We start from the raw sequence: 72,089 nt of genomic DNA on the forward strand, positions 1-72,089 counted from the left end.
AGATGAGGGAAGATCGTTCCAGAGTTTACCAGCGTGAGGGATGAAAGAGTGAAGATGCTGGTTAACTCTTCCATAGGAGGTTTGGACAGTAAAGGGATGAGCTTGATCAGAAAGTCGTGTGAGGCGAGGCCGCAGGAGGGGGGGAGGCATGCAGTTAGCAAGTTCAGAAGAACAGTCAGCGTGAAAATATCGATAGAAGATAGAGAGGCAACATCGCGACGAAATTTAAGAGGTAGACGACTATCAGTAAGAGGAGGAGAGCTGATGAGACGAGGAGCCATAGACTCCACTCTGTCCAGAAAAGCTGTGTGAGTGGAGCCCCCCCACGTGAGATGCATACTCCATACGAGGGCGGACAATGCCCCTGTATGGATAGCAACTGTGCTGGGGGAGAAGTACTGAGCGAGAACGATAAAACGCCCAACCTCGAGGAGGCTGATTTAGTGAAGAGGAGATGTGAAGTTTCAGTTAAGATTTTGAGTTGAGGATAGACCGAGGATGTTTAGTGTTGAAGAAGGTGTTAGCTGAGTGTTGTCGAAGAACAGGGGATAGGTGTTTGGAAGATTGTGTCGAGTTGATGGTGGAGAATTGAGTTTTTGAGGCATTGAAGGACTAGGTTCCTTCTACCCCAATCGGAAATGACAGCAAGGTCTGAGGTTAAGCGTTCTGCAGCCTCAGTCTGGAGTCATGTACTACCTGTTGGGATGGTCTTCTACTGAAAGAAGTTGAATAATGCAGAGTGGAGTCGTCGGCGTATGAGTGGACAGGACAAGGATAGACCGAGGATATTTAGTGTTGAAGAATGTGTCAGCTGAGTGTTGTCGAAGAATAGGGGATAGGTGTTTGGAAGACTGTGTCGGTTGATAGGTGGAGAAATTGTGTTTTTAAGGCATTGAAGGACACAAGGTTCCTCTCTTAAAATCGGAAAAATGATATAGCAAGGTCTGAGGTTAAGTGTTCTGCAGCCTCCAGTCTGTAGTGCCAGGTGGCGGGCGAAAGGGGAGATGAAGACCCTCCCCTCCCTCCTTTTCCCCCACTTCTCCTCCTCCTCCTCTTCCTCCTCCCTTTCTGGGTATGCGGGTGAAGTGTTTTCACTCAGGGGAACTAGACGTCCCTGCTCTGCATAGTTTCAGGTCACCCTTGGACAAGGTGTAATACCTGGTCTGTCTCCCGTGCCAGGGTCACGGTGAAGCCTCTGGGCAGCAGCAGTGGTGGATTGGACTGCAGGCAGAGGATCTCTTTATGAGACAATGGCTAGAGTTCCAAGGTCCTAGTCAGCTGGACCGTGCCTAATTATTTAGGCCTGCGGTGTAGAGGAGTGTGGCGACCTCTACACTAAAAAGCCTCCCTGAGATCAGTTGTCGGTTTGAGCTCCCCGTCCCTCCCCTCTATCGACGGTACTCCCATCCCTATTCTGCATAACAGCTGGTTCTTGTTTTCTCCTGAAAGAGATGTCTTCCGTGGGCCATTTGAGGTTGTACCTCCCGGCTTCTAGGTGGAGTTTCTGAGGGTTTTTCTTATACTCAAGGAATATTTCAGCTTTTTGGTCTCTCAGGAAGGGCGTTTGATACTCTCTAGAGTTGGTGGAGAACACCTGGTGACAGGTGCCACTGGCCAGGCCTCGAAAGGGTCGCAGAGTTGGGTTAGACGTTTCGGAAAGTGGGAACGAATTGCTGGTTCCTCTCCTCCCTTGTCAGCTCTGCTCTGTGTGGCTACGCCGGCCCCGTTCTATGGGACAAAACTTCGAGGACAATAGCTGAAAAGCGCCGGGTTGTGAAAGTCTCTCTCTTGACCGAGGCTCAGGACAAGCGATTGATCTTTAAGGCGTTTTCAAGACCCTGTGGAGGCGAACTCCCAGTGTTGGAGGCATCTAACACAGCAGTATCTAATTTCCATCCACAATTTTTCTCCAATTCAATTTATGGTCACACTTTAAATATTTTGAAGCGCTTTTAATATTGCCCAAACTGTTAACTCGCTTAAATTTCTAACAATGCCTTCGAACCTTAAGTGTGACGTCTGTCCTGGACGATTTGCAGCTCAGTACTTCCAGCTGAGTAAAACTTGCCGCCTCTGCGTTCAAAGATTACAACTTCAGAAGGCTGTGACTGAATGGAAAGTCAAACATAATGATCTTGAAAAGAAATTCGAAGCCCTTCAGGAATTTGTTGCAAGCAATGCGGCAGTGACTCCACCATCGATGGTGGAGAGGCCCTCCACCGAGACTGTGCCCTCTCCAGACGAATCTCCTGCTTCACGGGAGGACGTGTTACCTGCCTCACAGGTTGACTCCCAGCCTGCCTCACAGGTTGACTCCCAGCTTGCCTCACAGGTTGACTCCCAGCCTGCCTCACAGGCTAACCCCCAGCCTGCCTCACAGGCTAACCCCTAGCTTGCTTCACAGGCTAACTCCCAGCCTGCCTCACAGGACAACTTCCAGCCTGCCCCACTTAACGCTTCTCTTCCTGCTTCACAGGATGTCGGGTTCCAACCTGTAAGGAATGGAGCCAAACCGAAGCAGGCAACCAAGGACTTACCGACCCCCACCACCTTCAAGAGGTTCCAGGTGCTGTCAGACACCATGGAGGATGACTTTGAGACTCACCTAGTTGGGGACTCCATGGTGCATTGCCAGCTGGTTGAGTTCTGTGGTCGTTCATCAAATGGCCGCAGAAAACTGCCATCCAGGCTCCATACTGGACGACATCACCGCAGCGTGCGATGATGTCACGAGAAATACCAAACACCCTCTGTGTCATTCCGCGGGGACAAATGACGTAAAGACAACCCGTTCTGAGGAACTGCTTGAAATACCGCCGCATGATCAAGCAGTATATAACGTAAACGGATGCCAGTAACATCATAATCTCAGGAATCCTCCCGAGGTCGGTGCCGAATTTAGCTTTTACAGTAAGGCCTTCAGCACAAACAACAGACTTCGGTCCTTTGCTCACAGAAAACGTTCAGTTCGCTAACTTGTGGAACAGTTTTTACTACGATTCAGACTTGGTTGAGTTCTGTGGTCGTTCATCAAACGGCCGCAGAAAACGTTACTGCTATCCAAGTGCCAGATGTCACGAGAAATGCCGACCGAAACACACTTTTTGTCATTCACGCGGGGACGAATGACGTAAAGACGACCCGTTCTGAGGAACTGCTTGAGAAACACCGCCGCATGATCAAGCAGTATAAACGTAAAACGGATGCCAGTAACATCATAATCTCAGGAATCCTCCCGAGGGTCGGTGCCGAATCCAACTTTTACAATAAGGCCTTCAACACAAACAACAGACTTCAGTCCCTTTGCTCACAAGAAAACGTCCAGTTCGCTAACTTGTGGAACAGTTTTTACTACGATTCAGACTTGTTCCTTGCTGATGGCATCCACTTAAATCCTGTTTTAGCAGCCCGTTTCGGGAGGCTGCTCTGTGACGTGGCTCTTCGAAAGCCAAAAAACGCGGAGGCGAGAACACCAGCAGCTCCACCCCCGACTCGAATCACATTAAAGCTTGCTATGTAAACGTTCGTAGCCTACGTAACAAATTTGAAGACTTAGAAGTCCTCGCAGCTACAAATCATTACCACATCATCGGAGTCACACAATCTTGGATTCACTTCAAATAGAGATTTCATTGCGGAATATAGAATACCGGGTTATACCATCTTTAGTCATGAAAGAGAGAACATACATGGTTGAGGCGTTATTTTTTATATCCACTACTCTCTCCATCCAGTATCCGTAAAAACAGATATTATAACCAATGTAGACACGGTCTTCATTGAAATTAAAAATAATCTCGTAAAATAGTAATTGGACTTATCTACAGACCGCCAAGGCAGACTCTTGATATCGACCACGCATTAAGTGAATTATTAATAGAAACAAGTAATAGTTGCGAGGCTGTAATTGTTGGGGACTTTAACTTGCCAGTGAAAAGATGGGGTGAACCGTTGAACTGTCATACAGGGCTTGACCTGTACACAAATTAACTAGAAAGTGATTTACATCAACACGTTCAAGAACCGACTCCGGAAAATAATATACCTGACCTTATCTTTTCAACGACAGCTGATCTAGTTAACGAAGTAAATGTTGGTCCAATTTTTAGTTCTAGCGATCACCGAACAATCACATTCAGCATCAATATGAAAGAAAGTAAAGTAACTCCTAGTAAAGAAAAGATGCCTGATTATCAGAGAGCGAATTTCTTAAGATTCCGATCAATTATAAATAATTCTGACTGGACTGAAATCTCGGCGGAAACAGATATTGATAAATCTTGGGGGGGCCTTCACCACAATATTGAACAATGCCATAAGCATATGCGTACCCTATCGTAACAGACGTTCAGCTTTTAAGAAACCTAAATGGTGGAATAACGAAATTCAAAATAGCCTATTTCTTAAAAAACGCGTATACAGTAGATACATATCAACTCAGAGTGAGGCTGACAAACTAGAGTTGGACAGAATTCGCCGCGAAACCAAGAAATTAATAAAACGAAGCAAAAAAAATCTTGAAGAATATATAGCGAAAACGAGTAAATCTAATCCTAAATAATTTTTTAGCTATGTAAATAATAAAAAAGTCACTCACTTGTAGTATCGGACCGCTTGCTAATGATAATGGTAACCACACGAACGATGAAAATGAAATGGCTACAATCCTAAATAACTTTTTGGCATCCGTATTTACCGACGAAGATTGTTTATCACCTCAACCGCCGGAGGTTAGAAGGACCGAAAAGATGTTAAGTGGCGTGCTCATCGTAGAAAGTGACATTTTACGCACACTTGAAAAGATTAAAGTAAGCAAAGCTCCTGGTCCAGACAAAATTACCCCTAGGGTCTTAAAAGAAATCAAACATCAAATTTGTAAACCGCTCTCCATCATATTCAATAAATCTTGAACAGCTGGAAAAGCTCCGTCGGATTGGAAACTTGCAAATGTCACACCAATTTTCAAAAAGGGGGACAAGTCTCATCCAGGAAACTATCGACCAATTAGCCTGACATCGATTGTTTGTAAGTTAATGGAGACTATCATTCGCGACAATATGGTGAAATTCTTCGAAGAAAATAATATGATAAATAATTCGCAACATGGCTTCCGTAGTAAACGTTCGTGTTTGACTAACTTACTTGATTTTTTTCATTATATTTTTGAGGTGTTCGATGAAAGCAGATCAGTAGATATCATATATCTGGAATTTCAAAAGGCATTTGATAAGGTCCCCCACCAACGATTGCTCAGCAAACTATTGGCGCACGGTATCTCGGGTAAAATTCACAATTGGCTTGTGGACTGGCTCTCTGAGCGGAAACAGAGGGTAGTTCTAAACGGTGTTACATCTAACTGGCTCGACGTCAGAAGCGGCGTACTTCAAAGATCAGTGCTTGGCCCCATGCTCTTCTTAATTTATGTTAATGATATCGATGATGGGCTCACTTGCAAAGTATCAAAATTTGCTGATGACACAAAAATTGCCAGTAAAGTAACTGCGACACTCGACGAAGAAGCTTTACAATCAGATATATGATCGACTTGCACGTTGGGCCAATCAATGGCAAATGGAATTTAACGTTGACAAATGTAAAGTGTTGCACATCGGAAAAAATAAAAATCGCGTTCAGTACGTAATGAATGGCCAACAACTTTCTGCAGTAAGTAAAGCAAAGGATCTTGGAATCACTATATCAAGCGACTTAAAGCCCGGTCAGCATTGTTCAGAGGTAACTAAAACTGCAAACAAATTGGTTGGCTTCATCGGACGAGTCTTTAATAATAAATCGGAAAAAGTAATATTAAAACTGTATAATTCGTTGGTTCGACCCCGTTTAGAGTACTGTGTACATTTTTGGTCTCCCTATTAGAGAAAAGACATAGAAAAGTTGGAACGGGTTCAGAAGAATAACAAAGATGATTCCTAGGTTGAGAAATTTATCATATGAACAAAGGCTTAAAGAAGTAAATTTATTCAGTCTATCAAAACGAAGAATGCGAGGCGATCTAATAGAAGTGTTTAAAATGTTTAAAGGATTCAGTGATATTAATGCGGAAAATTACTTAACAATTGATCGATCAAATAGAACAAGAATAAATCACAATTTGAGGATAAGTACTAAAAAATTATCGTCGCACGAAGCTAAACACTTCTTCTTCAATCGAGTTGTTAATGTTTGGAACTCTCTACCCTGTGATGTCGATGATAGTATACAGTTACGGCCTTCAAGAATAGATTAGACAAGTGTTTTGAATCCAATCAGCAACTAAGATATTACTCATTGTCGTAATAACGTTAAGTTCTTTCGAATACTGGTGTCCTTGTCCGCTTTTATCGCCCGGTTAGTGGTAGCAGTAATGGTAGTTCTTTCCTCTTTCCTACATAATTTCCATGCATTTTTTCCATGCTGCATGGTTCTTTTTCGTTTCCTGCCAGCTTTGGCTGGAGGGATGGGGGAGTGGGGAGGAGCCTTCGCCTTTGCTGTCCTTCATCTTCCACCTTTGATTAGGTAGTTAGTGTAGCTTGTCACAAACAGCCTCGTAAGGAACAGCAGGTCTGCTGTTGTTTGTTCTTCCTTTGTGTTTTTTTGTGTTCCTTCTGCCCCAATCGGAAATGATAGGAAGGTCTGAGGTTAAACGTTCTGCAGCCTCCAGTCTGGAGTCGTGTACTTCCTGTTGTGATGGTCTTCTATTGAAAGAAGTTGAACAATGCAGAGTGGATCGTCGGCGTATGAGTGGACAGGACAGTTTGTTATGGAAAGAATATCATTGATGAATAACAGGAAGAGAGTGGGTGATAGGACAGAGCCCTGTGGAACACCACTGTTGATAGGTTTAGGGGAAGAACAGTGACCGTCTACCACCGCAGAGATAGAACGGCCGGAAAGGAAACTGGAAATAAAGGAACAGAGAGAGGGATAAAATCCGAAAGAGGGCAGTTAAGAAAGCAAAGACTTGTGCCAGACTCTATCGAAGACTTTCGATATGTCTAGAGCAAAAGAAAGTTTCACCAAAACGGCTAAGAGAGGATGACCAAGAGTCAGTTAAGAGAGCAAGAAGATCGCCAGTAAAACGCCCCTTGCGGAACTCATACTGGCGATCAGATAGAAGGTTAGTAGTGGAAAGGTGCTTTTGAATATTCCGGTTAAGGATTGATTCAAAAGCTTTAGATATACATGAAAGTAAAGCTATAGCGCGGTAGTTTGTGGGACTGGAACGGTCACCCTTCTTAGGCACAGGCTGTACAAAGGCATACTTCCAGCAGGAAGGAAAGGTAGATGTTGATAGGCAGAGACGAAAGAGTTTGACCAGGCAGGGTGTCAGCACGGAAGCACTGTTTTTAAGGACAATAGGAGACACTCCATCAGGTCCATAAGCCTTCTGAGAGTTGAGGCCAGAGAGGGCATAGAAAACATCATTTGGAAGAATCTTAATAACAGGCATAAAGGAGTCAGAGGGGGGATGAGTAGGAGGAATATGCCCAGAATCGTCCAGGGTGAAGTTCTTACAGAAAGGTTGAGCGAAGAGTTCAGCCTTAGAGACAGATGAGACGGCAGTGCTGCCGTCAGGGTTTAGGAGAGGAGGGAAAGAGGAAGAAGTGAAATTGAAAGAGATATTTTTGGCTAGATGCCAGAAGTCACGGGAAGAATTAGAAGAAGCAAGGTGTTGACATTTTCTATTGATAAAGGAAGTTTTCGTAAGGTCGTCTCACCGAGCTGAAGCAAAATGCCAGAAGCATCGCCTCTTCGGTGGGTCCAGAGGATGAACTGGAGCGATAGGACAGGAAACAGAAATAAGGTTATGATCGGAGGAGCCCAACTGAGATAGTTTGACAGAGTAAGCAGAAGGATTAGAGGTAAGGAAGAGGTCTAGAATGTTGGGCCTGTCTCCAAGACGGTTGGGAATACGTGTAGGGTGCTGAACAAACTACTCTAGGTCGTTGAGGAGAGCAAAGTTGTAGGCTTGTTCACCAGGCTGGTCAGTGAAAGAGGATGAAAGCCAAAGCTGGTGGTGAACATTGAAATCTCCGAAGATGGAGATTTCAGCGAAGGGAGAGTGATTTAAGCTGTGCTTCACTTTAGAATTGAAACAGTCAAAGAATTTTACATAGTTAATAGAGTTAGGTGAGAGATAAACAGCACAGATGTATTTAGTAATAGAATGACAATGAAGTCTTAGCCAGATGGTGGAAAATTCAGAAGAGTCAAGGTCTTGGGCACGAGAGCAAGTGATGTCGTTGCGCACGTAGGCACAACATCCAGCTTTGGATTGAAATTTAGGATAGAGATAGTAGAAGGGAACAGAGTAGAGGTTGCTGTCAGTAGCCTCAGAAACCTGTGTTTCGGTGAGGAAGATAAGATGAGGTTTAGAGGAGGAGAGATGGTATTCCACAGAACTTTCTTGTTTTTTCTAAATCTTTTGAATCAATTCTTAACCGGAGGATTCATTAGCATATATCCACTTTTGACCTTTTATCTGATCGCCAGTATGGGTTCCGCAAGGGACGTTCCACTGGTGATCTAGTGTTGATAACTGACTCCTGGTCATCCTCTCTTAGCCGTTTCGGTGAAACTTTTGCTGTTGCCTTAGACTTCTCGAAAGGTTTTTACAGAGTCTGGCACACGGGTTCTATCCCTCTCTCTGTACCCTTATCTCCAGTTTCTTTTCCGGCCGTTCTACCTCTGCTGTGGTAGACGGTCATTGTTCTTCCCCTATATAAATCTTTCACCTGTGGTGTCCCACAGGGCTCTGTCCAATCTCCCACTCTCCTTCCACAACAAATTGTCCTATCCACTCGTACCCTATAATACTTCTCTGCATAATTCATCTTCTTTCAACATAAGACCCTCCCAGACGGAAATACAAAATTCCAGAACGCTTAACCTCAGATCTTGCTGTCATTTCTGATAGCTGTAAGAGAAAAATGGTGTCCTTCAACGCCTCAAAAACTCAACATCTCCACTTATTAGCTAGACTTAATTTTCCAAACACCTATCCCCTATTCTTCGACAACACTCAGTTGTCACCTTCTCCTACACTAAACATCCTCGGTCTATCCTTAACTCAAAATCTAAACTGGAAACTTCATATATCTTCTCTTACTAAATCAGCCTCCTCGAGGTTGGGCTTTCTGTATCATCTCCGTCACTTCTTTACCCCCGCATAGATGCTGTCCATATACAAGGCCCTTCTCCACCCTCGTGTATAGTAAGCATCTCATGTGTGGGGGGCTCCACACACCTAGCTCTCCTGGACAGAGTAGAGTCTAAGGCTCATCATCGTTCCATCAACTCGCCTCCCTTTACTGACAGTCTCCTACCTCCTAAAGTCCGTCCCAAAGTTGCATCTCCTTCTATCTTCATGCTGACTGCTATTCTGAGCTTGATAACTGCATGCCTCCCCTCCCTTCCCTTGGCCACGCTGCGCTTGACTTGCTTCTCTTGGTAACCCCTATGCTGTCCAAATCCCTAATGCAAGAGTTAACCAGTATCTTCATTCCTTTATCCTTTCTGCTGGTAAACTCTGGAACAGCCTTCCTTTGTCTGTATTTCCTCCTACCTACTACGTGACCCCTTTCAAGAGGAGTGTCAAGACACCTTTTCTCCTGAAACTGATCTCTCTTTTGTCCTCTTATTCTTTTTCGCTTTATTTGAGCATCGCCTTGCGGGCTTTTTTGTTGCTTTTTTTTGTGTTTTATTGCGCTCGAGCTGTCTCCCTTGCTGTAAAAAGAATATAGAACGAGCGGCGCTACGTAAAAAAATGACACCCACCAAAAGGAAAAATACAAAAGTTATGACAACAGACATACACATATACACCCACACTAAAAGCAAGAAAGAAAAAAATAATGACAGCAAGAGGGATGAGGGGGGCGAACTGAAGTACACATACTGAAAGACCGCAGCGCCGGACTCCCAGAGAACACTTGAAAAAGAAACCATGAAAAACACAAAAATGCTTAAGAGTGAAGGGGTGAGCGGCAGTAACGTGATTTATAAAAGGCACGTAAAAGAGAAAGAAAAAAAAATACTGCAATACACACACACAAAAAAAAACTAAATAATTAAAAACTAATAAAAAAGCAAGGAAAGGGCGGTGCTGTTACTAACACAAACACTGTAAAAAGACAGGAAACAAAAGAACACAAAGGAAGAACAAACAACAGCAGACCTGCTTGTCCTTACGAGGCTGTTTGTGACAAGCTACACTAACTATCTAATCAAAGGTGGAAGATGAAGGACAGCAAAGGCGAAGGCTCCTCCCCACCCCCCCATCCCTCCAGCCAAAGCTGGCAGGAAAGGAAAAAGAACCATGCAGCATCGAAAAACTGCATGGAAATTATGTAGGAAAGAGGAAAGAACTACCATTACTGCTACCACTAACCGAAGGACGGGGAAAGCAGGAGGATATTTACACGATGTGTGTGTGTGTGTGTGTGTGTGTGTGTGTGTGTGTTTGAAAGAGAGAGAGAGAGAGAGAGAGAGAGAGAGAGAGAGAGAGAGAGAGAGAGAGAGAGAGAGATAATAATAATAATAATAATAATAATAATAATAATAATAATAATAATAATCAACGGTTTATTGAGGATAAAGAGGCAGCCGTGCGGCTGAAAATATACAAACATACAGAGCGAAGGTAACAAATCACAAGGTAACAAGCAACAAAACAGCCAACACACACAAGGGGAAATATGTATTGTGAGGCACAGACTGGCAAACCATCTAAGTTTGCGATGGGGAGGGCGAGTTGATGTTATTGACTATGGTGGGAATGGTACTATTCTTGTTTCTCTCTGTTCTAGCCCTGATGGAGATTAAGTGGTTGACATGTCTCATTGACCTTTGGGGTAGAGGGAATGGGGGGAGGGAGGAGGTTGCGGTGGGCGAGAAGCCACCGTCCAAACCTCTCGTGTCATGACAAATTGGTCGCACAACTTGGGCAGGCACAGGGCTTGAAGTGCCTCCTCGTAGGTAGTGTAGGTGGTGCCAAGTATTGTCCTGCATGCCCTCTTCTGCACTCTCTCCAGCTGCTCTCTCTGGGTAGCCGTGAGATTAGATTACCAGGCAGGTGAGGCGTACGTGAGCTTGGGGAGGATGAAGGCTTTGTAGATATGAATGAGCTCACAAGGAGGAACGCCCAGAGATTTTAGTCGCCTGAGAAGGTGGAGGCGGTAAGTAGCAGCTCTGGTGACCGTGGTGACGTGAGCCTTCCAGTTGGGTTCGTTATCAATGGGCACGCCAAGGAGCTTGGCTGTCTGCACCACCTGGAGGTTGTCTTGGCCGATGGTGATTGTGGGAAGTATGGTGTTTTGTGCTCCCAGGTTGATGTGCATCACCACGGTTTTGGCAGTGTTGATGGTGACATCGTTGGTGAGGGTCCACCGCTTCAGCTTGTTGATGGTGTCCTTAAGCTCGCTGAAGTCAGAGTTGGCGCTCTTAACGTCAACAGCAATGGTGGAGTCATTTACGTACTTCCAGCTATGGCCTATTAAGTCATGTCTCCATTAATCAGGATAAAAAAAAGGCCCATTCTCGTCCCCTGTGGTATGCTGCAGATGATGGGCTGGGATGGGGAGGTGGTAGAGCGGTACCGAGCGGCCGGCTGCGTTGACACAGGAGGCTTGCCAGCCACTCCACAAGGCTCAGGCGCATTCCAAGCTTCACTGCTTTTTCAATTATTAAGGTGTGGTTGACAAGATCAAAAGCCTTAGTAAAGTCAATGAAAGTTAAAGTGACTGCAGTTTTCCTCTTTTCGAGAGATTTATAAACAATATCTATAAGGTTTGCAAGGCAGTGTGTGGTTGAGGTAGATTTGATGTGGGCCTGAGCTCATTAAGGGAGGTAGGGGTGGTGGTTTTAAGGAGAGGGGAGACATATGAAATCTTCCAATCCGAGGGGCAAATGCCCTGACGGAGAGAAGCATTAAAAATGGAGGTGGGTGACTTTGGCAGCTCTGGGGAGAATTCTTTGTACAGTTTTACAGGGAGGTCAATTGGAGTCACAGACCTGTTTACGCGAAGGTGCTGGAGGCGTTTAGCAACCTCAAACTCTTCCACTGGGCCAGGGAGGGTTGGGACTGGAAGGAAGGTCGAGAGGCGGGCAGGGTCGAGAGTGTGTGTGTGTGTGGGGGGGGGGGGGGGGGGTTGAGAGTCTGGCATATGTTAGAAAAGTTTGTAATTATGACCTCGGCTGCTCTCCGTCACTGAGGTGTGAAACACAGGGGAGGGAGGGTAGACTTTGTTTGTTTTGGCCCGTCAGATCTTTCATTTTCTTGTACCACTGACTGATGTTGGTTTTCTTTAAATGTTCTATTATTTTGTGGGATAGTATGCCTTTTTGGCTGCTTTGTCTTCCCTAATCACTTTGTTTTTCAGCAACTTGTACCTGTCACTGTCACCACACTTAAAGGCACAGGTTCTCTCCCGCATTAGTCTTTTGATACATGATCTTATCCAGGGCGAATCAGCTGGGTGGATTTGTACTGTTTTCTGCGGGAAGGAGCGACGGTATGTTTCCATTACTGTGTCTTGATACATTTTTCACTTTTTTCCACATCCACATACTCAGTCACCTCAGTCCACAGGCGGTGTGTTATCCACTGGCCAAAATCACAGATACCTGAGTCGGTGAGAGGACGCTAAGACTTTGTAACGGTCTTGTATAGGGGAGGCGTGATGAGGGACGGCCCCCACAACATTGAGAGGCTTTGTCCGAAGGCAGGCATGGACACAAGGGGAGAATAATGGTCTGTAAGATCAGTCAGGATAAGGTCGAGAATTTTGCGACCGTGAGTTGGAAAATCGACCAGTTGGGCTGAGTGTAGGTTGTCTTGGAGGCCGGTGGTGTCAAGGTCGTTAAAGTCCACACATATAACGAAGCGGGAACTCGGCACTTTGCTCTGAGTTCATCAGAAGTGTAGATGAGGTGTTGAATAAGTGTCTCCCTGGCAGCATTACGGGGAGGTGAGTAAAGCACCCAATAGATAATGGAAGCCGCTCCCCAGGGGGCCATGGATGGTGTGACCCTGACCCACACCGCCTCCACCCCCTGAGGGACGTCAGCACGAAGTCGTGTGGGGTGGAGTGTATTGTGGCAGAAGACAGCAACCACGTCTGTCGCTGCGGAGATGATGGAAGAGCGAGACACCAGGAATGTTGGCCACTTCAGGATTCTGCTGCTATGCCTCGGTGATAAATGACGCCACTGTTGACTGACCTTGACGTGATGGTGACTTCTTCCAGCTTGTTGGGTAGGGAGGTGACGTTTGATAGCAGAAGGATAGGTAGGTTCTATAACAGCCACGGCACTTCATGATGGCAGTATTGGCGTGCCTCAGCGGGTGGCGGTCTGCGGCGGCGTCTTGTTGTCATTATTTGCATGTTTCTGGGCCGCCTGCGGTCCTTTTCGCGACTGCATTACATGAAAGATTCCGATTCCATTCAGTCGCTTGCAAACACTGTCCTTTAGCTGGTATAGTCGTGAGGGCGAGTACCGCTTGATCTAGGCCCATTCCCGGCACTTATATTAACGGTCCCACTATGAGCACTGCGTACGCTGTTGGTCAGGTGTGTGGAATGATCCCTCGTACACTTGGAAGAACATGGTGGAGCTGGTAGAACAGAGGGCGGGGGGAGGGGGGGGGGGCACAGGCTGGTGTCGACACATGACACCTGGCAGCAGAGCGTCGTGCGTCTGACCCGAGGGGAGGGGCACACAAGTGTGTGTGTGTGTGTGTGTGTGTGTGTGTGTGTGTGTGTGTTTCTTGTTGGTGTGCATATTTGGGACAAATAGAAGCAAACTAATGTTCCATAAGGAAACATGCAGGAAGTGGAGGGACGAAGCGACGTGAGAGAGAGAGAGAGAGAGAGAGAGAGAGAGAGAGAGAGAGAGAGAATCCTCTCACCAGCACTGAAGTTAAAACTTTATCATCACCATCTTTTTTTGTGACGCAAGAAAACAACACTATTTTTCTTTCCTTGTCTTCTCTGCACTCTGTTGGTTATCAGAAGAAACTTTTGTGTCCTCTAAGAAGTATATATAACACTTTGTATTTCACCTCAGTAGTTAATAAAGCAACGATTGAATAAGTACCACAGAAGAAAAATCAAGATTATGGTAAACTTCTTAAAAGGAATCGACGATAAGACTAAGTTTTTAATCCGCCTGTATCCATCCGCTTCTTTTCTTTTTTTTTCTTTTTTCATTATCTTTTTCACAGATTTAATTCTTCTTGTTCATCTTTCTTCAGTAGCTCCTCCTCCTCCTCCTCCTCCTCCTCCTCTGTACTCTCTCCCCCTCCATCCTGCTAAACTCACAGTCCCGGCACATTTATGGCCCCGTAAACAGGACATTAAGTTACACAAATGGGCAGCGAAAAAGTGTGATGGGGGGGAGGGGGCGTTCCTTAGCTGTTGCGAGTTTGTTAATGTGACTCTTAAGCTATTCCTGGAGTCCTTGTTTGCTTGAGTTAGAGCCTCATTAAAGGAGTTCATTCCGGGAAGACTGATTGCCCTTTTTAATTGCTTGATAGTGTTTGTTATTATCTACTTTTGTGTCTGATTTTGGAGGGGTTTATTAGTGTGTATGTGTGTGTGTATATGTGTGTGTGTGTGTGTGTGTGTGTTTGTGTGTGTGTGAGAGAGAGAGAGAGAGAGAGAGAGAGAGAGAGAGAGAGACGTTATAGAAAACTCCCATGAACATCACCTAGGAGGGCGTTGAGGGACAGCCGGGTGTTCATAGGGATGGTGTTTACGCAGCTGTACATTTACTGCTCTGCGTGGCATAAACTGGCTACATTTTCGCGTCAGGGCTCAGCTTTCTACCCCGCTGGGAAATTTGAATAAAATGTATTGTTCATCGTTTTGTCTGTTTTTTCTTTTGTTGTTGCTGTTACTGCATGTTTTTTTTTTGTTTTTTTTTGTTGTTTATTGACCTGCGCACTGACATGCTCCCTTTGAAGCTGGAGGGAGAAAAGAGTTCAGAAGGGAAAAAAAAAACAGCTTTCGAGAGATAGATAGATGGATAGTGAGAGAGAGAGAGAGAGAGAGTGTTAGTGTGCGTGTGCATGTGTATTTGTGTGTGTGTGTGTGTGTGAGTAGATGTGGATGTTTAACTAGATAAACATTATCAAACAATTTGTTATTTTCTTTTCCTTCTAGTCTCTCTCTCTCTCTCTCTCTCTCTCTCTCTCTCTCTCTCTCTCTCTCTCTCTCTCTTTGTGTTTTGATAGAAATTTAATAGGATAAAGAAGTCCAACCAAGGCTGTATATTAACAGTTTGGTAATCACCTTTTGTTTCCCTTTCCTCCAGAATCCTGAGGGCGGCGTGCATGGCGTGGCGCGACGAGGCGCGGCGAGGTCCTTCAAGTAACCGGCAGCAACTTGGGCCATCAGCGACTCCCTGAAGGAGCAGACAGTGCGTGGCTTTGGGACCTTCTCAAAAACTTCCCTCGTTAAGCCGCTTGCTTCCCCGCCTCTTTTTTTTTTTTTTGGCAACCGGAGAGAAAAAGAGAACAAAGGAAGGAGAGAGAAACTCTTCTACCCGTTTTCGTACTCTTTTGTCGAGGTGCGATCGGTAGTTTCTTATGTGTATAACCGTTGGCAGGCCGAAGAAACTCGTCGATAGGTAGATATCTATATGAATATTCCTCATCCTATTATTGCTCCTCCTATTTATCCTTACTCCTCTTTACCCTCCTCATGGCGTCCCGCGTTGAAAATGATTGGTCGTCCATTCTGAAGGATGATAAAAGAGAATAAAGCATCAAAGCGTTGTCATCGATGACTGACCTGGGCTGTGGACGTCGAACACGGAGCTTCACTGCTAAGTTGAGTATTCATCACCACAAACACCACTACCTAAAAGTAATCACCAAGGCGATTCCCCGTGTTTCGATCAGACGCGGTTCTCTTCGGAGCCGTACTGGCAAACTATTCCATCAAAGATGCACGTGAAGCATCCGGCCGATCGAGAAATATAATCCTACCTAATTAAGGCTCATTTGGTCGGAAGACTCAAAAGCCGCCTCGCTGATCGCTTCTCCCTCACTTCTTCAACTCAGTCACCCCCTCTCCCTCACCGGCGGCTCCTCGTAACTCATCTCGCATTTTTCAATAAGCATGAAAAAAGTGTGGAGTGACCTTTTTATGAGCGACACGTGAAGGCCACACGGGGCGAGACAAACCCCACGTGATTGGCCGCGCAACTGTGGAGACTCGATGCGCGGGATTGGCTGTTGGGGCGGTAGAGAGCGAGCCTGCTTTCCTGGCTCCCTTCCTTCCTTGGCCGAGATGTTGATGGGAGTCAACAAAATTACTAAATAAAGCTCAAGGGAGACACAGGAGAGATGGAGAAGGAAGAGGGGCGCAAAAACATGATGTTGCAATTACCGTGAAACATCCAAGGGGAAAATCTTAATGGGTGGAAAAATAGTAACAAATTTGCGAGCGTTTTCCTTCTGGTCGTATGCGTGAACGTGGGCAAGAAGAGCCGCGGAGAGAGGCGGAGGCGGCAGCGTCGCCGTCAACGACAGCAAGAGAAGGAGGAAGAAAGCCGCGCAGTCTCCTGCCAAAGCAGACTGCTCAGGAAAAGTTTGTGAGAATTCTTGCAAAAAATCGCCCTTTACTCGCGTGTGGACTGCCTAGGGCGCTTTGTTTGTAGACGAGTGTTTTTGTCTCGTGTTTGTTGGAAAAAGACATTAATCCGTGAACCTGTGACGCCAACTAATGCTGAGGAAAGAAACGTGTGGCGGCAGCGCTTCGAGGCCGACACCTGACCGGAAAAAAGGTTTGTTGTAGGAAAAGTGAGGGAAAGGACATCGCGAAATCAGTGTTATTGCTGAAAGAGAAAGTGAAACGACAACAAAGAGTTAAAATTCAGCGACTAACTCTACTGATAACTAGAGACGGACGATGTTCGATGTTCGTGTGTAGGCGTAAGTGTTGGTGGGCGCGTCGGGTATCAGTGGCCCTGGCGGCGGCCACGCACACAACACACGAAGGCGAAGAATCAATCTGCAACGAGTAAGGAAGCGGCTCTTGGTCTCACCATTGGCACGTCTCGCGCCCCTGACTCATTGCTTCGGCAATATATCGCCTCCACTGGCTGCCCGACACCCCCGCCTTGACGCTATCTAGAAGGGACACAAATTGGACATCAAAACAGCTCATCCCCGAGACGATCCTGCCACCACCACCACCACCACTTCCATCACCACTAGTGGCACCACCTCAACACGTCCACCACAAACACCTCAGTACGGCTATTGTGTGCACCGCGGATCCATGTGGAGTAAATCTGTGCATATTGATCACGTCATTCTCGACACCCTCGCACACACGCACGCAAACAAATATCCTGCAGACTCAGGCGGGGAACATTAGCCGTTACATACGCCATCTTGCTCGTGTTTCTCCCAAGGCGGTGCATAAATCTGGCTCACGTCCGGAGCGATATGGCTGACGAGTCCTCGCACCGCCAACCCCGCCCAGCCACACACCCCGCCTCAAGAACACTCTAAGAAGCTGTCTGTATCTGAGAGTCTGTGAGTGCCTCCGCTACATGTGGCACGTTTAACAGATTCATCCAGTCAAGGTGGAGAGAAACAGAAAAATAGACAACGGTAGTTTCATAAAGATAGTGACGTGAAGGCGTGTGTTAGCGCCTTACCTGTATTGTGTTGGGAACGAGTACCTGTGCATCGTTAACAGTTCACCGCCCCTCACCCATTACCACCATCACCACCTCCGCCGCCGCCCACGATGCTGCCCTCGCCAGGACGCCTTATCGCTCTTCTCGCCTGCTGCCTCAGCGTCACCCTCACCCCCGCCGCAGCTTATCGTAAAGGTACGTGCGTCACTCCCTTACGTAGTGCCTACCTATTGTTACCCATTACCCTAGCATCATGTTCTTTTCTATTGCTTGTTGCCTTCAGTAATCTGTGTTGTGTTCTCTTATACAATCAGTTTATATTTAGTTATTGCATTTTTATATATACACGTTTTAATACACCTGGAGGATTATCAGAGGCAGCAGGTAAGTTTAAGTAGTGCTCAAAAGTATTCATTGTAGCCTATTTGCTCTCCCAAATTTCAAATTCATGTCAGCAAATAAGAACAGTATTATGGATGGAATCGTCTAAGGCAGGTCCCTCAAAGTACAGGTCGTGAGCCAGTACCAGGGGCCGTATGCTCGAAAGGTGTGAGGGAGCAGATAGCTACCTCACGCCGGCGTATGCTCAAACGCGTACGATACACAGCAATCGCTGTGGAAGGCTTAGGGTTTAAAGGGTGGTCGGCACCAGCCTTTTGCTACTTTATTTAGCCAAAGGGAGGCTTATATGCTGTATTAAGTATTCATTCTTTTGCTAACCACTTTCCAAAATATTTTCAAGGTAGCAAAAGCCTTCTGAGATATGAAACTTACCATAAAAAAAAATCCGATATAACCTCAGCCTCTTGTGGCGAGGGATGGCATTTACGGGCCTTGAGGATGCCAGCGAAACGCTTTCACCAGGGGAGGCGATCGAAGGAAGGAAGGATGAAAGCAAGGAAGAGGGAAGGAGGGAGCAATTAAAGTGGGAGAGAAGGAGCTAGGGAAGGGAGGAATAACTGAAGGGAAGGAGGGAAGGACTTAAGGGAGTGAAAGCAGGGGAGGAAGGAAGGAAGGGAAGAAAGGAGCGGAAGGAGGAGAGGAAGGAAGGAAGGAAGGGAGTGAAGTGGGGAGGAAGTAGAAGGAGGGAAGGAAGGCATAAATGTTGAATGAATGAAGGAACCGTCTGTTTTGGCGACACGTGGTAGCTTGTGAGGCAATATAGTTGTCAATTGCCGCCAATACCAGAATATCACTTTGTTTTCATTTCCAGTTTCAAATATGATGTTTTGCACTTCTTACAAACATCAGCTTATCCATTCCTTGCTTGTTATTGATTTACCGTTAGTGAATCCTTGGCTGGAGTATGACCGGGTGGCATGACTATTTGTGTCTCGAACACTTGGCCAACGGGAGGCCGAAGGGAACAAGGGGAGGGTTCGTGGATCGGCCTCAGGCAACTCCCTTGAAATGAATGTGTCAGGAGCACCTTTCAAGACATTCTAAGGGAGAGTTTTGAGCATACGGCCCCAGGACCCTTAATGTGACTTGCTAGCTCGTTGGCATCACCAGACATATGTATGAATACTAGATGAGATGCCCCACACTACGCATTGCCATCACGAGGCTTGCATTGGCTCGTGAGGGCTTGCATAACCCAACTGGGTCACATCAAAGAAGTTTGAAAACCATTGATCAAAGGCAAGCTCCGTCACGTCGCAGAAAAAAGGATGTTGCACTTTGCACTTTCAACAGTCACACCTGCAAAGAATAAATGGGGCACAGCGCCGGTGAGTGGTCATCACCTTGGGCACACCCATGATTCAGAGCAGGAATCGTACAAAACCACACCCCGTGAACACAGCGAGTGCGTGCTTTGTGTTTGTGCTCTCATAACACATTGTATATGCGGTTATGTCATATTTTGTGACCGTGAATATTTTTTTGTAGATTTTTGCCAACATGAATTTTTAAAAATAATAGTATGTTGCAAGCATAAAAAAATAATGTTGGCATTTTATTCTGATGCCATCTTCATACTTTACAAGTCAACTAGAGTGAAAGGGGTAAAAAAAAATCATCAACTACCATCAGTTTACATATAATTAATTATTGTTAAGAGGCAAAATGTCCACCAAGTGGCTTTTGTATTTATGAATGGATTGATTTTGGTTGATCGTAAAATTTAAAATGGAAAACTGTCACATTTCCAAAATAATATAACGTATATGATGCCCAGCATTATTTATATACTATTTCCATATTTCTGTATTCGGGGAGGCGGTGGGTGAATGGATAGCGTGACGGCGCCGCGTTCAGGACGACGCGAGTTCAATTCCCCCCCGGTGCCACCAAGCTGGGATTTTTCAGCCGCCGCCGAGTGGCTTAAAACTACCCACATACTGTCCAGAGGACCACCTACCAACCCGGACTCTAGATTCTAGGATTAAAGATGAGCTCCGGGAGGGCAGCATGAGCCAGTGCAAGATGGCGCCACTATAAACACTCGCCTGCGCCAGAACGGGCTGGGCCGACCATCAGGCTCCACCGGGAAGAAGCCTTGGGCCGACCATCAGGATCCACTGGGAAGAAGCCTACTGACGCAATAGGCCACGACGTAAAAAGAAAAAAAAAATCATGGTATAATTAACATAAATGATAATCAATCAACAGAGGCCGAGCATATACTACGCATAGAAGGGACATTGGATGCATGTTTATGACTGCACGTTATCAAGAAATAAGATTTGCTGTAGCTTTCTACAAAAAAATTAAGAAGTGTATTTCAGACACAACATGAGATACAATTATGAGAAAAAAAAATTTCTTTGCCTCGCAATATATAACACAAAAAATTAATCATTTAATCAATTACTTAGGCTATCATTGTCATCATCATCACCAGCCGCGGGATCATGCACATTTCTGCAGGAATCAAGGTCACAGGCGCAAAGCTCTGTGCATCCCGCCATACATGTAGATTTAGACTTGTCATAGGCTGATTTACTTCTTCATCTTGTCCTGGTTTTGTTTAAAAACCTGCTGATGCAAGAGCATGGAAGGAGTTCCTGCCATCTGTTGTGTCAACCTGTGCATCTATGTTATCAATTTGGGTAGGGGGTGGCTGAATGCATAGCGTAACGGCGCCGCGTTCAGGACGACGCGTGTTCAATCCCCGCCCGGTGCCACCAAGCTGGGATTTTTCAGCCGCCGCCGAGTGGCTTTAAATTACCCACATGCTGTCCAGAAGACCACCTAACAACCCGGACTCTAGATTCTAGGATTAAAGATGAGCTTCGGGAGCGCAGCATGAGCCAATGCAAGATGGCGCCACTATAAAACGCTCGCCTGCGCCAGAACGGGCTGGGCCAACCATCAGGCCCCACCGGGAAGAAGCATTGGGCCGACCATCAGGATCCACCGGGAAGAAGCCTACCGGTGCAATAGGCCACGACGTAAAAAAATTAAAAAATTGCTGCTCAGATAACTACTCCTTATTGAAGGCCAGTAGGAATGTAGATGCCTTCATCTGATTTCGTGTTTTTCTTGAACAGCAGCTGCAATATGATTGACCCGATCAGTAGCCTTGTAGTATGTCACACCAACACCAGCACTGGAGAAAACATCGATATGTTTCTTACTTCTTGTCAAATGGTAGAAGTATAGGGAGAGCCCTTGTGTCAATGGAGTTTCTGTCCTGCTGCGAAATGTGTTGTCGCAACACTTTGGTTGGTGTGCAATTTGCCGTTTTGTCTTAAGTGCCTGAATTATCATTTGGGCCACGTTCCTGCCTGTGCGATCCACATGACCGCAACGAGCTTCTGCTTTGACTACAGCATCACCTTGTATAACCCACTTGAGCATCCACATAAGCTCATTTGGAATCAGTTCGTGCTGGGCTGATGTTGTACCATCGAACTGCCAAAGTTCATTCCTTTCGATCGCTTTGCGTATTATCTTGGAACATTTAAACACATCAGTCAGTTCCTCGTTATCTCTATCCACTTTAAAGCAAGTAAATGTGTAAATATGGGTTTTATTCATACTGTGAGATTAATACATATAAAAACATTTATTTTCATTCCACACTACTTAATATCGACCGTTCATAATTAGCATCCATTTTTACTTTAAAATTAAACATGGTCGCCAAATATCCAAGATGGCCTCCAATATAATGCTAACATAATTTTTTACAATTTGCAACACATACTAATGAAAATGAAACCGATTCCGAGAAATCTACAAAAAAAGCCTCGAAATTGCAAAACAGTACATACATACTAACAGGGAAGGAACTCCATATATCTTTCTGCTCCTCCTCCTCCATTCTGATACTACTACTACTACTACTACTACTACTACTACTACTACTACTACTACTACTACTACAACAGCAACTACTACTACTACTACTAAAGTAACTACTACTACTACATCAACTACTACTACCTCTACTACTTTTTTTTTTTTTTTTTTTTTTTTTTTTTAAGTCGTGGCCTATTGCGCCGGTAGGCTTCTTCCCGGTGGATCCTGATGGTCGGTCCAAGGCTTCTTCCCGGTGCGTTCTGATGGTCGGCCCAGCCCGTTCTGGCGCAGGCGAGTGTTTATAGTGGCGCCATCTTGCATTGGCTCATGCTGCCCTCCCGGAGCTCATCTTTAAACCTTGAATCTAGAGTCCGGGTTGATAGGTGGTCTTCTGGACAGCATGTGGGTAGTTTTAAGCCACTCGGCGGCGGCTGAAAAATCCCAGCTTGGTGGCACAGGTCGGGGATTGAACTCACGTCCTCCTGAACGCGGGGCCGTCTTGCTATGCGTTCAGCCACCGCCTACCCCAGTACTACTACTACTACTACTACTACTACTACTTCACCTACTGCTACACAGTACTACTACTACTACTACTACTACTACTCGGCCTAGATGATCGCCCTTGCTCACGGTCATGTCATAAACATTGCATGATGGCTCTGAGCTTCGAGAGCCTTGCAGTCCAGTGTGTGTTCATGTCATGAGGCGAGGAAAGGTGCGCTTCACGACAAACGGCTTCCTCGCACGACGTAACGACCAACTAAAATGCATCACACTTGCCTCTGTTTGGCGTTTACGGTCTTGGTGTTGTTGATGTTGCTGTTGGTGGTGGTTATGGGGACTGATGCAGCTAGGTGGCATTACTGTGAAATATGAAAATGATTTGGTTTGGCCTTACACGTGTCGCGCGGTGTGGTGTGTTACCTCATGATGGGATGTGGGGAGGGGATGAACAGTGATGTGTAGTAACGTAGCGTGATGCGTTGTGATGCGCTCTTTTAATCACACCTCACCACAGGCTGCCTCCCTCATTGGGGTATGGTTAGGTAAGTAGCTAACTTACTGACTATGCATGCAACTTCTCTCGGATGGTGGTGGTGGTGGTGGTGTTGTTGGTGGTAGCGAGTGTTCTAAGTGCTAATCGGTTCACGGATAGAGAAAATCATATCCGCCAGGGTTACTTTATTAGACAAAACTTACACAGCTCATCACGACAAGGACAACACATAGGATAGGTGTTTGTTTGTGTATGCGTTTGTGTGAATGTTGTTTGTGTAGGTTAACATTTAAGTGTTGGTGTATGTGTGGAACAATGTGTAACGGTGGACAACAAGAGAACGTGGACGGACAGTCAAAGGTAAACGAATACAAGGAAAGTTAACGATGAAGACGCGACAAGACAGACTGACAGACACAGTGACGATGGACATTACATGAAAACACTGAGAATCTTAGTCTCTCTTTGCAGCACCCCATTTTCTTGTCACTGAGGGGAAGGAACACGGAATTTGAGCGGTGACTGCTACAGATTACTCCCCCCCAGTGACGAGGAAGGAGGAACGAAATCTTCCCTGGTGCTGGGGCGCTGTGGCAGACGGTGATGCGTTGCGATGAGTAGCGTTGTGTAGAGTTGTGTCGAGATGCGCGGTAAGTTGCGCTGAGTAGTTGCGTTGAGTAGTTCAGCTACGGTGAGTCGAGCTGGGGCGAGTAGTGCAGTGACAACAGCTACGGTGAGTCGAGCTGGAGTGAGTAATGCGGTGACAACAGCTACGGTGAGTCGAGCTGGAGTGAGTAATGCGGTGACAACAGCTACGGTGAGTCGAGCTGGAGTGAATTACGCGGTGACAACAGCTACGGTGAGTCGAGCTGGAGTGAATTATGCGGTGACAACAGCTACGGTGAGTCGAGCTGGAGTGAATTATGCGGTGACAACAGCTACGGTGAGTCGAGCTGGAGTGAGTAGTGCAGTGACAACAGCTACGGTGAGTCGAGCTGGAGTGAATTATGCGGTGACAACAGCTACGGTGAGTCGAGCTGGAGTGAGTAGTGCAGTGACAACAGCTACAGTAAGTCGAGCTGGAGTTAGTGCAGTGACAACAGCTACAGTAAGTCGAGCTGGAGTGAGCAGTGCAGTGACAACAGCTACGGTGAGTCGAGCTGGAGTGAGTAATGCAGTGACAACAGCTACGGTGAGTCGAGCTGGAGTGAGTAATGCGGTGACAACAGCTACGGTGAGTCGAGCTGGAGTGAGTAGCGCGTAGGAGACAGCTACGGTGAGTCGAGCTGGAGTGAGTAATGCGGTGACAACAGCTACGGTGAGTCGAGCTGGAGTGAGCGCGTGGAGACAGCTACGGTGAGTCGAGCTGGAGTGAGAAGGGGGAGACAGCTACGGTGAGTCGAGCTGGAGTGAGTAGAGCGTTGGCGACAGCTACGGTGAGTCGAGCTGGAGTGAGTAATGCGGTGACAACAGCTACGGTGAGTCGAGCTGGAGTGAGTAGCGCGTAGGAGACAGCTACGGTGAGTCGAGCTGAGATGAGTAGCGCGTAGGAGACAGCTACGGTGAGTCGAGCTGAGATGAGTAGCGCGTAGGAGACAGCTGCGGTGAGTCGAGCTGAGATGAGTAGCGCGTAGGAGACAGCTACGGTGAGTCGAGCTGGAGTGAGTAGCGCGTAGGAGACAGCTACGGTGAGTCGAGCTGAGATGAGTAGCGCGTAGGAGACAGCTACGGTGAGTCGAGCTGAGATGAGTAGCGCGTAGGAGACAGACTGACAGACACAGTGACGATGGACATTACATGAAAACACTGAAAATCTTAGTCTCTCTTTGCAGCACCCCATTTTCTTGTCACTGAGGGGAAGGAACACGGAATTTGAGCGGTGACTGCTACAGTGTGTGATGGTGCTGAGCCACTCTATCACCACCGCCAGTTGTTAGTTCTGCCGCTGCTGTTGCCGCTGAATTATTCTTTTTTCATTTATATTTTCATTCTTGTTTCAGTGATTTCGTTACTTGGTAGGTGTGTCGGTCTCCCTGTCTCTTTGTGTCTGTCTGTCAAGCTAACTGGTTGGTTGTTTCTGTGTCTGTCTATATGTATGTATGTCTAGTTTGTTTTCTGTCGGTCTGTCTGGCTTGCTCTTCCTTTTCGCCGGAGTTTGTTTCTTCCATGCCTGGGTCCGTGGGTGCATGGGAGTGCTGACGGGGAGGTTTCGGAGGGCAGGTTGAGAGGGGGGAGGGGAAACAAGAGGGGAGAGAGAAGGGAAAGGAAAATAGGTCTGTGGTGGGGGTTAAGTTAAGCCGTCATTACTTCCCTTCCCTCTCTATCTTCTGCTCCTATTGTCTCTTTATTCGCTCCACTGTATCCCATTTTTTGATTGCCTCCCCTCCTTTCCCCTAACCATTCTTTCACTCTGAATTCAGCTATTCCTACTCGTTGTGGTTACAGTGCCCTCTTAGTTAGTCCTCAGTGTACGCGGTGATGGATTCGTTCTCATCACCGACTCGAAGACCGATATGACTGAATGAAGCACTGACCCAACAAAGTTTACCACACACTTCACGGAATACATTTACCTTTCCTTTCCTCCGTCCTTTCAGAACTACTATTTCCCAGTATTGTCATTCCTGTCCCCGTCCCTTTCCATCATCATATTCGCTAAAGGCTAGAGTGACAAAGAAAAGTAAGCACTGAAGCAACACAGAGCCTTGCGTGCACTCTAAAGACTACGCTTTTCCTATCCTCCCTCCTGCCTTGCTGCCTTCCTTTCTCTGTTTTTGTATTGTTATTTCTGTTCTCATCCCTCTCTGTCATCGTTCAGTCCATTCCCTCACAATAATCGTGTTTCGCATCTCCATTCCTCCTCCTCCTCCTCCTCCTTTTCCTCCTCCTCCTATCCCGTTCAAACCATCAGTCTCTGTTTCAATTTCATCCCCCTCTTCACCCTCGAGCCTATCTCGCCACTATCCCCCCCCCACCTCCTTCTTGTCATCCTCCTCCAAGTTATCCTCCTCCTTGTCTTCCTCCCTCGCCCCCTCCTGTCCCACCTAACCCGATGTGATAAAGAGCTGCGTGAACGACCTCGGAGCTGTAATCTTCATAAACGTGATGGAGCAGTGAGTCCCTGAACGAGGCTAAAACAAAACCGCGCGGATGTACTTTCTAAACAGTGCATTAGGGGGTTATTTTTGCTATGGCTTCCCTTGCTAAGATTGGCCTCGTTGAATAGAATAGGGCGATAGTAGAGGAGGGGTGGAAAAAGTAAGAGGAAGAGAAGAAGAAATAGACTGGGAAGTGTCATACGGAACTGATTCACGGCCACCAAGAGATGGCCTGATGGATGTGATGTCACGGTTGAGCGGGTTGTGATCTGTCCAGTGTTGCCAATGCGGCAGTTATCCCGGTTGATCAGAAAGTTCTTTGTTAAATCTCACGAGGAGTAAAGTCTAGCTGCCAGCGTGAATTGCCAGCGGGATGATGAGCCTGTCTGGGGATTTCTAGTGGATTGGCGTATTGAATCCGAACATTGTTATTCATTAACATCGGCACCAGAAAACAAAACAAAACAAAAAAATCAAACTACGATGATTTTTTTTTGTTAGCTTATAATATATATATATATATATATATATATATATATATATATATATATATATATATATATATATATATATATATATATATATATATATATATATATATATATATATATATATATATATATATATATATATGTGTGTGTGTGTGTGTGTGTGTGTGTGTGTGTGTGTTTTAGGGAGTGGTTAGATGATTCAGATCTTGAAATCTGGCTGATTGTAAAGAAAAACGGCGAAGGTGAAGGTGTTCCCTATTGCATATTTTGTAAAGCCTCATGTCTCCCACGTTATGTGACATTGGATCTTATGCCAGAACTAAAAACACAAAGCACATGCTGAACCATTTTCTGCTGCAAGACAGCCTGTTCTGCCTCTTCAGAGTGTACAAAAACTAAAAACGGAAAAAAAGTGAGGATTCAGAGTACAATCCTTCACATCTGCTGAAGAGGTTAGTTGAAATATCTTATCTGCCCTTATCCTTATTGGGTCGGCCGCTTTTATAATATTGTCGGCAGTAGGTTCTGTCTTCTGCGTCCTTCTCCACCAGTCCCAGCTGCCTCGTGTCTCTTTCAATATCATCTCTCCACCTAAGCTTCTGTCTTCCCCTCGCTATACCGGACTTCTCCACAGGATCAGCCTCCTCCACCCTGGTCACATGCCTCCCATCAGCCGTCGCAGCCACCTCATCTCTGTCCTCCCCGGTAGTTTCTCCTCGTTCCTCCTCACCGCCTAGGCTACACCATACAGTAGTGCTGGCCTTACAACGTTGTGTAGATTTTTGGTCTGGAATATTTTTTTCTTGCAATTTTTGCAAGTATAAAAGTTAAAATATATACCTGTTTATTTCATTGTACCGTCAAAATTCGTGTACATAGATAGTCAGAAAGATAAATATTAGCCGTTTGATGTAGAACGTTAACAAAATACAGCGGTTTTGGTATCCAATGTAGCGTGTTTTTGAGACTCATCTAACTGGATTGTAAAATTACATATGGTAACACTGCTTCCCCCCCACCCCCACCCAGGGCCCCATGTGTTCTCGTTAGTAGCATTCAGAGATGTTGTGGAAGGTAACGCGCACGGGGATTTTAAACCGTTTCACCAGGAATATTTATCAGTGTGTGGAGTGACTCTTGCATGCAGCATCGAACACCTCCCTGAGAAACGCCGTACACGTGTGCTGCGCCCAGCTGCAAGGCAGACAACAGATCTGGATCGAAAGTCATTTCTAGGGACCCGCAGAGGGCCACTCTCGGGTGGCATACGGCTGGTGGGTCGCCAGTAGTGTGTGGCGTCCTGCCGAGGAGGGGCGTTGGCAACTGCAGTAAACAGCAGACTAGCAGCACACTGCGAGCGCAGTGGGTGGCTGTTTGTTGACAATTGGGATCTCTTCTTCGGCAACGACGCCCTCTACGCCCGATACGGGATACACTTGACGTTCAAGAGTGTTGAGGCTCTCTCAGAATCCCTTGGCACTAACACCCAGTGTTAGTGCTAGATTTTAGAAGAGCAAATTACGAGGGGCTTCGAAGACATCTTGAAGAGGTAAACTGGGAAAATTTAGGGATTCATGAGGGCCAGAACTGTGGGTTGGAGAGCCAGGAGAACCATATGAAAATGTCTTACAATAATTTAGTTAGAATAATAGTAGAGGGGCAGGGACGGCATATACCCAGCGAACACTTAGAGAAGAAAACAATGACCCTAAGTGGATGATCCGTGGACTGAAACACGAGATAGGGTTAAAGAAGGGAATTTATCAGAAAATGAAGAATGGTGAAATACATCTCAGGAACCGGTATGTCGAACTGTCTAGATTAGTGAAGAAAAACACCAGGGTAGCAAACAGAAAATATGAGATTAAAGTAGCAAAAGAGGCGAAAGGTAATCCTAAGGGCTTCTTTCAGATGTATAGAACAAACACAAGGGGGAAAATTGGACCGCTGAAAACAAACGCAGGCGAGCTAGTGGAAAATTTCGAAAATATGAGCACATTGTTGAACGACCACTTCCTTTCAGTATTCACACAAGAGGATCGAACGACTATTCCTGAAAGGGTTCAGGTGTGCGAGGGCGGGGATGGCGATAAATTGAGTGATATTATCATTACCAGGCAAGTAATCCAAGATGAGATAGATAAGCTTAAGAAGAATAAGTCGCCAGGTCCTGACGAGATATTTCCGAGAGTATCAAAGGAATGCAGGGATGTACTCAGTGACCCACTAACCGACATCTTTAAGATGTCGGTAAATAGTGGTTATGTGCCCAGCCTATGGACAGTAGATAATGTGACCCCGATTTTCAAAAAGGGGGACAGGTCAGCTGCTTCAAACTATCGCCCAATTAGCTTAACATCGGTTATAGATAAGTTGCTGGAGTCCATAATAGCCAGGAACATTCGGGAACATCTAGAGAAACAGCTAAATTCACGACTCGCAGCATGGGCTCTCGAAAGGTAGGTCATGCCTCACCAATCTCTTGTCCTTCTACAATAAAATATTTGAGGCGGGAACCAGAGAGGAAAATGATGATGTAATATATCTTGATTTTAGTAAAGGGTTTGACAAAGTTCCTCACCAACGACTGTTGCTTAAATTACAGGCTTACGGAGTAGAGAGTAAAGATTTGAACTGGGTCAAGGCGTAGCTTAGCAATAGGAACCAAAAAGTGCAAATCAGTGGTAAAAGTACTGACTAGGGATGTGTTACGAGTGGGGTCCCACAAGGTTCGGTATTAGGTCCACTTTTATTTATTATTTTTATCAATGACTTAGATATAGGACTTAGTAGTGATGTCAGTAAGTTTGCAGATGATACCAAGATCGGTAGAGTACTTGAGTCGGATCAGGACGCTAGTATTCTCCAGGATGAGCTTAACATATTGTATGACTGGGCGGGTAAATGGCAGATGGAGTTCAACGGAGGGAAGTGCAGTATTCTGAGTGTAGGTAGGAACAACCCCTCACATAAATATTGCTTAAATGACACTCTCATAAGCAGGTATGGGTGCGAGAGGGATTTAGGGGTCTTAGCTCTGATCTCCGTCCAAGGGCACAATGCATTCAAGCTAGAAATCGAGCAAACAGGGTAGTGGGATATATTTCAAGGAGCGTGAGCAACAGAAGCGCCGAAGTCTTCCTCAAACTATATTTAGCATTAGTTAGACCTCATCTTGATTATGCGGTTCAGTTCTGGTCACCTTACTATATAATGGATATCAAAATGTTAGAATCGGTGCAGAGGAGGATGACTAAGATGATTCAGGGGTTAAGAAACTTGCCATACGAGGAAAGACTCAAACAGTTAAACTTGCATTCTCTAGAAAGGCGAAAGGTGCGTGGAGATATGATCGAGGTTTATAAATGGATGAAGGGCTTTAATAAGGGGGATATTCGTAATGTTTTGTTGGTAAGATAACCGGGTAGGACACGTAGTAATGGGTTAAACTGGATAAATTCAGATTCAACAGGGATATAGGCAAAAATTGTTTACTAACAGAGTGGTGGATGAGTGGAATAGGCTGAGCAGTCATGTGGTGAGTGCCAATACAAATGTCACATTAAAAAATAGATTAGATAAATTCATGGATAGCGATATTAGGTGGGGTTAGATTCACGTGAGCTTAGGTTCAAAGGAGCTGCCTTGTACAGGATTAGGATAAGGGTTAGGATGAGGAGAGTTATTGGGATATGGTAAAGGGCCAGGATCCACGTGTTTTTACCCAAAGCTCTCCCGCCAATGCCTGAGCCGTCACCAGGGACAGACACACACCCAACAGGAATAGTAACGTGAGTATCTGACTGATGCATCGTGTCTTCATTGTTAGATAGGCAAGAAAATAGTGAATGATGGCACTTTTAACTATAAAGGAAGGATGTCTTATAGGCGGTGGTTTAAGTGTGCAAAACCCTACACGCAGGGCTACTCAACTGGCGGCCCGCGGTCCCAATCCGGACCTTCTGAGTGTTGTTGATACACCCCGGGCTTCAGGAGTAGAAAACATTTATATAACATGAAACTCCTTGCGATGGATTCTTGCAAGTGTATTTCCTCGCCTAACTGTAAGGTCCGGAGCCCGGGGTGTAGCTTCAATATTTATCCGGACCTCTGCATACATTTGAACTTTTCTAACTGGACCTTTGCTCAAAATAGTTGAGTAACCCATCCCCACACAGTTCAGCTGTGGCAGCCTCCGTTCTAAGGCTCTGGGATTCGTGTATTACTATTATTATTGTTGTTGTTGTCACTATTACTTATTATTATTATCAATTATTATTATCATTATTGTTATTATTACTATTTTTGTTGTAGGTATTGTTCTTTACTATTAGTGTCGCCAATGACAACACCGCAGCGCGAATCGTATATAACATTTATCATAAATAATTAAACTAAAGAAATCTAAGCAAACTAACCTTATGGAACTTAGCAAGATGTAATCTAACCTAACCTGACCTCTACACTTGCCACTGATGTTCTAGGTTGCGCTCTTAAACTTTCTACATCATTATTTTTAGTTCTATACTTTTTTACATCTCCCGCCTATAGCGCTGGTAGGCTTTCTTCAGGGGCCAGATGGTCGGCCGAGGCCCGTCGTGGCACAGGCAATTTTTTTTATAGTGGCGCCAGTTATGCTTGGTTCATCCTGCCCCCCGGAACTCGTTCTTGATTCACTAGACGGTTTCTTCTAGAGTCCGGGTTGATGGGTGGTCTTCTGGACAGCATGTGGGTAGTCTTAGGCCACTCGGCGGCCTAATTCGTTTAATTTTCCGTAAGCTATTAATTGCTGCATTACATTAACCGGCCACACTTGAGAGATAGAGATACCAAAAATGCTGGGGCTCCACTAATGCACTCAGTTCATTATTTCAAGAGAAATCAATAGACTTGATTATTAATTATTGCTTCCAGGATAGAGACCCCTCTGTGTGTCCTAAGCGCATCACAGAGGTGAGGTCTGGAATGGAGTCATACATTCCTCGTTCTTTCTCTACTCCTCACGCTAAAAAGCCCTGGTTTAATCACGTTTGTTCTCGTGCTGTCAATGATAGAGAGGCAGCTCACAAAAGGTACCAGAGCCTTCACACTAATGCTAATTATGAACTTTACATTTCTGCCCGGAATCGTGCCAAATCTATTAGCCGACTAACCAAAAACTCTTTCATTAATTGAAAATGCCAAAACCTTGCTTTCTCTAACTCTTCCCGTGACTTCTGGCATCTAGCCAAGAACATCTCCAACTTCACTTCTTAACGACTCAAGGCTGGAGGCTGCAGAACGCTTAGCCTCAGACCTTACTATTATTTCCGATTGGGGCAAGAGGAACCTGGTGTCCTTCAACGCCTCAAAAACACAGTTTCTCCACCTATCCACTCGACACAATCTTCCAAACAACTATCCCCTATTCTTTGACAACACCCAGCTATCACCTTCCTCAACACTAAACATCCTCGGTCTATCCTTAACTCAAAATCTCAACTGGAAACTTCATATCTCATCTCTTACTAAATCAGCTTATTCGAGGCTGCCCGTTCTGTACCGTCTCCGCCAGTTCTTCTTCCCCGCACAGTTGCTGTCCATTTACAGGGGCCTTGTCCGCCCTCGTATGGAGTATGCATCTCATGTGTGGGGGAGGTCCACTCACACAGCTCTCCTTGACATAGTGGAATCAAAGGCTCTTCGTCTCATCAGCTCTTCTCATACTGATAGTCTTCAACCTCTCAAATTCAGCCGCCATGTTGCCTCTCTTTCTATCTTCTATCGATATTTTCATGCTGACTGCTCTTCTGAACTTGCTAACTGTATACCTCCCCTCCTCCCGCGGCCCCGCTGCACAAGACTTTCTACTCAACAGATTATATGACTGGGCGGATAAATGGCAGATGGAGTTCAATGTAAGGAAGTGCAGTATTCTGAGTGTAGGTAGGAACAACCCCTCACATAACTATTGCTTAAATGACACTCTCATAAGTAGGTCTGGGTGCGAGAGGGATTTAGGGGTCTTAGTGAGCTCTGATCTCCGTCCAAGGGCACAATGCATTCAAGCTAGAAATCGAGCTAATAGGGTACTGGGATTTATTTCAAGGAGCGTAAGCAACAGAAGCCCCGAAGTCTTCCTCAAACTATATTTAGCATTAGTTAGACCTCATCTTGACTATGCGGTTCAGTTCTGGTCACCCTACTATAGAATGGATATCAAAATGTTAGAATCGGTGCAGAGGAGGATGACTAAGATGATTCAGGGGCTGAGAAACTTGCCATACGAGGAAAGACTCAAACAGTTAAACTTGCATTCTCTAGAAATGCGAAGGGTGCGTGGAGACATGATCGAGGTTTATAAATGGATGAAGGGCTTTAATAAGGGAGACATTCATAAGGTTTTGTTGGTAAGAGAACCGGGTAGGACACGAAGTAACGGGTTTAAACTGGATAAATTCAGATTCAACAGGGACATAGGCAAAAATTGGTTTACTAACAGGGTGGTGGATGAGTGGAATAGGCTTAGCAGTCATGTGGTGAGTGCCAATACAATTGTCACATTCAAAAATAGACTAGATAAATTCATGGACAGCGATATTAGGTGGGGTTAGATACACGGGAGCTTAGGGTCAAAGGAGCTGCCTCGTACAGGCCTACCGGCCTCTTGCAGACTCCTGCGTTCTTATGTTCTTATGTTCTTATCCCTATACTGTCCAAACCCCTTATGCAAGAGTTAACCAGCATCTTCACTCGTTCATCCCTCACGCTGGTAAACTCTGGAACAATCTTCCTTCATCTGTGTTTCCTCCTGCCTATGACTTGAACTCTTTCAAGAGGAGGGTGTCAGGATACCTCTCCTCCCGAAATTGACCTCTGATTTTGAACACTCCTTTAACCTCTGTTCTGGAGCAGTAAGTACCGGGCCATTTTTTTTTTTTTTTTTTTTTTTTTTTTTTTTTTTTTCCATTACGCCGTTGAACTGTCTCCGTAGCTGTAAAAAAAGAAAAGAAAAAAAGAAAAAAAAAAGACTTGTGTTTGTTAAAGCCAACAAAAGTAGCGGCTCAAAAGGAAGCTAACAAGTAGATGTGTGGTGTGTGGTGTTTTGTCTTTTCCTGTTTATATCTTGATAAAGCTGCCTGCAGTCGCGTTCCGTGTTGTTCAGAGTACACCCCCTTCATGTGCATGATAGACAACGTATTTAGAGTGTAAACGGAGCGAGACCTGGCTACTCAGCGGCCGTGAATGATTGCACAAAGGATAAGATTGAGGCTGTTGACCAGAGAGGAGGACGAGTAGGAAGAGGAAAAATAAGAGGATGAGGGGGAAGTAGATAGATATTTCACGTCCCGTGAATTATGATGATGATGATCAGTCGCCAAAAAAAAAAGAAAACGTTAGTGGAGTATACTCAGAGTTGCCAGCTAGCGGCTGTCACCACTGACTATGTCTTTGGGCCCACGAAGCTTGAACTATTCTTTCAATTGTCGTAAATTATCTGTGTATCTCCGGGACTTTTAACAATTGCACTTCAAAACAAGAAGTGATATTATTGTTGATAAAAATGTAGTTGATCATTCTCGTTGTTCTCTTTATTGATAAACGAGAGAAAAATGAGCGTTGCAAAGTTCTCCTCATTAAAAATCTTTTTTGCATGAAAGCCCTGCAAAATCAAGCAGAATTGAACTTAAAAAAAAGCTATTTATATTACAATGCTTGCCTAGTACCTGCTCTGGGTGTATCGGTGCCACCTTCGAAGAAATTTATCGAAAAACATTAGGGTGTCAAGCTACTCGACCTCCCCCCCCCCCACCCCTCCAATTCTAGGACGGCCAGGTGTTTTTGTCTCCATTAGGTCCCAGGGTTCAGCTTTCAGAATGTTACACCCCGCCCTCAACCGACTGCTGGTTGTGGTGTGGGGTGAACCAAGACCTAGGGTGGACTCCTGCCGCTGTTAGAAGGGTGGACAGGTCAAAGATGATGACGTTTAAGGCCAGAGGTTGAGGCCGAAGTGTATAACTGGCAGCGGAAGCCATTGTCCCCCACGGAGATCAAACAATGAATTTCACGTTTTCTGTCGAGATGCTTAACGCCCAAATATTTTTGATAAGTTTCGTCGAAGGCGAAATTAACTCACCCTGAACAGGAACAAATATTGTAATATAAAATGATTGTTTTAAAAAGTCCAATTCTGTTTGATTTTGCAGGGCTTTAATGCAAGAAGATTTTTAATGAGGAGAACCTTCCAACGGTCATTTATTTTCTTTCGTTTATCAATGAATAAAACAACGAAAAATATCAATTACATTTTTTTAAACAATTTTATCACTTATTGTATTGATGTGTAATTGTTATAAGTCCCAGAGAAACACTGGCAATTTACGATAATTGAAATAACAGTTCATGATTCGTGAGCCTTAAGACGGAGTCGGTGGTGACACCAGGTAAGAATGAATATACCCCATTATGATGGTATCTTGCAATTTATGGCGACAACAGTCCGTGTGTGTGTGTGGTGGTGGTGGGGGGGGGGGGGGGCAGAGAGAGAGAGAGAGAGAGAGAGAGAGAGAGAGAGAGAGAGAGAGAGAGAGAGAGAGAGATTAATTTGTCTTTCCTTTGGTGGTCGGATGTCCGTGATTGCATTTACATATACATACAGCGTTCATATTTCTTTGTCACCTTTTTGTTCAGTAACTCCTCATACTTCGTTCTTTCTTGATATTGGAGGTGATGGTGATGTCTGTGATGCTGGTGGTGGTGGGGGTGTTAAGGTCAAGAAAGGTAGTGTTTTTTGGTTGATATTGTTACTTTCGGTTTTGTCGTCGTTTGGGATACTGGTAATAGTGATGAGGATACTAGTGGGAATGATGATGGTGGTGCTGTGTGGTGGTGCAGTGTGTTGTTGTTGTTGTTGTTGTTTGTGGTGGTGGTGGATGCATACTAGTCCTAATTGCCGGGCAGGTGTGGGGCCACACGCCCACCTCTTCTGCCACACGATAATGAAAATTTACATTCATGCCGTGATACACTGTCCTCTCCACGCACCCTTACCCCCACCCCCGAATACCATCGCATTGGAATTTAAAGGACAATTACAGAATCGTGAAGAACGAACAAACACGCTTCCAGTCGAATCTCTCTAAAGCAAGGGCGATTCTCCTTATTTTATGCCACTCGTAAAATGTTCGATGGATGATCCTCCTCTCGTGTGTGTGTGTGTGTGTGTGTGTGTGTGTGTGTGTGTGTGTGTGTGTGTGTGTGTGTGTGTGATACTGTAATTTTTCGCGTACCCTCTTTTGAGACTTGAAAATTGCTTTGCCTTCCCTTTCTTTCCCTTCCATGCCCCTTCCCCTCCTCTCCCCTTCCCCCCCATCCCCTCTTCTCCCCTCCCCTCCCCTCTTCTCCCCTCCCCTCCACTACACTCCACTCCACTCTCTTCCATTCCTTTCTCCTCCTCCACTCTTCCCTCTTCCCCTTCGTGTCACATTCCTACAACCACCCACATCAGTTGTTATCTTTTACCTTCCATTTACCTCCATTAGCTTGACGTGTACATTTTGTTCTCTCTCCCTTCCCTTCTGTTTCCTTCTTCCCCTTCCATATCCTTTCCGTCACTTTCATTACCCTTCCCTTCCTTTCCTCTTCTCTTAATTTTTTTTCCTCCTCCCTCCTCTTTCCTCTTCCCTTCCCGTTTCTTTCCCATCCCTTTTCATTACTTTCCTTTCTTCTCCCTTCCTCAACTCTCCCCATTTTTTTTCCTTTCCTTCCCCCTGCTTCTCTCTTCCTCATCTCTCCCGATTTCTTCTCTTTCCTCCCTTGTCCGCCTATCCCCCTCCATGCTTGTGTATTTCAGACGTGTAACGTTGTAAGCCCGTCTTAGGGAATGTCTGGAAAGGGGGAGAGGGAAGGATTAAGGCGTTGCGGAGAGGAGTGAGGGAGACACGTTCAAGGAGTAAGAAGAAATGTAAAGAAATGAAAGAAGACAAGAGAGAGAGAGAGAGAGAGAGAGAGAGAGAGAGAGAGAGAGAGAGAGAGAGAGAGAGAGAGAGAGAGAGAGAGAGAGAGAGAGAGAGAGAGAGAGAGAGAGAGAGAGAGAGAGAGAGAGAGAGAGAGAGAGAGAGAGAGAGAGAGAGAGAGAGAGAGAGAGAGAGAGAGAGTTGTTCGGTGAAAGGAAGGAGAGAGGAGAGAGAGAGAGAGAGAGAGAGAGGGATGGAGAGAGAGAGAGAGAGAGAGAGAGAGAGAGAGAGAGAGAGAGAGAGAGAGAGAGAGAGAGAGAGAGAGAGAGAGAGAGAGAGAGAGGGAATGAGAGAGGAGAGAGAGAGAGAGAGAGAGAGAGAGAGAGAGAGAGAGAGAGAGAGAGAGAGAGAGAGAGAGAGAGAGAGAGAGAGAGAGAGAGAGAGAGAGAGAGAGAGAGTAGACGACTGGGGAGGAGGAGAAGGAAAAAAAGGAGGAGGATGCTCTGGAAGTAATGTGTTAGCGTGGTCTTCAGGGGAGGAAGAAGAGGATGTAATAAGTTGGTGTGATGCGCCTTTTTATGGTGATGCTGCCGTCTGCCTGGGAGGGGGCGGTGGGGGGGGGATCTCACCCCTTCCGCCGACCCCGCGCCTCCAGTCTTTAAAAATGTGTGTGGCTCCTTGATGTTTGCGTAAAAGTACGCAGCCTTTGTGTGTGTGTGTGTGTGTGTGTGTGTGTGTGTGTGTGTGTGTGTGTGTGTGTGTCCTGGGACGCCTCTAGGAAGTATTTTCGTTGTTGTTATTGTTGTTGTAACCTGTTATGGACGGGAGTTGTGAATTGGCCTTGGGTCCTTTTCTCTTTTTTTTTCTTTCTTTACAGTAAAAAAGCTCCTCATGGGATTAAACAAGGAAAGACCGTTGTTGTATAGGAGTACGTTGGTTTTGTTTGTGTTCTGTTTGTCGTATTGATTTTTTATGTGTCATTCTCATAAACATGGAAAACCGGTCGGATTGTATAAACGAGGGAAATGTTATTCGGCAACCATAATTACTTATAGTTTTAATGTTTGTTTTTTATATTTTTTTGTGCATATACAAGTACCGAATTACTTTTTCTAGTACCTAGCATAAGTATTGTCTTGAAGTATAATCTTACCCCATTATTTCCTCCTTCCTTTCGTTTTTCTTCCTTTTCCACCACTTCAGATACGCCTGTATTCCGTGCTCCCCAGACGGCAGACAACTTAATATTCCACTTTTGAGTCGAGTGCGACTTCAATAAACTTTAGTCCGTGTGATCTCGGCAACATGTCACCCGCCAGACTTCGAAGTGGCCAGGGAAAGGAAACCCCGCGGACGCATCTTTCCTCCTCCTCCTCCAATTCTGACTCTTTCCTATGTCCCGTCTTTTTCCTGGCTGTCATTTTTTTGCAGTTCCTTCTCTAATGAAATGTTTATCTCTGACAGGGTTGTCTGTGGCGGTGTTTTGGTCTGTCTCAGGTTGCCGCGGACTTGATGCGAATAAGATAATGCGTCTTTACGTTACTTTGAGAGCGTCTGCTTGTTTCTTGTCTCAGTTGCGAGGTTTCGTAGTACACTTTTGATTCTTCATTCGTAACACACACAAAGATAACTCCTGCTTACACGTTCGAAAGAGTGATAACACCCCTTAAGTTTCCTTCTCCCCTTCCTTCAAGTCCTTCTTTTCCCTGCCTCTTCACACTCACTGCCTCTCCTCCACCTCTCCTCTTCCTCAGCCCAAGACTCTCCTCCACCTCTCCTCTTCCTCAGCCCAAGACTCTCCTCCACCTCTCATCTTTACATCTAAACCTTAGTAGCTGACTCTTCTTATTTTTATATGTATCTGGTGTCATTTCCTTTCTTTCCCATCTTGCACGCCCTTCCCCTCTATGCTTTACTTCCCTTTCATCCTTTTTTCCCATGACTTACCTGGTTTCTCCTTTATTCTACTTCATTTGCCCCTTCTCCATATTCTCTTCTGCCCTATTCTCCTTGACTTAACCTCAGCTTCCCCTCCCATTCTTGTCGCTTTTCTCCTACCTTCATTCCTTCGCCACCTTTTCCACCTCTTTTACCTCCTCTCTCCCTCCTCTTCCACCTCACCCTATAAGCCTCTCATCCAACTTTTACTTTGCCCCCTCCTTCTCCTTTCCCATTACCCCACGCTACTCCTTTCTTCCTGTCTCCTTTCTCTCCACCATAATATATCCTGCTCTCCCACCCCTGCATCTCCCTGCCTCTTCCCTCCTCCATCCTCTTAACCTTCCGACTTTCTTTTCCTTTTCCCCCACCCTGATACTCACTGTCTTTTACCTTCCAACCACCTTAAAACCTTCAGCTTACCATTCCCCTATACCCATAATCATCCTTACCTCCCTTCCTCCCTATAATAAAAACAATTACTTTGTCTCTTCCTCCCCAACCTCCTTTCCTTGCTCTCTTTACCCTCCACCTTTGACATAATTTTCCACGCCTTATTGCTTATCTAGTCCGTCTTTTTAATCATGAACCTTCTAAAACCCCTTGACTTGCCATTTCCTCCCTCTCCCCTGCTCGCCGCCTCTAACATTCATCAAAACCATCTTGAAACCCCTTAAGCTACCGCACTGATCCCACTACATGCCTCTCCCCTTTCATATCCAGAACCTATCCCTCCTTTCCCCTCCCCCTTCTCTTCTCGCCACCCCATGAACTTCCACTGCCCCCAGCCCCGCCTAGTGACTCCTGCCCCCCCACGCTTCCCAGCCACTTTAACTTCTGAGTAGCCGGCAGCTGGCGATGGAAGGGTCACCAGCTGGCACGCCATCGGGGGCCGTGAACCGTGCTTTATGATGGCCATCTGTCCGCCGCACGGGAGCAAAGACTGGCTGGAATTGTTAAGGATTCGACGCCACCTACGTTTGCAAAGCTTCTTAAGGATATAGGGGAGGAGGGGGGGCATGGTGTTTCTGACGCTGAAGGGACAAAGGAAGGGGGGTGATTTATGTCTTTAGTAGGGATGGAAGAGGATAAGAGTCCACTGTGCTGCTCTGACTATATCCTACTGGATTGGAAATCAAGTGGTGGTAGTAATGGTAGTTGTTGTTGTGGTAGTGGTGGTGGTGGTGGTGGTGATGGAGGTGGTGCCAACGGACATTATATTTGTGAAGGATGAGGAGGAGGAGGAGGAGGAGGAGGAGGAGGAGAAGGAGGAAAAGAGGTTTATTAAAGTTTTAAAGCAATTGTATAAAGGAAAAGCAGGAAGGAGACATTGATATGAGACATCAAGAAATTGTCGCATGAAACAGTAATAGGAGAAAGAAGGGTAAAAGACGAAAATACGTAAGAGGAAGAGGAGAGGGTTAATATAAGGAGATGAAACAGATTGAGGAGAGACACAAGAAAGACAATATTGCAAGACCAAAAATAAAAAAGGAGGAAGAGGAGGTGGAGGAGGAGGAGGAGGAGGAGGATGCACATGAAAAATAGCAAATAGGAGGAAAAGTATGAGAGGGATTTTGTGTTTAATGTCACGGACTGGCGAGCGTCTGAAACGCCTGGACTTGCCTGGCCGCTGACTGGCTGCCGGAGTGGAGGGTTTGACTGTCCTTCCAAGTACAGGAGAATGTGCTCTTGACGTTTTCTCTCAGGCTGGTTAAAAGATGCAGAAAAAAGAGGAAAGACGTTTAGGCGAAGGAGTTGGTGTATGGATTGGAATGTGTTGGTTCCGGGCTCTTTTCGAGTTTTGGTTTTCTTTAAGATTATCTCTTTCTTTTTTCATATTTTCGTCTTCTGAATCACTGATATATGCATGCATTTCTCAGTATACCTGTGCCTGCCTGCCTGTCTGTCTGTCTTTGTGTGTGTGTGTGTGTGTGTGTGTGTGTGTGTGTTTGTGTGTGTGTCTCTCTCTCTCTCTCTCTCTCTCTCTCTCTCTCTCTCTCTCTCTCTCTCTCTCTCTCGGAATGGACAGGGGCCCGTCAATACAAAAAATATGCTACATACACAGGGAACACACGTTTTTTTTTTTTTTTTGTTACAGCAAAGGACACAGTTCAAGGGCATACAATAAATAATGAAAAAAAGCCCGCTACTTACTGCTCCTAAATAGAGTATAGAGGAGTGGCCGAAAGAGAGGTCAATATCGGGAGGAGAGGTGTCCTGATACCCTCCTCTTGAAAGAGTTCAAGTCGTAGGCAGGAGGAAATACAGATGAAGGAAGATTGTTCCAGAGTTTACCAGCGTGAGGGATGAAAGAGTGAAGATGCTGGTTAACTCCTGCATAAGAGGTTTGGACAGTATAGGGATGAGCTTGAGTAGAAAGTCGTTTGTGGCGAGGCCGCGGGAGGGGGAGGGGCATGCAGTTAGCAAGTTCAGAAGAGCAGTCAGCGTGGAAATATTGATAGAAGATAGAAAGAGAGGCAACATGGAGGCGGAATTAAAAGGTAGCAGACTATCAGTAAGAGGAGGAGAGCTGATGAGACGAAGAGCCTTAAGACTCCACTCTGTCCAGAAGAGCTCTCTGAGTGGAGCCCCCCTACACGTGAGATGCGTACTCCATACGAGGGTGGATAAGCCCCCTGTATATGGACAGCAACTGTGCGGGGAAAAGGAACTGGCGGAGACGGTACAGAACGCCCAACCTCGAGGATTTAATGAGAGAGGAGATGTGAAGGTTCCACTTAAGATTTTGAGTTAAGGATAGACCGAGGATATTTAGTGTTGAAGAAGGTGACAGCTGAGTGTTGTCAAATAATAGGGGATAGGTGTTTGGAAGACTGTGTCGAGTTGATAGGTGGAGAAATTGAGTTTTTTAGGCATTAAAATACACAAGGATCCTTTTACCCTAATTGGAAATGATAGCAAGGTCTGAGGTTAAGCGTTCTGCAGCCTCCAGTCTGAAGTCATGTAATTCCTGTTGAGAGGGTCTTTTATTGAAAGAAGTTGAATAATGCAGAGTGAAGTCGTCAGCGTATGAGTGGATAGGGCAGTTTGTTATGGAAAGAAGATCATTGATGAATAATAGGAAGAGAGTGGGTGATAGAATAGAGCCCTGTGGAACACCACTGTTGACAGGTTTAGGGGAAGAACAGTGACCGTCTACCTTCGTAGAGATATAACGGCCGGATAGGAAACTGGAGATAAAGGAACAGAGAGAGGGATAGAAACCGTAAGAGGGCAGTTTAGAAAGCAAAGAGTTGTGCCAGACTCAATCGAAAGCTTTCGATATGTTTAGCGCAACTGAGAAAGTCTCACCGAAACGGCTAAGAAAGGATGACCAAGAATCAGTTGAGAAAGTAAGAAGATCGCCCCTTGCGGAACCCATATTAGCGATCAGACAGAAGGTCAGAAGTAGAAAGGTGCTTTTGAATCTTCCGGTTAAGGATTGTTTCAAAAGATTTAGATAGACAGGAAAGTAAAGCTATAGGACGGTAGTTTGAGGGGTTGGAGCGGTCACCCTTCTTAGGCACAGGCTGTATGAAAGCATACATCCAGCAGGAAAGAAAGGTAGATGTTGACAGGCAGAGGTGACAGAGTTTGACCAGGCATAAAGGAGTCAGAGGGGGGATGAGTAGAAGGAATATGCCCAGAATCGTCCAGAGTGGAGTTGTTGCAGAAAGTTTGAGCGAAGAGTTCAGCCTTAGAGATAGGTGAGACGGCGGCGCTGCCGTCAGGGTTAAGTACAGGGGGTAAAGATGAATAAGTGAAATTGGAAGATATATTTTTGGCTAGATGCCAGATGTCCCGAGAAGAATTAGAAAAAGCAAGGTTTTGACATTTCCTATGGATGAAAGAGGTAAGTCGAAGAATATATTTGGCACGATTCCGGGCGGAAATGTAAAAATCATGGTTAGCAGGAGTACGAAGGCTTTGGCACCTTTTATGAGCTGCCTCTCTATCTTTGACAGCACGGGAACAAGCGTGATTAACCCAAGGCTTGTTAGCATGAGGAGTAGAGAAAGTACGTGGAATGTATGCCTCCATTCCAGAGACAATCACCTCTGTAATGCGCTGGGCACACACAGAGGGGTCTCTCTCCTGGAAGCAGTAATCATTCCACGGGTAATCGGAAAAGTACATCCTCAGGTCGTCCCACCGAGCTGAAGCAAAATGTCAGAAGCATCGCCTCTTCGGTGGGTCCACATGATGTACATGATCGATAGGACAAGATATAGAAATAAGGTTGTGATCGGAGGAGCTCAACGGAGATAACAGTTTGGCAGAGTAAGCAGAAGGGTTAGAGGTAAGGAAGAGGTCTAGTATGTTGGGGCTGTCTCCAAGATGTTCGGGAATACGTGGAGGGTGCTGAACCAACTGCTCTAGGTCATTGAGGAGAGCAAATTGTAGGCTTGTTTACTGGGCTGGTCACTGAAGGAGGATGAAAGCCAAAGCTGGTGGTGAACAGTGAAATCTCCTAGGATGGAGATTTCAGCGAAGGAAGAGTGGGTCAAGATGTGCTCCACCTTAGAGTTCAAGTAGTCAAAGAAATGTACATAGTTAGTGGAGTTAAATGAGAGATGAACAGCGCACATGTATTTAGTAATATAATGACAATAAAGTCTTAGCTAGATAGTGGAAACTTCTAAAGAGTCAAGATCGTGGGCACGAGAGCAAGTGATGTCGTTGCGCACGCAGACGCAACATCCAGCTTTGGATTGAAATTTAGGATAGAGATAGTAGGAGGGTACATAATAGAGATTGCTGTCAGTAGTCTCAGAAACCTGTTTTTAGATGAGGGAGAGAGGGTGAGGTTTAGAGGAGGAGAATTGGTGTTCCACAGAAAGAAAATTAGAACAAAGACCGCGAATGTTGCAGACATTGATAAGAAAGAGGTTCGAGGAGATATTAAGACACCTTTCAAGTCGGCAGCCAAAAGGGGAGTCCTCCCTTGGGGAATTTGTGGTTCCCTCCCCAGGCGGGGACTCCGAGGCACTGCTATGGTACGCCATTTTGAATTTTGAATTTTGGGAAAAGGTGTGTATGTTGTGTGAATGTAGTGTGGTGTGGGTAGAGAGAGGATCTGTCTTTAGAGAGCATGCTGAACTACTCTATGGTGTTGATGGGACAATAGGGAAACGGTTTGTAAGGACATGGGAAGGGTCTTTGGAGGGCTTCAGCACCTTCCTCACTTCCCATATATTCCTCACCGGGAGTGCCTTGCGCCCGTTTCTGTAGGTGCCTTCCTACTTACTCCAGCTCCAGCTCCAGATATTGTTATTCTTTTTTAACGTTATGTTCGGAAACATAATGAATCTTCGCAGTATTTACTTATCTACATTGAAGCTCTCATGGCTGCGAGGGTAAAGGAGAGAGTTAGAGACAAACTGGTGTGTGTGTGTGTGTGTGTGTGTGTGTGTGTGTGTGTGTGTGTGTGTGTGTGTGTGTGTGTGTGTGTAATTTACCACGGCCTAATCACGAGTTGGACTCGATATCGCCAACAAGTACCCTCCCGATGTAAGCAAGTGCTCATTATCGTCGATCTCTGGGTACTGCCAGGACCTCACACACCACACGCCCCATCCTCCTTGCTCAAGGGGGGGCAGTAACCACTTATAGTCAACGGAAAGAACCAGGCCTGAACGGAGCTCGAACCGCCGCCTGTTTGGTGGTGAAGCCTTGCAGAGCGGCGCACTAACCGATTGACCGGAGCGGTGTGTGTGTGTGTGGGTGGGTGGGTGTGACCGTGGGTTGGTGAGAGAGAGAGAGAGAGAGAGAGAGAGAGAGAGAGAGAGAGAGAGAGAGAGAGAGAGAGAGAGCACACAACTATTCGATGAAGGCTTGGTTGGGTCACCAAACAGTAGCTACAACCGCGGACATGCTCCGTCACGGCACGGGGCTCGGGGAAACATGGAAACATGGACTAGCAGGCAGCAGAAAACCTGTTGGCTCTTTACTAGGCTGCCTGCGTTCAGTGATTTAATCAATCCGTTTGCCATAGGAGTGGCTTGCAGGGAAGGATTAAAGCACTTGTGTATCTACTCTTGGGTACGTTCAATTTACTCCCGATGCAGCAAAATGGCGATCAATGCGTCTCTTGAAGGAGTTGATGGTCTCTGCGCTAACCACTTCTGCAGGAAGGCTGTTCCAGTGGCGAACAACTCTATTCGAGAAATAACTCCTGCCGATGTCGGTATTGCATCGCTTTGCTTGAATTGTTTTTCCGTTGTTTCTTGTTCTCAGGTTAGTTTGTAGCGTGAAGAGTTTGGAGTGATCGACGTTGCTGAGCTTGTTCAGGTACTTAAAGACTTGTATCATGTCTCCCCGCAGTCGTCTCTTTTCCAACGTGAAGAGGTTGAGTCGCTCGAGTCGCTCTTCATAGGGCTTCGTCCTCAGTGATGGTATCATCTTCGTGGCGCGGCGCTGTACTCTCTCAAGTAATTCAATGTCTTTCCTGTAAGGAAAGAATAATTGCACGGCGTATTCCAGGTGGGGCCTTACCAGCGAATTATATAAGGATAACATAACTTCCGGCGTCTTGTATTCGAAGTTCCTCGCTATGAACCCAAGCATTGTATTGGCTTTCTTACAGGCGGACTTGCAGTGTTTTGTTTGTTTCAAGTCACTGCTGATGGTGACCCCGAGGTCTCTTTCCTCTTGCACTACATGTAGTGGTTCGCCACCCATGTGGTATGTGTGGTTGCTGTTTCTGGATCCGATATGCATTACTTTGCAGTTGGTAGTGTTGAAGGACATCTGCCATTTTTCTGACCACCGAGTGATCTGGTCCAGGTCTCCCTGGATAATTTCGCAGTCTGCCGTCGCGAAGGCCTTCCCACCCACCTTTGTGTCGTCGGCAAATTTTGAAAGATTGGATTTTAATCCTAGGTCTAGGTCGTTGGTATATATGATGAAGAGTATGGGTCCCAGCACTGACCCCTGTGGCACTCCATTTGTGACCGGGAGTCACTCGGAGGCCTGTCCGTTGAGTACAACTCGTTGTTTTCTTCCAGTGAGCCAGTCTTTCATCCACGCTGTTAGATTGTCACCTAACCCCGCCGACTTAAGTTTCTTGAGGAGTCTTTCGTGTGGCACTTTGTCAAAGGCTTTCTGAAAGTCTAGATATATAACATCACTGGGGATATGATTATCCCAGTTTTCATTGATACTTTGGAAGAAGTCCAATAAATTGGTTAAACATGAGCGCTTGTTACTGAAACAGTGCTGGGCATCGGAAATGATGTCGTTGTCTTCAAGGAACCTAACGAGTTTGTCTCTGATGATCTTCTCGAGGATTTTTCCCTCCACTGAGGTCAGGCCGATTGGTCTGTAGTTTAGGGCCACGCTTTTGTCTCCCTTTTTGTAGATCGGTGTTACGTTCGCTTGTTTCCAGTCTTTTGGGACTTTGTTTTGGGGAAGGAAAATTAATTGCCTTCAGATTTTTGTGGACGGATGAAAAGAAAACCTTCAGTGCGGCGACAGTCGGGCATCGAGGATCAGAGAGAGAGAGAGAGAGAGAGAGAGAGAGAGAGAGAGAGAGAGAGAGTTTGTCTCTGCACCCCTCCACCCCCTACCAAACAGACACACTCGTAAACAAGCACAGGAAACACGACCTTTCCCTTTGACAACAATTTAAAAACAAAAGAAAGTCAGATTAATGCATCAATAATCATGGAAACACACACCACACACACACACACACACACCACACACACACACACACACACCACACACACACACACACACAGTAAACAAACATCGATAAAATTATTTCATATTTTAACCTACAAGAGAGAGAGAGAGAGAGAGAGAGAGAGAGAGAGAGAGAGAGAGAGAGAGAGAGAGAGAAAGTATAATTATTTATTCTTTTTTTTTCTCGCACAGGAATGTATTTACGATTACACCCGATTGTTGGAAAACGGGAAGCAGAATAATCTTTGCCAGTTCATTTTCATATATTTTCTTATTTTTCTTCCTCAATGGCCTTTTAAGAGATATGAAAGTGGAAAAAAAGAAGTAGAAGAAAAACAAGAACAAGAACAAGAAAAAGAACGACAACGAGAAACCGAAAAAGAAAAAAAAAATTAACAAAAAAAGCAAGGAGAAAGAGGGGGAGAAGGAGCAAGAGAAAGAGGTGAGGAAGAGGAGAAAAAACATGAAAACATGGAACATAGAAATACAGGCAACAGAAAGCCTTTTGGATCGTCCCGAGGTTGCCAGCTCTAGTAATTTAATCTGCTCGACAGTCGCTTCATGGCTGCAGAGCAATTGAAAGCGCCTCGGTATTCATTTCACTCCTGACGCAGCGAAATAGCGGTCAGTTCGTTTTTTTAAATGAGTCGATGGTATTCGCACTTACTACTTCAGAGGGAAGATTGTTCCAATGACGGATGACTTGGTTTGAGAAGAAACTCCTGCCAATGTCTGTACTACATTGCCTGGCTTGAATTTTTTTGTTGCTCCAAAAAATTGTAGTGGTTGACGTTACTGAACTTCTTCAGGTACTTGAAAACCTGAATCATATCCCCTGGTAGGCGTTTCTTTTCCAGCGTCAAGAGGATGAGTCGCTTGAGTCGTTCTTCGTACGGTTGAGCCGTCAAAGCTGGAATCATTTTCGTATAGTGCTGAACCCTTTCCAATAATTCAACGTCTTTCCTGTAATTAGGTTACCAAAACTGTACTGCACCTTCGAGGTGAGGCCTTATCATTGAATTATACAAGGTTAACATTACTTCTGACTATGAACCCGAGCAGAGTATTGACTTTGTTGAGAGCTTTTTTGCAGTGCGTTGCATGTTTCAGGTCACTGCTGATGGTGACTCCAAGATCCTACTCCTCTTTCACAAACTGCAGAGTCCTCCCATGCATGATGTAGTTTGGGTACTATTTCTGGACCCAAAGTGCATAACTTTACATTTGTCGGCATTGAAGAAGATTTGCCGCTTTTTAGACTATTGGATGATTTGATCGAGGTCCTTTCGAATTATTTCGCAATCAGCCGTCGTGAGTGCCCTTCCCCTGAACAAACTGAGGATAGGGTGGATTTCGGTCTCTACATTCAGTTGATAAATACAAGAATGGGTCCCAGCCAGAGAATCCTGTCCCACACTCCTACTCCAGGTACTCACGGAAGCTCGGAAGCCCAGTAACTTGGGGGTGTTTTTGTTGTTGTCTCAATCTGCATCTCCAGATCATCTCGGATCCTCGATTGCTTGATTCTGTTTTGCTGAAGTTAGCTCTTGGCTCTTGTGGTACCTTGTCGGAGACTTTTTGAAAATCCAGGTATATAACATCGCTTGGGATGTGTTCATCCCAGTTCTTTATATATACTTATATAAAAACTGAAAGATAAATTTGTAAGTAAAGTTTTCTGTTTTCTGCTGTGTGGAGGAAATGTCATTGTTGGTTGTTTTCTGTGAAAAGAGCCTTCATTCCATCTAAGTTTCTTTTTTTTTTTTTTTGCCCACTACTGTTAAACTTATGGGCCTGTAGTTTAGTGCAACGCTCTTATGTCCCTTTTTGAAAATCGGTGTTACGTTCACCATTTTCCAGTCGTTGGGGACCTTCTTTAGTTGTACTGATCGGTTGAATATGCTGGTGAGTGGCTGGAGCATTTGCAGTTTAAGTTATTTTAATAACCGCGGAGACAAGTTATCGGGGCCCGTTGATTTGTTTGTATCATGCTTATCACGGTACTTTTTCATATCTTGATGTGATATTGTGTCAATATCCAGGGGCGTGATCCACTTCGGCGGGTCAGTGCCCTCGGGAATGGTCTCGACGTTCTAAACCGTGAATATGGGCGCAAAGTTATTGTTGAGAATGCTGGTCATGTGTTGACAGTCTTGTGTTAGCGATCCGGTCTCATCTGCCATGGGACCAATGTTGGATTTTGCTTTCTTTTTTTTTGTCCTGAAATACGTGAACATTTTTTTTAAGGTTGGGTTTGAGCTTGGATTCGCGCGCTATTTGCTTTTCATGGTTGCGTTTACTAGTCCGAATGAGGGATCGCCAGGCACGGACGAGTAGCATAAAAGATAAATCGTGCAACACAGACAATAAGGGAATGCAAATAATAGTTGCTATATGATAAGTAAAACAGATTACGAGAAAAAGAAAAAAAAGCGAAGGGGTGAGAGTATGCGTGCGTGTGAGTGGAGGTGGTCTTGCTAGACTTTAGAGACGCAAGGGAGCTACCGCATGGAATGAAGTTGGGAGAGGCGAGAGAGGGAGGCGCTGTGTGAGTGAGGCAAAGGAAAGAGGGAGGGAGGAATGGATTGGAGAAGGGGAGTAGAGAGGAAGGGAGAGTGGGAGTGAAGGAACGAAGGAATGAGGGAAGAAGGGATGGAAGAGTGTAAGTTTGTTGAAGGTAATTTTTGTGTGTTTAGATCACAAACCGCCTGATCCGCCCGCTGTCCACCTATCTGTCCACCCACCCCTGTGCACACCTGGTTTCAATTACCGTCGAGATTAATGAATTAATTTTACCTCACACTATCCCCAATCCCCGCCACTTTTTGCACTAATCGTATCCAGGAGCGACGTAGATTGAAAAGAAGAAAAAAAGTGTGTGTGTGTGTGTGTGTGTGTGTGTGTGTGTGTGTGTGTGTGTGTGTGTGTGTGTGTGTGTGTGTGTGTAATTCCAACGAGTCCCCCAGTTCACATTTTTTTTAATTTACTGCTAATCGTTCCCTGTTCCGCTATGTGTGTGTGTGTGTGTGTGTGTGTGTGTGTGTGTGTGTGTGTGTGTGTGTGAGTAAAGCCGTGAGGGGAGTGTTAAAGATGTGCTGCTGTTCATTCATGTGTGCGTGACTTCACTTTTTTTTCTTTATTTGCGGTTCTCAGCGTTCATTTCCACCTAATTGATTCTTTGTACTCCATTTCTGATAAGCGATTTCAAGGATGTTTTATGTCTATCTAAATCCTGCATGTAACATTCTCTCTCTCTCTCTCTCTCTCTCTCTCTCTCTCTCTCTCTCTCCTCCGTCATTATATTACGTAGCAACTGTGTCGCGTATCACCTGTTATCCATTATACCTCCTCCTCCTCCTCCTCCTCCCCTTTTCACCCAGCAGTGAATGGGTACCAGATATTAATCGGGGGCTGTGTCCCGTCTCCTGTACCCCTCTCCTGTTCCTTCCCCTGTCTCTCTCCGGCTTCTCCTTATGACCATGTTGACCTGACTAAAAACGAAACTTTCCAACTCCTCCTCCTCCTCCTCCTCTCCTCCTCCTCCTCCTGCTCCTCTTAGTCCTCCTCCTCATCCTTTTCCTCCTTCTTTTCCTCCTCCTCCTCTTCCTTCTCCTCCTCCTCCTCCTTCTCCTTTTCCTCCTTCTCCTCCTCCTCCTCCTCCTCCTCCAGCACTCCCATCGTCGGCCCTTCACTAGGCTGAATATCTAAGTATCCTTACGCTCCTCTCCGCCGTGTTGCTGCAGCCGATTCCCACCTCGAGAAGACGCCGTGAGCCAATAACATTTTCACCCAACGATCGCCTTTCTCGCCTGCCTCCCACTTCGCATGCCTCCTTCCTCGCCTGCCTCGATCCTAGCCTGCCTCCATCCGTGGCTCCCTCCCTCCTTGCTTGCCTTCTCCCATCATGTAGTCACCAGATTCTCGACGTCGCCTTTTTCTGTTTTCTTTCCTCTCAAGTCTCGTGTCTGGACCTGAGCGTTGAGAATTGAAATACAAAGCGGTGTTGGGCTCTTTCTCCTTTTCTACCTGTTCTTCGTTTTTCCTTTCTTAATCACACCATCTATCTCTTCCCATTCATTCATTATTCGTTATCTCACTTTGCCCGGTTCTTTTTCGTTTTGTCTTCTGTCTTTCCTCTTAACACACTTATCTCTGTGTCGCACATTTTGTTATTCCATCAGCCACGTCTTGCGCCAGCTACCCAGCCGTCCACCCAGCCTTTTACATATCCTTTTTCGTCTCCCCTTCCATGACGTTCACTTGCCTCTTTGATCATATACTTTTGTCCCGTTAGCCCGTTCAACCTTTCAGTATCTATCACAGATTTCTCTTCCGTCACTTTTGGTTTCGTTTTCCCAGCCATATCCACGTCCAGTCCTACCGCACCCGTTCACAGTAGTCTCCTTCGCTTCACCCCGTCATTTTCTCCGCCCCACCCGGCTCTTATTTAAGCGGGTGAGGAACATTTTAGATGCCGTTCCACTTCAAGGAGAATAGGTGTGATTATTTTTAGAAAGGTTACGGCGGACGTGAGAAAAAGAGAAACAGAAGCAGGACCAGCACCAGCGCCAACAGTGGCACTAGCTCCACCTGTCAGCTACAACGCGTGCAACGGTCATGAAAGAAATACGTGCCCGGAAGGGTAGTAGGGACAATAAAACCAAGCCAGCAGCAATAACCAGGCAGCAGGAAACACACTAGAAAAAGAATTGTATTTTGAACAAAAGAAACGCTGACACCAATAACAGCGTTAGGGACTAAAGTGGAAACATTATTTGACCTCTAAACCAACGATAAAAAAAATAATAATACAATGGAAGCAAAACCATCAGTGGAGCCAGCAAACAAAACAAGACGAAAGTTGAGCGAGTCTTCAGTGTCTTCCTTTACTGCATTGTCATGAACGCCTGGGCCATAGTGTGTGTGTGTGTGTGTGTGTGTGTGTGTGTGTGTTGTCTGTCTGTGTGTGTGTGTGTGTGTGTGTGTGTGTGTGTGTGTGTGTGTGACCGGCACTAAACCCTCCTCACCACCACCCCGCCACACTCCTGGCCATTGAGCCTCAACATTTGCTTCCTTATGTTTCATGTATTCACTGCCGCGTCTGCCGGAGTTTCCTAATAACAGTTACGTTACTAAAGTGATTCATGCGTGGCAGTGATGTGGCGTATATTTATTTAATTGTTCTTTTAAATATATTCATTTAGTTATACATTTCTGCAGTCACATGTAGCTCAGCATGTCTGTCTTTTCAATACAAAGATCACTCAGAGGCAATATATCATATGAACCGCGGGATGCTGTGTGTGTGTGTGTGTGTGTGTGTGTGTGTGTGTGTGTGTGTGTGTAGGGGGGGAAAGGGGTGCGAGCATTAATATGTGGACACTCACCTCCTTAACAAAATAATCGTAAGATAATATGTGCCAAATATTCCTCTCCTTAAGCCGTCAGTTTCCATTACTTGCACCACACTTTATGAATGCATGTGTGGACACGTAGTCATGAAGAAAGCTAACATGACGGGGAGACAGTCGTCCAGCATCACACTGAGCCAAGACTCTTGCAGCATCCCCTCCAGCACCACCACCACCACCCTAGGAACTCCGTGACTCACCCCACAACTAGGTTTAATCAAAGTTGGACACATGCGGTGTGTGTGTGTGTGTGTGTGTGTGTGTGTAACTGGGGGAATCACTGGGGGTGAGAAAGCTGGTACGGGAAAGTAAGGTAAGAATGTTTTACATAGATGAAGAATAGAAGAACCAAAGGGTAACAACATATAACTTACGTAAACATGACACAAGCAGGAAAAAAGGGCAAATGTATTAGTGGATAACCCTCTCTACCTGGGAACACCCAAGAACACCTGAAGCGAATGCCACCAAGCAAGAAAAATAAAAAAATAAACGTGCTCCAGCACAAGAGGAATAGGGAATAATGTTAGTGGAACAAAGGAGGCGCTGGTAGGCCGCCCGTTTGCCTGTTGCCTTTGGAGCTGAAATAAAACAAAGCAAGACGAGGAGAGGGAGGGAGGGGGCAGTGAGTGTTTTTTATTAATAAAGCTCTGCGTACGAGGAAATAGGATAGTGAGAGCAGGACTGAAGAGAGCACTGAGGGAAGACGAGGAGGAGGAGAAGGAGGAGGAGGAGGAGGAGGAGGAGGAATACATAGGAAGAACAGACACCAGAAGACCTATCGGTCTATGGCGAGGGTGTCTGTTTACTACCGCTACTACTAGTAATCTACGTGTGATAGAACAGGACAGAATAGATGAAGGCTCCTCCCCACCCACCTCTCCCTCCGGCAACGTGCCGGCAGGGGTTGTGGGGGAGAATAATATGGATTTAGGTCCTGCAATTATGGAGTTAGGACCTGCAATCTGTCTGAAAACATGCGAAGAAGGGTCTAAAGTACTTATCCAATGAAGACTTGAAGCTACTGATACTCTGTGTGCTAACTACTGGCGGTGGGAGTCTATTCCAGTGATCGACGACCCTATTATTGAAAAAAACTTCTGCGCACCAATGTGTTACATCGGTTTCCCTTTAACTTCATACCGTTGCTGCGTGTTATTGTGTTGGTGTCTCTTTGAAATAGACTATCTGGGTTAATGTTGTCGTATCCATTAAGGATTTTGAACACTTCAATTAAGTCCCGTCTTATCCTTCGCTTTTTTAGGGAAAACATATATAAACACTTTAAATGCTCGTCATATGGCAAGTTTCGGTGCGCTGGAAGTTGTTTGGTTGCTCGTCGCTGTATCTTTTCTAGCAAAACTTGATCTTTGATAAAGTTCGGTGAGCAGAACTGAACGGCGTATTCTAGGTGTGGTCTTACAAATGCTAAATATAATCTCTTCATAAGTTCGGGTGATTTATAATCAAAGTTTCTTGAGATTAATCCCAACATCATATTGGCTTTTTTACTCGCTGCAGAACATTGATCACTCATTATAGGAGTGTTACTGATAATGACACCAAGATCTTTTTCTTGTTTTACTTCGCTGAGCTCATGTCCTTGAATCTGATATTTAAAGTTAGGATTTTTTTCACCTATGTGCATTACTTTACATTTATCTACGTTAAAACTCATTTGCCATTTTTCGCTCCAGTCAGCAAGTCTTATTAAGTCTGATTGAATATTCTCGCAACTTTGACTGTTCATTACCGTACCTACTAATTTGGTGTCGTCGGCGAATTTGGCTACTTTTGATAGGATATCAGTTTCTATGTCGTTCACGTAAATTATAAATAGTGTTGGCCCCAGGACCGAACCTTGGGGCACGCCACTGGTGAGGGATTGCCAATCCGATGCTTCACCATTAAGAACTACACGTTGTTCTCTGTTGGTGAGCCAGTCATTAATCCACGCACATAGATGGTCGTTAATACCGTGGGAACGCAGTTTTGATACAAGCCTAACGTGAGGAACTTTATCAAACGCTTTCTGAAAATCTAAGTAAATTACGTCATATGGGCTTCGGGCGTCCCAACATGTATAAACATCGTTGAAAAAGGTTAATAGGTTGGTGAGGCAAGACCGATTACTACGAAATCCATGCTGACTATCAGTTATCAAATCATTTGTTTCAAGGAAAGTGATCATTTTATCCCTGATTATTTTTTCGAATAGTTTAATTAGGACAGACGTAAAGCTGATGGGACGATAATTACTGGCTTGTTTTTTATCTCCTTTTTTAAAGATCGGGGTAATATTGGCCTTTTTCCACTCGAGAGGCACACTGGCCTGTGCTAATGACTTGTTGAATATTAATGTTATGGGTAATTCTAGCTGTTGACTACATTCTCTCAACACGCGAGGAGCTAAGTTGTCGGGGCCCGGAGATTTATATGGATCTATTTTCTGCAGGTACGCACGCACTTCGCTGATATCAATTTCGGTCAATGCAAGCTTATGTTCTTCAGGGCCTTGAAAAATTTTCTTCGGGGCTGGAATCGATTTCATGTTCTCTTTTGTAAATACGCTACTAAAGGTTGAATTTAGGACCGACGCCATGCCTTTATCATCACTAATCGTATTGCCACGTAATAGTAGTGGGCCGATATTATTTTTAACAGTTTATTTGTTTCTTATGTAACTGAAAAATAACCTGGGATTTTTCTTAGCATCGAGTGATATTTTCATCTCATATTCGCGTTTCTGTTTTCTGATTTTCCTTTCGCACTCTCTCTTGACATTGATGTAATTATTATGATCCTGTGAATTATATGACAGCTTATATTGCTTATACTGTTTTCTTTTTTCGACGATGATTTTTTGTAGGTAATTATTCATCCACAGCGGTTTTTGATTATCAGTCCTTCGTGGCTTGAGTGGAATGAATTTATTTACTCTCGCAGTGATTTGTGCAGTAAAACGATTATACATTTCTTGAACGCTGACGTTGTTGAGCAAATGACTCCAATCTACTGAAGCCAGTTCTCGTTTTAGGTCCATAAAATTTGCTTTACTATAATTAGGTATTAAGAGTGAGTTTGCTCGTGCTTTTGTTTCAGTATTTGAAATGCATCTGATTATGTTGTGGTCACTGCTTGCAAATGGCTCGCCGATCTCACAGGCTGTTTATGAGGTGGCTGTCGGTCGTGAAGACTAAATCCAGAATGTTATTTCCTCGCGTCGGGGAGGTAACTGTTTGATAAAGAAATGTATCTTGCGCAAAATTTAATAATCCAGTTCCTTCCCTGTCGGCAAATAGTGCAGGCCAGTTAACAGAGGGGTTATCGAAGTCGCCGCATATTATTGCATTTCTGTTTCTGATAATTTTATGTATCTCTGCGTAGAGATTTCCATCAATGTCTTCATTTGATTTAGGAGGTCGGTAAATTACGCCCAGAACATACTTTTCATTATTGATCGTCGCTTGTACATACAATGAATCATAAGCCTCTGTTTCGGTTGTGTTAAGCTGAATGACTTCTAAATTACTTTTAGCATATATTATTATACCTCCACCTTTTTTGTGTAGACGACACTTAGCAAACGCGTTGTAACCATTGATAGCTACTTCACTTAACTGATGCTTGTCACGCGTATTTAGCCATGTTTCTTTGATGAAAATGACGTCGGGTTTTTCAGTAATTGCATGAATTTTCAAGTGGCTACGCTTCTGAATAAAGCTACGGGCATTTACATAGATGATGTTTAATTTATTCGCCGAGTGTGCGCCATATATCAACTGTAAACTGAGGAGGAGGAGGAGGAGGAGGAACACAAAAGAACACAAATGAAGAAGAAACACCAACAGACCTGATGGTCATTACGAGGCTGTTTGTGATAGCTACACTAACACTCTAATCAAAGATGGAAGGTGAAGGACACCAAAAGCAAAGGCTCCCCCCCCCCCCCCTTCCTTCCAGCCAAAGCTGGCAGGAAAGGAAAAAGAAACATGCAGCATGGAAAAACTGCATGGAAATTAATTAGGAAAGAGGAAAGAACTACCATTAATGCTACCACTAACTGGGCGATATAAACGGACGAGGACATCAGTATTCGAAAGAACTTAACGTTATTACGACAATGAGTAATATCTTGCTGGTTGGATTCAAAATACTTGTCTAATCTATTCTTGAAGGTCGTAACTGTTGTATTATCAACGATATCACAGGGTAGATAATTCCAAACATTAACGACTCGATTGAAGAAGTGTCGTTTGGCTTCGTGCAACGATAATCTTTTACCACTTATCTTCAAATTGTTAGTTCTTCTTGTTATGTTTGATCTATCAATTGTAAAGTAATCTCCCGCATCAATATCACTGAATCCTTTAAACATTTAAACTCTTTTATTAGACCGCCTCGCATTCTTCGCGTAGATAGGCTGAATAAATTTACTTATTTAAACCTTTGTTCATCAGATAAATTTCTCAATCTAGGAATCATTTTTGTTATTCTCCGTTGAACCCGTTCTAACTTTTCTACGTCTTTTCTGTAATAGGGAGACCAAGACTGTACACAGTACTCTAGGTGGGGTCGAACCAGCCAACCAATTTGTTTGCGGTTTTAACTACCTCTGAACAATGCTGGTTGGGCTTTAAATCGCTTGGTATAGTGATTACAAGATCCTTTTCTTTACTTACTGCAGAAAGTTGTTGGCCATTCATTACGTACTGAACGCGATTGTTATTGTTTCCAATGTGTAACACTTTACATTTGTCAACGTTAAATTTCATTTCCCATTGATTGGCCCAACTTGCAAGACGATATAGATCTGATTGTAATGCTTCTTCGTCGAGTGTCCTAGTTACCTTACTAGCGATTTTTGTATGATCAGCAAATTTTCATATTCTGCAATTGAGCCCATCATCGATTTCATTAACATAAATTAAGAATAGCATGGGACAAAACACTGATCCTTGAGGTACGCCGCTTCTGACATCGAGCCAGTTAAAAGAAACACCGTTTATAACTACTCTCTGTTTCCGCTCAGAGAGCCAGTCCACAAGCGAATTGTGAATATTACTAGAGATACCGTGCGCCAATAGTTTACTGAACAACCGTTTGTGGGGGACCTTATCAAATGCCTTTTGAAAATCCAGATATATGATATATGCCTATCTGCTTTCATCGAACACGTCAAAAATATAATGAAAAAAGATAAGTAATTTAGTTAAACACGAACATTTTCTAAGGAGACTGTGTTGCGAATTATTTGTTAAATTATTTTCATCGAAGAATTTCACCATATTGTCGCGAATGATAGTCTCCATAAACTTACAAACGAGCGATGTCAGGCTAATTGGTCGATAGTTTTCTGGATGAGACTTGTCCCCCTTTTTGAAAATTGGTGTGACATTTGCTAGTTTCCAATCCGACGGAACTTTTCCAGCTGTTAAAGATGTATTAAATAAGTTAGAGAGCGGTTCACAAATTTGATGTTTGATTTCTTTTAAAATTCTATGGGTAATTTTGTCTGGACCAGAAGCTTTGCTTATTTTAAGGAGGAGGAGGAGGAGGAGGAGGAGGAAAGTTACTTGGCAAGTAGACAGGAAGCAAAATAGAAAGGGGAACGGTAAGAGGGGAGGAATTGTTGGGGAAAGTGAATATGGAGTAACAGGCAAAAGTGAAGTAAATGAAGAATTGGGAGAAATGGAAACATGGAAACATGAAAGAGCAGGAAGCAGAAGCCTGTTGGCTTGTATCGAGGCTGCCTGCTATGTTATTTTATCGGTTCATCGTCGTCATCATTGATGAAGAAGGAACAGGAGCAGGAAGAGGAGGAGGAATAGGAGACAGATACTCTAAGATCCTAATGGAGGGGAAGTTAGTTAAGTGTTAACCCCTAATTGTATCTCAAAGTGTATTTATCATAAATGTTATGTTTAAGAAAATACACACACACACACACACACACACACACACACACACATATTACGTAAAAAATTACACACAAATTTCGTAAGAAAATGAAAGGCATAGTATGCCTGACTGCTCAAAACATGCAAAAAGGAAAAAAAAAACATAAGCTGAGGAGGGAAAGGAAAGGAAGGAAAAGGAGGAGGAGGAAGACGAAGAAGAAGAGGATAAGGAGAAGGAGAAAGAAAATGTTTTCCTCCTCCAAACTTTGCTATTACCACTGAGGTCAGAAGATTAAGTAATGGTGGTTGTGTTTGTTGGTGGTGGTGATGGTGTGCTGGTGAAGGTTGTTGCGGTGGTAGTGAGTGTGAGGTGCGGGCGAAAGGAGGAAAGTTGGGAGGTGAAAAGAGACCCCGGAGGGAAAACAACGCGATGCTAAGTGAAGGAAGAAAAGGAAACACTGATACGCTGAAGGAGATCGATTAGAAATGAAAAAAAAACTGAAGAAATAAAGGGAAAAAAATGAAATACGCTGAAGAGATACTTGAAGGGTTAGAGAAAAAAAATATGGAGAGCACAAAGAAAACCGAAAGGAGGAATACAAAATAAAAATAAAATAATAAGGAAAAGGAAAGATAACTTGAAAGAAATTATGTAAAAATAGAGAAAGGAGAAAAGGAACAAAACGAAAACAGAATTGATACATAAAATAATAAAAAAAAACTAGAGAAAAAATAAGAAGGGAGTAAACGATGATGAAAGACAAAAGGAAAAAAATATAAATTCAGGGAAGAGGACAGAAAAATTATTATGACAGCAAAATCCGCTTGTACAACCACCGCCACGACCCTCCTTTGTAACACATTATCTTTGATTCCTCCTACTGATTTCTACTTGGCCACGCACTTACGCACGCCACACACACACACACACACACACACACACACACACACACACACTCATAAAAACATACACCTTCAAACACAAACACACACGCAAACACACATACACAAACGCACACACCCCACACAAACACACACAAAATGCACACACACACACACACACACACACACACACACACACACACACACATAAAAATCACATACTCACACATACATGCGCGCGGGCACCCAATCTCCTCGTAAAGGGACAACTGTCACATCAACTCGTGTTAGTGGCGGCGGCGGGAATGATTTTTTTGCCTGCCGTTCGATATTGTTTTTATCCTTTGGTGAAATTTCGAAATGTTCATTGTAAACTTTAGATTCTTGTATTTATTTTAAGCAATTTCACGGGGAAGGATTTTAGTTGTTATTGTTGCTCTTGTTGTAGTTGTGGTCGTGGTGGTTGTGGTGATGGTTATGGCGGCGGTGGTGGTGCATATCCTATCCTGGTAGAGCCGAGGGGTCTGTTGAGTTATGGTTGGCCGCGTCAGACAGCACCGGAATTTACGCCTTCCCCTTCTCCTCGTCCTCCTCTCCTCCACTCTCCTCTTCTGCCCTCTCCTCTCCTGTCCTCTCCTCTCCCCTCCTCTCTTCTCCTCTCCTCCTCCCGTCACTCCTCCTCTCTCACTACCAGCTTCTCTTTCTCTTTCCGTCTTCCACGTCGTTCTGATCCTCTTTCTTTTCCCTTTCTTCTCGTTTTCCTTTAATTGTACCAACCGAAAGGGGAGAGAAGGAGGAAACTTTAGGGAAAGAATCTGAAATGGCGGATAGAGTGACGGCTAAGCGATGGCTGCATACCCTTGGAGAGTTCCGGAGGGAAGGAGCAACAGTGGGAGGGACGGAGAGAAGAAGCTGGAGGGAAGGAAGGAGGAAGAGAGGGATGGCGAGAGAGACTGGAACACATGACTTTTAAGATAGATGAAGGGTCGGAGGCTACAGGAACACGTAGGTGGGCAGAACAGTGATGAGAGAGAGAGAGAGAGAGAGAGAGAGAGAGAGAGTGTTGAGTGTAAGATGAAAATAGATAGTCGTGAGGCATGGCACCTTCTCCGCCACCTAGACCAGCATCCATCATACACCTTGGTTGAGGAAGTTGACTCATATCTCTCTCTCTCTCTCTCTCTCTCTCTCTCTCTCTCTCTCTCTCCCAAATCCTCTTCGACCTTTCTCCTTCCTTTTCATTCCTGATTTTAATTCTGCCGTGTTTTTTTCGTTTCCTTTTATATTCTTTGCTTCTTCCTCTCCTCTTCCCCTCTTCCTCGTCCCTTCCACTTTCTTCACTCTTCACCACTTGCTTTCTACATTCCTTTATCTCTTTGTCTGTGTGCCTTTCAATTATTATCGCTTTTGGATTTCGTATTCATTTACCAATCGTAGTATTATTGTTTCTCTTCCCTTTACTCTTCCTCTTGTTTTTTTTTAGTTTTCTATTTTTTTAGCTTATCACCACCATTCTAGTTCCTTGAAGACAACAACATCATTTCCGATGCTCAGCACGGTTTCAGGAACAAGCGCTCATGCTTAACCAATTTATTGGACTTCTTCCAAGGTATCTATGAAAACTGGGATAATCATATCCCCAGCGATGTTATATATCTAGACTTTCAGAAAGCCTTTGACAAAGTGCCACACGAAAGACTCCTCAAGAAACTCAAGTCGGCGGGATTAGGCGGCAATCTGACAGCGTGGATCAAGGACTGGCTCACTGGAAGAAAACAACGAGTTGTACTCAACGGACAGGCCTCCGAGTGGCTCCCGGTCACAAGTGGAGTGCCACAGGGGTCAGTGCTGGGACCCATACTTTTCATCATATATATCAACGACCTAGAACTAGGATTGAAATCCAATCTTTCAAAATTTGCCGACGACACAAAGGTGGGTGGGAAGGCCCTCACAACGGCAGACTGCGAAATTATCCAGAGAGACCTGGACCAGATCACTCGGTGGTCAGAAAAATGGCAGATGTCCTTCAACACTGCCAAATGTAAAGTAATGCATATCGGATCCAGAAACAGCAACCACACATCCCACCTGGGTGGCGAACCACTACATGTTGTGCAAGAGGAAAGAGACCTCGGGGTCACCATCAGCAGTGACTTGAAACAAATAAAACACTGCAAGTCCGCCTGTAAGAAAGCCAATACGATGCTTGGGTTCATATCGAAGAACTTCGAATACAAGACGCAGGGAGTTATTTTATCCCTGTACAATTCGCTGGTAAGGCCCCACCTGGAATACGTCGTGCAATTCTGGTCTCCTAATTACAGGAAAGACATTGAATTACTTGAGAGAGTACAGCGCCGCGCCACGAAGATGATACCATCACTGAGGACGAAGCCCTATGAAAAGCGACTCGAGTGACTCAACCTCTTCACGTTGGAAAAGAGACGCCTGCGGGGAGACATGATACAAGTCTTTAAGTACCTGCACAAGCTCAGCAACGTTGATCACTCCAAACTCTTCACGCTACAAACCAACCTGAGAACAAGAAACAACGGAAAAACAATTCAAGCAAGGCGATGCAATACCAACATCGGCAGGAGTTATTTCTCGAATAGAGTTGTTCGCCACTGGAACAGCCTTCCTGCAGAAGTGGTTAGCGCAGAGACCATCAACTCCTTCAAGAAACGTATTGATCGCCACTTTGCTGCATCGGGAGTGAACTGAACGTTCCCAAGAGTAGATACACAAGTGCTTTAATCCTTCCCTGCAAGCCATTCCTATGGCAAACGGATTGATTGAATCACTGAACGCAGGCAGCCTAGTAATGAGCCAACAGGCTTTCTGCTGCCTGCCAGTCCATGTTTACATGTTTCCATGTTTCCTCCTCCTCCTCCTTCTCCTCCTCCTCCAATTCCTCCTCCTCCTACTCCTATTCCTCCTCCTCCTCCTCCTCCTCCCCCTCCTCCTCCTATTCCTCCTCCTCCTATTCCTCCTCCTCCTATTCCTCCTCCTCCTACTCCTCTTCCTCCTCCTCCTCCTCCTACTCCTCCTCCTAGTCCTCCTCCTCCTCCTCCTCCTTCTCCTTCTCCTCCTCCTCCTCCTCCTCCTCCTCCTCCTCTTCCTCCTCCTTTCTTATTGTGGGTTAGATGTGAGGCCAGCATTCATAATTACATTCGATTGTTTATGGATGTATCTCCTCATTAGTAGCCACGTGGCCACATACATTTTTTTTTTATATTTCTTTATCCTTGTCATCTGCATTTCATTTATTATCAATCAATATTGGTCACCACGATCATCATCTTTATTTGAATTCGTCATTATTGATGTGTCATAGCTCTCTCTCTCACACACACACACACACCCACACACACACACACACACACACACACACACACACACACACACACTAATAAACCCCTCCAAAATCAGACACAGAAGAAGATAATAACAAACACTAATAATAAGAGATCAAGAAGGGTAACGAAACTTCCTCGAATGAGCTCCTTTAAGCTACAAATTTGGCCCGTCGCTGCTACCGGGTTAATGAGTCCACTCCCTCACTCCTCCCTTTGGTCCTCTCCCCACCTTCCCGCATGCCCTTCCCTGTCCCTCCTACACCTACTTTCTTACCTACCTCTAGCTCACTGTCCCACCTCTCCTTTGCTCTTCCTGCTAGTTCTCTCCACTCATTTATCATTCGCTCCTCCTCCTGGTCATCTCCCTCCTCTCCTTCTCTCCTCCCTCTGGTCCTCTCCCCACCTTCCCTCTTGCTCTTCCCTGCTCCTCCTACACCTCCTTTATCAACTCTTTCTTACTCACTCTCCCACCTCTCCCTTGCTTATCCTTCTGGTCTTTTCCCCATCTTCCCTCATACCCCTCCCCGCTCCCCGTATCCCCGGAATTTACACAAACTTTGCATGCACATGGTGATGGAATGGACGCCGCGGGACCGCCCCAAGATCACACAGGGCACGTTGCTAAACTAAACCTTTTGGTATCCTTTGCAAGCCCAGGAGTCATCCCCATGAAGACAAATGTAAACTTCGTGTGAGTGTGTGTGTGTGTGTGTGTGTGTGTGTGTGTGTGTGTTTCTGTCTGTCTGTCTGTCTGTCTGTCTGTCTGGCTGGCTGTTTGTCTGTTATTCTGCCTGTCAGTCTGCCTGTCTGTCTGACCCTCTCTCTCTCTCTCTCTCTCTCTCTCTCTCTCTCTCTCTCTCTCTCTCTCCTGAGAGACGGACGTGACCTCCCCGCTGCGGCCACCACAGCCTAGCTTACCCGCGCTACACGCCTTGTCAACCCTGTGTTTTCGTTGTGCTCTTTGGGTTTGCGTTTGCTTTCACGTGTGTTTGTGTGTTCTTGCTTGTGAACCTTGTGTGTTGCCTGTGATTTCCCGACGCGTGTTTCGTGTGTGTTCGTTTGTGGTTTCTGTGAGTGTGTCTGCCTGTGGTTGCCTCTGTGATTTGTGTTTCCGGTGTTTTTGCGTGTGATTTGGCTGTTTCCGAGTGTTCTACGTGGGTTTCAGAGTGTTTCAAGTGTGTTGTTGTGTTTCCGGTGTTTTTGCGTGTGATTTGGCTGTTTCCGAGTGTTCTACGTGGGTTTCAGAGTGTTTCGAGTGTGTTGTGTTTCCGGTGTTTTTGCGTGTGATTTGGCTGTTTCCGAGTGTTCTACGTGGGTTTCAGAGTGTTTCGAGTGTGTTGTGTTTCCGGTGTTTTTGCGTGTGATTTGGCTGTTTCCGAGTGTTCTACGTGGGTTTCAGAGTGTTTCGAGTGTGTTGTTGTGTTTCCGGTGTTTTTGCGAGTGACTTGGGGGTGTTGAATCGTGCTTATGCTTGAGTTTCTGATTGTTTCTCGTGTGTTTCGAGTGTGTTGTTGTGATCCCGAGTGTTTTCACGTGTGATTTGGGTGTGTCGGGTGTTCTTGCGTGAGTTTCTCGTGTGTTTCTCGAGTGTTTTTTGCGTTGTGCTTGCCGACACCTCACCCTTTGAATTCCCCTGAGGATTTAATCTGCTCCTCTTCACTACATCCTCTTTAAATCCCCTAGAGGATTAACTCTTCCTACCCCCCTTTCCCTCACCTCACCTAAGCCCCCCCCACCCTCGCTCACCTCACCTCCTTTCTGCTCCTCCTCACTACAAATCCCCTAGAGGATTAGCCCTTCCTACCCCTCCCTCACCTCCACATATTTCTAGGCCCCCCCCTTCGCTCACCTCACCTCACATCATATTTACCCACCCCTTCACCCACCTCACCTCACCTCACCTCTTTCCTAACCCTCCTTGATCTCACACACCTCACTCACCTCCTCTCCTCCCCCCTCTCACTCACCTCACATCCCTTCCTACTCCTCCTCTCTCACTTTACCTCCTTTCCTATACCCCCTCTCACTCACCTCACCTCCTTTCCTAATCCCCTTCACTCTGTGTTTTTATCTCTTTCATTTCAGGCAGTCATTAATCACTTTCAGCTAAGATTGCGCCTAAGAAGTGCAGTACTTGTAACGGTAGCTTCTCAGCTCACTCTTTTACAGGGCGTTCTGTTGTCTGTCGACTGTGTCTCTCCAGGCAGCATCTCGAGACAAGACTGCAGGAGCAAGAAGAGGAGATGGAAGCAGGTCAGAATAAAATAATAGAGCTTTCTCGCACTGTTGCCTCCTTGCAGGAATTCATCCAGGCTAACGTTGCCGTGGTGCCGAACCCTTCTCCCACCGCCCCCTTGCCCCCAGCGGTACCGTCGACACCAGCGGACAACGCCACGCAGTTGGAGGGTGGTAGTGGCACCGCCCATGATGGCTTCACCGTCGTGAATGGAGGAGCCAAACCAGCCAGACAAGCAATTTATCCTGTTCATTGCTTCAACAGGTTTGCCATTCTGGAGGAGTAGGACGAGCAGGAGAGCACCTTCCTGGTGGGTGACTCCATGATTCGCCAGCAGATCGTTGAGTTCTGTGGCAGAGTTCCTCGTCGAAGACGGAACTATTGCTATCTTGGTGCTGGGATCGACGATATAACTGCTGCTCTTGAGGAGATCTCCCCCCAGGCTACTAATGATTCACTGTTTGTTATTCACACAAGTACGAACGACGTCACCACGACCCGGTCTGAGGAACTCCTGGACAAGTACCGTAGGCTCATTCAGTAGTATACGTCTAAATCCCCTAACATTTTGAATTTTACCACGGACGTGGAGGGAGAGCGACTTCTTCAGTAAGGCCTTCAGCCTAAACAACCTCTTACAGACTTTGCAGAGAGCTTGACGTGGGGTTCTTCAACGCCTGGGATAATTTCTACGGATAAAGTGAGCTCTTCCACAGGGACGGAATACACCTGTCTCCCATCGGGACAGCCAGATTCGGAAGGCTCCTCAACGACGCAGTACGTGACACCCGATCAAAAAACAACCCTCAGCCACGTCCCTCCAACCCCGCCCGTGTAAATAGACGCCATGCATCGCAACAGACCCTTAACCGTGATCCCGCAAGTACCACCACCTCTATTACCAAGCCTCTAGATAACTTAAAAATCCTTAGTTTCGATGCGCGTACCCAAAGAAACAAATTTAGTGAACTGACATGTCTTGCTCTAACAGAAAATTTTGACATAATTGCTATAACCGAAGCATTTATCGACACCACAAGTATTAATTTAAGTTCCGAATACAACATAGATGGCTACAGACTCTTCAACAAAAATCGTGTAAACCGTAGAGGCGGTGGCGTCGCTCTTTTTGTCAAAAGCTATTTGCAACCCACTGACAAAACACCAAGAGACAGTAACGCTGAACATTTGTATGTGCGAATAAACATTGCAAAAGTCGCTTTAAATATATATGTCACCTACAGGCCTCCCGGGCAATCACTTGATGACGACCTTGAAATGTACAGCGTTTTAAGGCAGTCACTTAATAACAACGACTCACTGATATTAGGAGACTTTAACTTCCACCATATCGACTGGGCGACACTGTCAGGTACAGAAGGCGAGTCACATAGAATGATCGAATTTCTAGAAGAAAATTATCTAAGCCAAATGGTTTCTGAACAAAACTTGACAAAATAACATACTCGACCTTGTTATAACGACCCAAGATAACCTAGTCAATAATGTCACGGTAGGGGAATACCTCGGTTCTTGCGATCATAAATTAGTGCGCGTCGACATTAGAGCTCAAACATCAGTGACTGAAAATAAAATAAAGGTGCCCAATTTCAAAAGAGCTAACTTCGTAGAAATCCGACAAAAACTAACAAAAATACAACTATCAGATGACAACAATGTAGAGGAAGCCTGGCTAAGCTTTAAAAATCACTTACTCACTCAACAGAACACATTCGTCCCCTTGTGCGAGAAGCGAATTATCACTAATAAAAACCCACCTTAGTTTAATAGCGAAATTAAACACTCAGTCAAGAAAGAAGAGAAAATTGTTTTACAGGTTAAAGAAAGAACAAAGCACGCCCGAAAACATTAGACTTTATAATGATGCCAGGCGACGTGTAAAAAGATTAGTATGTCAGGCAAAGCGTAGATATGAAGAACATATTGCAACCAACTGTAAAAATAATCCGAAATCTTTCTTTAGTTACATAAACAACAGAAAGGCGATCAGAAGTGGAATTGGACTTTTAACAAACAGTGACGGTGCACTAGTGACTGACAGCCAACACATTGCAAACCTCTTAAACAATTACTTTTCCTCGGTGTTTAATACTTACAGTCTTCCTACCGCTACCACCAACACCAGTACTAATGTAAATCTCGAGCATGCATTGCCTAATTTTGAAATAACAACCGATGAAGTCCTTAAAGCTCTCCATTCACTTAAAACAAATAAAAGTCCCGGACCCGATAAAGTATATATATACTGCTTAAAGAAACTAAGAGCGAAATACTCTCCTCCCTCATAACCGTATTCAATATGTCCTTGCGACAAGGCATCGTCCCTTCGGATTGGAAAAAAGGCTAACGTGACACCGATTTTTAAAAAAGGAGACAAAAAAAATACCAGGTAACTACCGACCTATTAGTCTATCTTCAATTGTAGGTAAGCTACTTGAGAGCATAATTAGAGACAAAATTGTGAGTTACCTCGAGAGCCACTCATTAATTGGGGATTCACAACATGGCTTCCGTAACAAAAGATCCTGCCTATCAAACCTATTGACCTTTTATAACGACCTCTTCTCAGTTTATGACGTAACCAAATCATTGGACGTAGTCTATCTTGATTTCCAGGAAGCGTTTGATAAAGTCATCACATCATAAATTACTTTATAAATTAAAACAAATAGGTATTGACGGTCAAGTAAACCAATGGATCGCGAATTGGTTGTGCAACAGACAACAAAGAGTTGTGATTGACGTATTTAACTCAGAGTGGGTGCCGGTCACTAGTGGCGTCCCTTTTATAACGACCCTCTTCAGTTTATGACGTAACCAAATCATTGGACGTAGTCTATCTTGATTTCCAGGAAGCGTTTGATAAAGTCATCACATCATAAATTACTTTATAAATTAAAACAAATAGGTATTGACGGTCAAGTAACCAATGGATCGCGAATTGTTGGCAACAGACAACAAAGAGAGTTGTGATTGACGTATTTAACTCAGAGGGTGCCGGTCACTCGTCCCTCAGGGCTCGGTTCTTTGCCCAGTGCTCTTCATTAATTACATCAACGACGTGGATGTTGGACTCAATAATTGCATTAGTAAATTTGCAGACGTCACAAAGATTGGTAACTCGGTTCTCACTGACGAAGACAGGCAAAGCCTCCAAGAGGATTTGCACGAAATTTCAGCTTGGTCGGATAGATGGGAGATGCCCTTTAACGTAGACAAGTGCCAGGTCCTTCAAGTTGGAACATGAAATAAGAAGTTCGATTACGAAATGCGCGGCGTTAAACTCACAAGCGTTCAATGCGTTAAGGACCTGGGGGTCAAAATCGCGTCAAACTTCAAATTCTCACATCAATGCATCGATGCAGCAAATAAAGCGAACAGAATGTTGAGCTTCATTAAAAGAAACTTTTTATTGAAGAATAAATATGTAATACTTCCGCTCTACAATAGTTTAGTCAGACCCCACTTGGAATATGCGTTACAGTTTTGGTTTCCTCACCATGCAAAGGACATTGCTAAATTAGAAGGTGTTCAGCGTCGGGCAACAAAAATGATCCCTTCCTTGAGCAACAAATCCTACGAAGAAACGTCGCCTCCGAGGAAAACTGATCAAATGTTTTAAAATACTTAATGGTTTCACGAATGTAGACAGAACAAACTTGTTTATGATCGATGACACTTTGCGAACGAGGAACAATGGCATAAAACTCAAATGTAGACAAGTAAATTCAGACTGCACCAAATTTTTCTTCACCAACGTTGTAGTGCGAGAACGGAATAAGCTCGCACCGTCAGTGGTCCAGTGTAACACGATTAAAAACAAGCTCGACCGTCACTTCCTTGAACTTAATATTAACTAGAGTAGAAAAGCAACGTTTTGGAGCCATCTGATTAGTATAGATTCACTTAGGTTTAAGGACAGACCAACTAGTCTGGACCATGAGGTCTGTGTGGTCTGATTTTCTATGTAATTCTGTGTAATTCTCTCTCTCTCTCTCTCTCTCTCTCTCTCTCTCTCTCTCTCTCTCTTTGTAAGCTCATTATGTCCCCCCTCAGTGGAATCGAGAAGCTAATAAATCATGTTCGAATTGAAATAATTTTTTTTGCCATGAAGGATTTTTCTTTATGCGTGTGATGTATTTTTTTTTCTCTTCTCTTCCTTTTCTTGGTATTATCGCCTTTTAATGTTTTCCTTGTCTGTGTCTGCACGCGTACATGTCAGATTGTTTTTCCTTTCTCCCTTCCTTCGTTGCTCCTTTTCTTTCCCCACTACTTTTGTTTATTAGTGTTTGTCCGGTCTCTTGCCCAGACTTTTGGGTGGTGTCTCACGTATGTTTGGGATCCGGAGTGGTAAATTGTTTTTCTGATTTGGGCGCCGCAGAAGTGAGCGAGAGTAAGGACACTACCTTTTATTCTCTCTCTCTCTCTCTCTCTCTCTCTCTCTCTCTCTCTCTCTCTCTCTCTCTCTCTCAGCCTTTTGTTCAATCTAAAGCAGGGGAAACGTGTATAAATTTAAGTTTTTAAAATGAAGAGTTGCTTTGGGCTGACCCAGGAATGTGGGAAGCGGAAGAAAAGAGAGCGGGAGTGGTTAGCAAGGGGGCAGATAGCAGAGTCGTTCTGAGGGAGGTGAAATTAAATATGGTTTAAAGAGTCGTGTTTAAGTTTAGTGTGATCAGGTTCGTTGTAGCGCGTGGTGAAAGGTGACACTGTAGATTATGCATGTTATGGTATTGGATGTCCGTAGTAAAGGTTCTTGGTGTGTGTGAAGGTTAGCAGGAGGTGTGTGTGTGTGTGTGTGTGTGTGAAAAGCCTAGCAGAGAAATATCCGTGATAAGTGTGATGGTATGTCCTAATTCAGGGGTTCTGAAACTTTATTTCAAGCAAGGACACCTTTTATGACAGATGATAAGCCAAGGACCCCCCCCCCCACACGTTTTCCAAAACATATTTAATGTTATGCCTGATTTTACAGCTCGATATCCATGTAGGTTATGTGGTCAAACAAATGCAAATCAAAAGAAATGTACTAGATACAATGTATGCCTATGCACCATTTCATAATATCAACACTAATGGAGAGTTGTAAATCATAAATACATAAACTGAAAAGTAAGTTTAATTCCATCTCCGAGTAGCAATGCTGATAATAATAAAACATAAGACAACAATTGAAATAAAAATGAACCAAAAAACATCCTTCATATGTACAGTCCCGCTACGAAGTGTTGACACAATTTCCATAATCTTTCGGACACGGCTGGCGACATCTGGCAACTACCCTTGGGGGAAACATTCGCTACCGACTTTTATAAAACTACTAAATTTTAAATTCTAGTTTTGCACACACCTAATAAATATCAGTGATTCAATTAAATGCAATGAAAACTTAACAGTGTACTCTATGTGAATGTGGCGAAGAGAAACGTATTGGAATGATAGGCTATGTAGCCACATTCATTTGCAGAATCGCCGGGGCGGAGTAGAGGTCACCTCACTATTTATACCTACAAGTTATAAATAATATTATTTTGATCAGATGTATATAATTGACTCGACAGTGGTGAATGGAAGAAAGTGATCGACTAGCAGTGCAGCGCCGACTAGGCATCGTCTCTACCCCATACAATAGGCTATTATTTTTATTATCGCGTCGTCGGTCGTGTGTTTCGACAGTTTCGTGCAACTTTGAATTATATGTCTGGCCACTTGCCGATACTTCTCTTTGGATTTTACCGTCAATCAAAAATATAGACAATTGATTTTTTTTTTCTTCAGAATCTCGCTGATTTGACACACAAGATTTATATAGTCATGCATGAATGTCGTTCCCGATAACGTCATCATCAAATGCGAGTTTATTATGTAGTATTTATTTCGCATTTTATCAAATGAAGTGCAGCTAATTATTTTTTCCTATTATTCTATAATATAGGGTTAATCACTACATTGAAAGAAAGAGCAATATATTTGTGCAGTTATATATATACTTAGTCTTAACATAGAACTCATTTGACTCTTTTAATGTCTTGAACGAAAACTGTATCAAAATGTTTCGGCAGAGCTGCTTAATATATCGTTATAAGGTAAAAACTTCCACTCTATTGAATTTATTTCCTTTCTCAGTATCATATTTTCTGTATTTATAACAAAATCACTCCTAAACATTCCTTCCCTTCGAATATTATGTATTATTTGAACGAAAGTCATTGCAAACTGTCTCAACACTTCGTAGCGCGACTGTACATGTACACACACACACACACACACACACACACACATATATATATATATATATATATATATATATATATATATATATATATATATATATAGCTATATATATATATATCTATATATATATATATATATAGTTCATTAAAAGTGATTGTCAGTTCAGCGTTGATTATTTTCTTTAAGATGTTCTCTTTTTGTCTAAGGAGTGTCTTATTCTCTTTAGGAGTTTGTTGATGGTATCCTGTAGGGTATCATCTGCGTAGCCAGATCGCGATTTCGGGTCCTGGACCTTCTTCAGTGGCGTTGGGAGGAGTGTGTCCATCTCAAGGTGTGAGAGGAGAATGACTGGGTGTCCGCGGGGCTGCCTTTATACGGCTGGCTCCCCTGGGGTTCCTCGCTGCCTCGGCCCTGATTGGCTGAGCGTTGCCTGCTGGACACCTTTCCTCATGCTTGGAAGAGCCAGCAGATCTTGTTGTTGGATGTTAAGATTTGGCTCCATATCCTTGATGTATAACGCTTCTAAGATGGGCAGGCGTCTGTAGTCGTTGCATGTTGTAATTATTTCGGTATTTTCTTCCAGAGTTTTTCTTGTAAGTTTCGTCTTATGTACTTGCTCAGTGTGGGTCTTGGGCGCTCCTGATGCAAGGTGATAGCTGAGTCGTCTGCTTAATCTCAGTGTCGTCATGCCGATATAGGTTGATTGAAGGGCTGCACAGTTCCCTTGGTTGCAAGTGAACCTATATACAACATGTGACTGTTGAGTATTCTTTTTGTCGACTGCTGGGCTGTTTCGTAGTAGGAGATGGCTGGTCTTCTTACTTCTGTAGTAGATGGTGAGGCTTATTTTCTTTTCTGGGTTGGTGGAGGTACGTTTTTCTTGACGATTTGGCGCATTATACGCTCGTTTTCTTTGTAATTTGTGGAGAAGTGTGCTTTATAGTAGAGTTTGATGGGCTCGTTCTTCTCCGCCGTGTCTTCTTTTTCACAGTACCATTTGTCCACGGTCTTCTTAACTTGCTTTTCAATGTCGTTGGTGTTGAATCCGTTGCTGAGGAGTACATTGGTTGATCTGCTTATTTCTCCATGGACTTCTTTCCACGTGCTGCAGTGGGTGATAGCTCTTCTGATGTAGGCGGCAATGGTAGAGTCTTTGTATCGCTGAGGGCACTCGCTTCTACCGTTGAGACACTGGCCATTGTTCGTCGGTTTTACGTAGACGTTTGTGGAGAAGTTTTCTTGGTTCTGGGTGACGAGTACGTCCAGGAACGGCATTTTCCCCTCGGCGCTTCTTTCTATTGTGAACTTAAGTCCTGAGATCTCTTGTAGGCAGGTACGTATGTCTTCCATGTCTTCTTCGTTCTTCGTTTTGATGAAGATGTCATCGATGTATCGGCAGTAGATGTCCGGCTTGTTTATTGTTTTGAAAACTTCATCTTCAATGCAGCCCATGAAGGAATTTGATAGAAGCACTCCCAATGGAGAGCCCATAGCGACTCCATCGATTTGCTGGTATTTTTCACCCCGTGGACATGTGAACGGTGCTTCTTTCGTGCAGCATTGAAGTAGGCCACGTAGAGCTGCTTCTGCGATGTCGAGCGGTGGGGTGCTGTCGTCGTGGTACACTCGCTAAACGATGTAGTTGATGGTGCGTTCAACAGGGACATTCGTGAAGAGTGATTCAACGTCCAGTGAAGCGATGATTCCTCTTGAGTTGTTGCTCTTCAGGATGTCGAGGAAGTCTGTTGCTGAGTTCAGGCTATATGTTGTTCGGCCGTATGGTGTAAGGATCTTGCCGAGTTTCTTCACGATATTATAAGTCGGTGTCGGGATTTGTAATATGATGGGCCGGAGATTGTTTCCTGGTTTATGTGTCTTCACGGTGCCATAGCAGTAGCCCATACCATATCCACCAGAGACCTTGTTGATTTTGATGGTCTCGCTGTTGATGTTGCTCATGGTGATGAATTTGTTCAGCTTTTTCTTTGCTGATTT

The sequence above is a fragment of the Eriocheir sinensis genome, chromosome 3, assembly GCF_024679095.1.
Source record: "Eriocheir sinensis breed Jianghai 21 chromosome 3, ASM2467909v1, whole genome shotgun sequence".
In the NCBI taxonomy this organism is placed as follows: domain Eukaryota; kingdom Metazoa; phylum Arthropoda; class Malacostraca; order Decapoda; family Varunidae; genus Eriocheir; species Eriocheir sinensis.